Consider the following 72089-nt stretch of genomic DNA (forward strand, 5'->3'; position numbering starts at 1 on the left):
TATTGTATAATGAATCCATCGCTTCGTATTGCTCTTTGTACGAAGGGGATTCTAAATTATTTGAAATATAGGTAATGGACGACTATAACGAAATTAAGAGTTTATAGATAAAACTCCTAACCGTTGGACCCTTTAAAGGCATTGAGTTTCCATTGACACTTTGGAAATGTGACAAGCTTCTTATGCTTGCCTCCGATGGAAGAGCCACCTCTTATAATTGTAGTACCGAAAATCTCAAGTATCTTCATATTCTTGCTATTATCAATAGGAATGGGGTTATAGATTATGCGAAAAGTATTGTTACAGTCACGTGAGTTGAAGGCAAAGTTACATTTTCTCCTATTTAATTTATATGCATGATATAAGCGTTGAGTTTACATCTTCTAATTTTGCTTTGTGACCTTTGTACTATGTTTGCTTGTCATGGACTGCCTTTGGTTTTTGGATTTTCCACGTTTTGTTATGTTAAATCTAATTAATACTAACAATTCCCTTATATTTTCTTCGAAATTCCCTTCTTAAAAAACTAATAACTTTGTACTCATTCAACATTATCAAGTTAAACCTTCTAGCATAGAAGTGCAAACATTTATTAGTAAAATCCGGGGTGCTAAAAAAATTTAGACAACAAAGAATACTTATAGCCTTTTAAAGCATCTCCAAATGAGATGTCAAATATAATATGTCAAAATTTTATTTGATGGTTAATGTGGCAAATTGAATACAAGTGCTAAATCCCCTTCTTTTCCAATGGATGTGTAAAATATTTATTTTATTACTTTATTGGGCACATAGTCACATTAACTATTAAAAAATAATCAAAATTAGTTTTAGTTTTTATTCTATTGGTTATTAATGAGACCTATGCATTAAACAATTAAGTTAAATATATTCGACTCCTTCTTTGTTTGTTGTAAAAAAAGATAGCTAGAAAGTGAAGAGTCAAATGACTCTGCTGCCACATCATACATGACATATTCACTAGAGAACACCCTAATATTTTTTAATCTTAATTGGCATATTTGACATCTCATTTGGAGATACTCTTAGCGCCCAACTATTGTCACATCCCGGCCCGGGGCCCCCACCACATCCCAGGCTCGACTCCATCGTAGCACGATATTGTCCGTTTTGGGTCTCGACCACGCCCTCAAGGTTTTGTTTCTGGGAACTCACGCGAGAACTTCCCAGTGGGTCACCCATCAGGGGATTCCTCTTGCGCGCTACTCGCTTAACTTCGGATTCCCGATGGAGCCCGAAGCCAGTGAGCTCCCAAAAAGCCTTGTGCTAGGTAGAGATGAGAATATACATATAAGGCTTATAGGATCCACTCCCCTGAGCAATGTGGGATGTTACAATCCACCCCTCTTAGAGGCCCGACATCTTTGTCGCCACACTCGGCCAAGGATTGGCTCTGATACCAAATTGTCACATCCCAGCCCAGGCCTCCACCACAACCCGAGCTGGGATGTGACAACTATAGTTAGTAAAATATTATTTGACAATTTGCTAAAACTTTACTTTAAAAAATTCCGGCAATTTTTTTAATTTTAATATTTAATTAAATTAATTATTTATTTTAATTCTTAAAACATATGTGTTGAATATGTGAATTTTATTGTGTTATTAAGAATTGTGTGACAATAACGTGTATTAAATGGGTAAAGGACGTATCTACATTTGTAAAACGTGTATTGTACGTTGGACTTCTAGAAAATATGCTTTTTAGCAAATCATTAAAATGTGCATCGTAAGATCCCACATCATCCAGGGGAGTGGATTCTGTAAGCCTTATATGTATATTTCCATCTCTACCTAGCACAAGGCCTTTTGAGAGCTCACTAGTTTCGGGTTCCATCGAAACTCCGAAGTTAAGCGAGTTCGCGCGAGAGTAATCCCAGGATGGATGACCCACTGGGAAGTTCTCGTGTGAGTTCCCAGAAACAAAACTGTGAGGGCGTGGTCAGGGCCCAAAGCGGACAATATCGTGTTACGGTGGAGTTAAGCCCGGGATGTGGTGGTGGCTCGGGCCGAGATGTGACAATTTGATATCGGAGCCAATCCCTGACCGGAAGTGTGCCGACGAGGATGTTGGGCCCCTAAGAGGGGTGGATTGTAAGATCCCACATCGCCCAGGGAAGTGGATCATGTAAGCCTTATATGTATATTCTCATCTCTACCTAGCACGAGGCTTTTTGGGAGCTCACTGACTTCGGGTTCCATCGGAACTCCGAAGTTAAGCGAGTTCGCGCAAGAGCAATCCCAGGATGGGTGACCCACTGGGAGGTTCTTGTGTGAGTTCCCAGAAACAAAATCGTGAAGGCGTGGTCGGAGCCCAAAGCAGACAATATCGTGCTATGGTGGAGTCGAGCCCGAGATACGGTGGGAGCCCGGACCGAGATGTGACATGTACGGAAAACAAAAATATTTTAAAAAATAGATATGTACGTGTATAATACGCGAATTTACTTACCATGCCCGTAATCTCACAATGTTGGGTATTTATAAAAAAAAAATATAATATTTTTTTATATTTTTATTGTTTCTCAAATTTATAAAACATAGTTTATTAGTTTTTGAACATATGAGATGAAATTTTGTCTTTCCAAGTTTGAGTATGCAGTTTTTTGCACAAATTTAATTTGAACTCTCCTCCTTTTGACTAAAGCTGACTGAAAAAAACCATTGGGTAATGATAGGGAGGTCATTTTTCTAAACCGAATTTTGTAAACCAAATGATATGAATATTGATGATTGGATTATTACTTAAGTGTTAGTTAATTTTCTATTGATGACATATCATTTGGTTTGTCGATTTGGTTTAAAATTTTGATCTCCCTAACATTATCCAAAACGATATCTTTCCACATGGAGTTTTTGTTAGCTAAAGCTGAAAGAAACAAAATAAAAAAATCTTCACCCGCAAGCAGCGACTCAGGCAAGACTTGGCACTAAATTGGGTATAGTATGGCATATTTATTGACCTTCAATTTTTGGGTCCATGGAGCCAATTTTTTTTAGTTTTGGGCAATATTTGTGCCCTTGCCTTCCACCTCTAGATCTGCTTTACTGAACTTTGGAAATTGGGGGTGCATGGGAGGCTGCATTAGGGTGTTTGTGGATGTGGTGTTGGTGTTTGAAGGTATTTTTGGGAGAAATGTGGTGTACATAGAAAAGGTATAATATATTTTTAAAGGAGCATAGATAGAAATGGGGGTAAAATTAAATAAGAAGTGGTGTTTGAATGAAAAAACTCTTAATTGTAATAAGGATGCAGCTATATGATTATATTTCGAATAAAAAATTAGCTTCCTTAATTAAAACTCAAGTGAATATGTGAATTTTCCCTTCTTAGTTATTTAAAATCATGTAATGTTACATGTTGATTTATATACAGATATCATGCTCATTTTATCATCAATTATTATAGACTTAAAAGGTAAAATTTGAATAGTTATTTTGGTATAATTAAAAAATAGAAAAATTGGAACGTATGGTCCTCCATAAAATTAGAAATTGACTAGATCGCCCCTGTTTTCTTTGGAAAACTCATCAACTCCGGAATGCTCCTATTCGCTTTGTTAGCTAAGTATGTTGTCGTTGTGGAAATCCAAGTTTATTTAATACCGTTGAATTTTGGCATCTTATGTGGTAATATGTTTAATAATTGAAGATTTCCTGTGTACATATATGTTTGGTAATTGTAGACATGTAAATTTCGTTGCATACAAATGATGCATCACAAAACTCCACGTGGCATATGACTCATCACAAATGGACAAGTCATCAATGGCATGTGGCACAAATCAAGCAAAGGAAGTGTAAAACATTCCCAAAATTCAGCAAAAGAGAGAAAGTCCCCCTTAAATCTGCAAAGGCCAAAAGTGCTCTCAAAATCGGAAATAAAGTTAAAGCATCTTCACAAAACAAACAAGAATTGAAGATTGCTCACCAAATAGGCAACAAGGCCCATAAATTTCGGCCAATATGAGGAAGAGTGGCTGAAATTAAGACATAAAACATGCATAAATTCTCCCATGGACAAATCAAGACACAAATCAAGGCCAAATCCATGAAAAGGCATGACTTTGGAAGTCTATAACTACAAGGTCCTCAGACAAACATAAAGGTGGAAAATTGTACATTCAGAAGAACCACTGCACAAATCTTTGAATACTAATATGTTGCCAAAGCTCTCTTCGAAGAACGCACAACCAAAGCCAAAGCCTTCTTTTGACCAAAGCCGAAACATTCACTTCAAGAATCAACAAGCACTTGTGCCGATTGCTTCAAGACTTTGTTACAAGCTCAAAACTTGTAACAACGTTTCATTCAAGATCAACTCGCCAAGACCCTTGAATCAACGAAATCCCACATCAACACCACCTTTGCCGCAAGTCACACAAGCCTTTGAGGTGAAGACTACCCACTATCCACGCATCGTTTCTAGCTCAAAACTTGAAGCAATCATTCAATCGTTCATCCGAGATCAAGTCATCACAACCCTTGGATCAACAACCTAGGCATCTACATCAAATTTAAAGACTGAATCAGAGGAAAATTGTAAGCAGAGATTGTAACCCTACAAATTCATCAATACAAATCTACTTTGTACACGTGTTCTTGTTTCATTCATTCCAAAATTTTCATGTTTACAGTGATATGTTTAATAATTTGCTTTGATAGCTAAGTCTCTCAACTTGGTGGTGTTATTTCCTATGTCATACACGTGTGAAGATTTCATGTGGAAAAAAACTGTTGAAAGTGAAACTCCTGAAGATACGGTGGTTAATCCTATCCAGGTTGCCGCCCAAATCTCTGATGTGATTCAAATGCATACGCAAGTCTTGGTGCACCCTCATCAATAGTCCGAGTTTTGTTGCCAAACACCTCAGTAGTTCCGTGGACAACAAACTCTCATCCTCCAATGGTATCCGTCTCAACCGGACAACAAACTCTCATCCTCCAATGGTATCCGTCTCAATAGTTCTCAGGTTCACATTTTCCCGGACCAGAGTTGGAAACGAGAATTTTTCTAGTCCATGATTAATCTTTCCGTTGATAGTGATGAGCACAACCTTCATTATGATGTTGAGGACCTAAATATACCGTTTCCATTGGAAGATCATGATCATGTATCGATTCTCGGTTATTGCAATGGGATTGTCTGTCTAATAGTAGGGAAAAATGCTCTTTTATGCAATCCTACAACGAGGGAATTTAGGCAACTTCCAGATTCTTGCCTTCTTCTACCTTTCCCACCTGAGGGAAAGTTCGAATTGGAATCGACCTTTCAAGGAATGGGATTTGGCTATGATTGCCAAGCTAAAGAATACAAGGTTGTGAAAATAATAGAAAACTGTGAGTATTCAGATGATGAGCTAACATATTATCATTGTATTGATCTTCCTGACATGGCTGAGGTGTGCACCATGGATGCTAACTTTTGGAAAGAGATCAAGTTATACCTACCACTGCTCTTGTTCAGTGTACTTGAAGGGATTTTGTTATTGGTTTGCAAATGATGGCGAGGAATACATACTTTCATTTGAGTTTGGTGATGAGATATTTCATAAAATACAATTACCTTCTAGAAGTGAATCTAGTTTTACTTTTGATAATATGTTTCTGTATAATGAATCCATCGCTTCATTTTGCTCTCCTTACCATCCAAGCGGGGATTCTAGATTATTGGGAGTACTTGAAATATGGGTAATGGACAACTATGAAGGAGTTAAGAGTTCATGGACAAAGCTCCTAACCGTTGGACCCCTTAAAGGCAATGAGAATTTATTGACATTTTGGGAAAATGACGAGCTTCTTATGGTTACCTTCGTTGAAAGAGCCATCTTTTATAATGCTAGTAGCAGAAATGTCAAGTATCTTTATATTCCTCTATTATCAATGAGGTTATAGATTTACAGGCTCTTATTTATGTGGAAAGTATGGTTCCAATTAAGTGAGTTGAGGGCAAAGTTGCATTTTCTCTTATTTAAATTGTATGCATGATATAAGGTATGCATCTTCTAATTTTACTTTTTGGTCTTTGTACTATGTTTGCTTATTATGGCCTGTCTTTAGTTTTGGACTTTCCACATTTTGTAATGTTATTCTATTTCAAAGTGTATGATAACTATTTTCTTATAGTCAATCTATTTTATGTCTGTCTGTCTCTTTTTTTTTTTTTGGTGATGCAGGATTACCTCACTCATTCGAATAAAGCATAAACTTTGAAAACTACGCACAATTGTAAGTCTAAAAATTCAAAGTAACTTTGTCAAAGGAGTTTCATTTAACTCATCTTGTATAATACAGTTAGTAGCTTAGGAGACACGAACAATAATAAGTGCGGGATACGGGCTAATGGTGCCCGACCCTAGAAGTCCAATGCATCATCCGTCCTTCGAAAAGTTTGTACAACTAGTAAGGTTGTGGGTTATAACATTCAAACAAGCTCTATGACATTCAAGGGCGATCCAGAAATCATCCGAGGGTGGCTCTAAACTCCGACCCTAAGTACGACTACTTCTATCCTAGACCAACATACTAAGTATGTTTTGTGACATCATATCTTAGTGGGTTCAAATGGGCATCTAGACTAGGCAATCCCAAAGTGGAATTTTATTCCATATGAGCTCTGATACGCGGAAGAGCTTTGAACACACCATTCAAGGTAGTCCAATCGAAAATGCTTAGGTCTGACACATAAGGTCTAACAAAAGGATTCAAAAAGTGTTTCCAAGCCCGCAAAGAACTTTTTCCTAAGATTCACCGGCGATGGACATGCAATTTTGTTAGGCACCAGTTGCAAGCAATTGGAATCCTTGATCCAAGATTTAGGGCAAGGTCAAAAAACTTGCTTTGTTCTTCATGGAATTATTTCAGGTATAACTCAAAGTTTTCCTATCTTTATGTGTTTGACAAGTACAGAGTAAAAGATTCTTTAATTGTTTAATGTTTAACTCATGGTACTGGAGTAGGTGGTACTCTGGATATTGCAGTGAGAACCTTTATGGATACTAAGTTTGGGAGGTAATGTCCTTTCGAATCAACTATACCGAGGGGAGCTTTTGAGCTCTTTCCCATGCCCACAAGCTTACTCGTATTCCACTTTGGTACTTGTTTTCGCTAAAATTGTTTACTTCGAGATTTATCGGTTTAAGATTTTTTTTTAGCCCAATTACTTTAAGTTTTAATTCGACACATGTTTATTATCAAAGTCTCAAGAGAAAGGCACGACTAAGTACAACAACTTGGGGGAGACAAGCTCTCACCCCTGACGTAAAAAACTTATCTACAAAGACTCTGGAGAAAACTTGGTTGGGATCATCAACTCTGAAGAATATCAGTCATCACCTTCATCCACTCCCAAATGTGAGGAAGAAAGCAGTGATGAAGGACCCTGTGAAGAATCTCAATACTTTGCTAAGATTGAACCTGCATGCTAAGATTACGAGGAGGGTACTACATAAGAATGAATGTTATGAAACAAATCATGAAAAATAAGGGATGTTACTATAGGATTATGGCCCAACTTGTTTTGCCTAATCTTTTTTGGTATAGTTTGTTAGGAAAGACATGGTTTTTTGTTTTAATATCCTAAACCTCATATGATCGAAGAAGGAACTAGGCTTAGTAAGGAGATTAGGTAATTAAGGAGGGGGCTCCATGGTGTTGGCAGGAGAATGGAAGGTTTGATGAAACCCCATACTAGAGGGAGCTATTTAAAGGCAAAATGCCAGGCGATCCGACCGTTGAATACTATAAAAGACTTTGCCTAGAGATCGGTGGATATGGAGATTGAAGCTAATCAGAGAAATGAAATACCACTTCTTGCAAAATGTGCCCACACAATATGCATAATCATTACGATCTTGATGGCATGGTACTTGAGGCTGCATATCTAAATTCGAAACGACTCTTCTACTCCATAAGAAATTGGATCACTATACAAAGAAAGAAGACTAAACGGCACGTGGTCCAACTTACATTGAATGGTCTTTGATAACTATCAATTCCCAATGGGAATAGGTTGTTGTTGCCTTCATCCTATTCTGAGGCAATAGGTTAAGTCTGAGCGACTCCATTGGATGATCATGTTTGTTCTATAAGAACTCAATCTGATCCGAATATGGACTCAATCAAATCTTTATAAGTCTTGAGGTTCCTAAAATCTAGTGACACACCCCGACCCCAATAACACAACTTACAAGGCCATGAGTGCTAGCTGACACTAAATTGATCATATAAGCCCATCTGAAGATGATGTCACAAGCTTAACTTAATGACTAAGCCATAGCAAGATATTTATGATGTGTAAGAATTTGAATCAAAGACGTTTGTTAAAAATAAAAAATCCAAAGCTGCTACAAGAAATCACTTATCATCCTCCCCACTTAGGGACACAAATTAACTTGGGTTTAACCTTGTTATTATTACATCACATCAGACTAGTTAGAAGTACAATGATAATTGCTCAAAAGTGCATGTCTAATGCTATTTCATTATACCCGTTAAGTAATTTCTATAGTAATTTATTGAAATTGTGATGTAATATTGGTCAATGATGAGTGCATACCATATTTCACCCTCGAAGTTACATTTCTTGATAATATGTTGGATTTAAATGAATGGAATTATGACTTTGTGTTGTTATGGCCAGGCTAATGAATTGGACCAAAATCATGTTATAAATCCTTTGTTTTAATTTAATTAGTTGGTCTTGAAGGAAAATTTGTGAAAAACAAGTTCATTTGAGCAACATCTATGCATGCAATTAACAATTAAAGGTGGAATCATACTTGTATGCACTCAAAAATAAAACTTTACCCATGAAATTCAAGGCCTAGTAGTTGTGGTGAACCAAGACTCAACTCAAATCTTAAAGAAAAAAGTTGAGAAACTTTTATACCTTTGATCTCTCTTCGCTTAACAAGGGATATTCACCCATGTGAAGGGCCTTCTTTCCTTAGTCTCCTTGCTCCTTGGCTCCATGGATGTGGATGGAGGAACTTTTCTTCTTAGCTCCATGACTTCTTGGATATGGATGAAGGAATGGATTCTCCAAGTTCCCAAGAAAGGGAACCTCTAAGTTTCCACACCAAGGAGAGCATTGAGGAAGAGATGAGTGGCCTAGGAAGAAATGGATGCTAGTGCATTCTTCCTAGGGTGGCCGGCCTCTTAAGAGAAGAGAGAGCCTTTTTGTTTTTCTCTTTTCTCTCTTGAGAAACATTATAAGGGAATAGGCTATAATTTCTTTTGTATAGTCACGTACATTGAATGGCATAATTGAAATTAAAACCAATTCTCCCTCACACTCTTTATGGCCGGCCATGTGGGTTCATTGGGCTTTCATGCCTTTTGTGTTTTCAAGTTGTCATACAACTTGAGTTATTGGACTTGACATTCGAAGCCCATTGGGCCTCGAGGCCCAAAACTAACCCGAGGTCTAAAACAAACTTATTCATTTGATTAATTTACATATTAATTAATCATAGCCATAAATAATTAAACCATTTAATTATCCATACTCATCTCCGTTGTTTCTTCAATCTCTACCTTACATGGTGTACGATTCATTAGGTTCCTTTTAGCCAAGCAGTGGGAGATTAAAACTCTTCCAATCAATTGTGAACTGAAACTTACTTTTCAATTCTCCTTTTAGTGATTATACACCTTTAGTGCTTCCACAAACCATGAGTGACACCTAGCAGTATGTCATGAATACCAAAGCTAATCATAAGAGGTGGAGAACCTATTCAGTTGGGATTATAATGCAATACGGTCTTTCTCTAATAAAATACTCTTGACCACATTGTTTGATTTGATAGTTTTTTCATGTCTACTATCCAATGTGATTCTCTTACTTATATGATTACCTTGAATATGATTTGGAACGACTTCCTAAATCTCATTCATACTTTGGCCAGAGATTCTTAATCATATCATAGAGTATTCTCCCTTAAACAGTTTGAAGGTTAAAGATCCTTTTTTGTGCATTCACTTGCCTCCATGGCTAAGTAGCTTAACCTCAACTATACCGTGGACACCCTTTGATGGAGTGACTTTGACATAATCAAAGATCAAGGATCTAACCATAAAACAACTATGATGCCTCAGGTCAAATGACTACTTTGCATTATCCCAACCATGAGTTCTTATATGATATGAGTATGAGAACTTATTGTTCATCGCGTCCAGTGGACTCATTCTCTATTGAGCACCTACATGCTTGTCTTGGTGTCAGTCACACTAATGACTCGAGACCAGTCACTCTCTCTAAGAGAAGACATAACACGCACTGATCTTAATGGACTATCAATGCCCAATTGGCAATCTTATGATCAGGAATGTTTAGGATATGTATACGAAAGAGAATGGTCTCATGAATCTAACTTCTTTAGATCACATTCTCCCAATTACATATTCCTTGGACATATCGTTTAAGCATATAACATGTATATGAGACGGCTTTAAACAATAATCTTTGCCCTTTATATTAAACTAGATTAGTTTAGCATGTGAAATGTCCGTAAAGCATCATCGTATGATTGGCTTTAGTGCTCATTTCCAATAATCTCCCACTTGCACTAGAGCCAATCAGCTTGGTCATGAGTGATGATACCTCTTCTGAAATCATTTCAAAAATGGCTGAATAGTAGGCCTAGACAATGGATATTTATATGTTATCCATAGAAGCAACCTTGAGAATAAGGACGTCACCATTATACATGATTCTTAATCATGTGGTTCAGTCTCTCATTTGAGTTCGGATCTTGATGAGACCTTGATTACCTGGCTTGAGCTATCGCCGCATTAGTGTCGTAGTGTGGCTACATTAGAGACACTTTCTAGTTGGAACCAAATGGAGGGTTCATAAATGAAGTTTCCCATCCAAACAACATTGTTGTAAGCTTCTATATGGCGATATATTTTGCATGCATGATGGAACACACTAAAGTCATTACTTATAACGTTTCCGCCAAAATATCTCTTTAGTCATAATAAAGAGATATCCAATTATCTCTTCATTCATAATGATGAGATATCCAATGATGGATACAATATTAGATTCATAATCTAATACATTTACAGTTCCATTGCGTTACTTTAATTCTTCCTCATTCTTGAGGAATTTATCCTTTAGTATTTCTTAAATACTTAAGGACTAACTTGACAGTTGCCATGGTTCTGATCCTGGGCTTGCACTGATATCATTTTGTACTGATCTTGGTACAACTGATAACATCGTTTTTTTTTTTTATACAATATGAAATAGTAAATCACCTTTCTGGGTATGCATAAAGGATTCTATTTACGCATTATGCTTCTTTAGGAGTCAAAAGGTACATTCCCTTTTAGAAGAGCAATTTCTCAGTTTGATTAGAATTGTCCTTTCATTTGAAGTTTATCATTCGAGAAACTTCCTACATCTTTCATCTATCAATAGGGATTGAGATAATCCAATTATATCTTGAGATCTATCATTATAGATTTCCATCCCATGTATATAGACTATGTCTTCCATAAACATTTTATCATTATAGAATGTTTAAAGTCATAACTTTAAAGAGGAAGAATTCCTGTCATTTCCAAAATTAATATATCATATATATGTTCAAATTTAGGAATATGATTAACTCCCACTAATCTTTTGTAAACCTAGTAAACAAAAGATTCATTTACATCTTTATGAGAAACCAAACGATTTAATTTTTCTCTCATAAGACACTTATAGCTCCTACTAGCTTGCTAAGATTCATGATGGATGGATCTCTACAACGTACATGTTTTGTGATTCCTAGTCTTAGACATATATTATCAAGACTGTCTTGATAATGGTTTCAGAAACCCATATGATGTCCAAACATTGAATCACCGTTTAGTTGTAGCTAGCAATCTTCGAATTAATAGAAACCAAGACTACACATCAAAGATGGTTTCTTCCAAGTCAACCAATCTCGTTGATTGTAGTCACCTTAAGCTACCAATTAGCTATGAAGGTTTCACTATTTCGGGTCAATGGTATTATACCATTTCCTTGAGTATATGTTGTATATACACTCAATGTAGTCATAAGGATTTTAATTCTTATTTCTTTCAAATTAAGAGGTGTAACTCTATGACATAGTCATAAAGTTCAAACCATTCAACTGAGATGGTTTATAGATCCTTCTTGACTACCTTGGAGCTAGCGGTGTAGGAACTAGGTTGTTATATTTGTTGATTATCATCTTGTCTCTCAAAGAACCCATTTTTTGAGTTTTATCTCCTGTTCATTTGCTCTATTTTAGGCAAATCCTATTGTAGGATTACAATGAACTAGTTAGCTGGTTTATAAAAGTGATATCCAAAGGTTAATTTAAGGATATCACACAAGATTGTTCTCAAATAAATATTGCTTATTAGCACACAACCCCAAATCTTAACATGATTAAGACTTGTCTTTCTTTCCAACTACTCCTATGGAGTCATGAAACATTTTGGAAGATCTTTTAAATGACAATCATATTGTCTTAGAATTATATATCCTATATATGGGTAGTTGATAACATCCAACGAACTACATCTTATTCGAGTTCGTTCTTCTCCCATTGGAGAAATCCATTATTTTATGATGTTACTTTCCTTGATATCTTTCAAGGAAACTCTTCTGAAGTGTTCTTTTTCCTTGGATCAAATCTAAGAAGGTAAATACTTAAGATGTCTTACTCATCAACTTACATTCTTGAATTCTTTGAAACCTTTTGCAAAGTATTCGGACTTGGGTTTATTCAAAATAAACAATAGTCCAACTGAGAGTGATCTTTGGTGAATGCCATACAACATGAGTAGTATTATGTTGTGGACAAGTGCCACTAACATCTAAGTGAATTAACCTCAACAACTTTGTGATTATTTCTTCTTTTCAAAAAAAAAAAATAAAGATTCAAACATTTTGCCTCTATGCAATTTTGACAAGAAGGCATTGGATCTGGATCTAACAATCCAAAGCATCCATCTATGACCAACTTGTAATTTATGTTTTAGAGGTGTCACAACTCAGTGGAATTAGTCACTACCTTGCAACCTTTAGGGTTTTAAGCGTCGTTATATTCTAAACAGTTAACACTACCACATCATCTCTACTATTTAGACAATTAATCAGATTACAATAATCCAATCATTCATTAATAAAGAACAATGTTTTGTCAAACAAAACATTCATCCATCTCTTATAGTGACATAATTAAGTTCCTTATTCAAATTGGAATGTAAAGACAATCTCTGTTTTTCCAATTTCTTTGCTAGTTCATATGAGGAAGTAAGTACTATTTGCTTTTGCAAAGATCTATATTTTATTCACATTCCGAATGTAAAGTACCTTTTTTTTCTTTTCTCATTAATCTTCTACTTCTTATTAGCCACACTTTTTACAACGATTGTAAAACGTAGTTACTAATATGGAATCAAGCATTCATGTACAAGAACCAACTGTTTTGAACTATTCAAGAACAATTTACAACACCTTCGAAATGTGTGTTCTTGACACTTGCAAGACATTTCTTACAAATACCCCTTCCAATGTCCATCCTTTCATAAAGAAAGTTTGTTCCCTTAGAGTTATTTCGCCTTCTTCATTTGACTTCTCCATTGACTACAATAGTCCCACTATCTCTCTTGAAACTTATTTCAATTGTGTTATACACATCAAATGATTTGGAGTGCGTGCGGTTATTGTTCACTATATAGTTTACAATAAACTTAGTGAACCATTTGGATAGGGACTCAAAGGTGAAGTTCTTGCCTAGTTTCCATCTTTTGAAGTGGTTTAACACTTCAACACTCAATGATTCGAAATCATCATAAGTCCACTTTGATGGACTATTTTTGTCAATCAACCATTATGTTCTAAACATGATTAGAAACTTTCAAGAGTTGTTCAAGGCAACTCTCATTTCTTCATACAACAATTTGTAAGTGAAGAATCATGGCACATAAGTGTCCATGCCCTTGTGCTTACTTCTCAAGTTCCTTGTTCATTTAACAAAGAAACAAGCACTAGTCTTTGCGTTAACTAAGGGTTGTTCAAAGCAACTCTTATTTCTTCATACAACAATTAGTAAGTGAAGAATTATGACACTAAAAGTGTCCATGTCTTTTTGCTAATCTTCTCAAGTTCCTTTGTTCATACAACACAGGAATAAGCACTTGTTGTTTGTGTTGTCCTCTTTATGATAGACTTATCTAACATATTCTTCCAATGATACATTATCAATAGGAAGATTGTGAGGATGAGAATACTTAGGTACATATACAATCCATTCAAGACAATCTATGAGATTGTGGTACCAAGTCCGGAAACTAAAGCCTTTGGCTTTTCTTTTTCAAGTTTTGGATATCATTTGCAAATATATCAGTAAACAAATACATAGCGAATATAAATTGATTTATTTTAAGCTATTTGATTTGGGTCTTTAAATCAAATAGCACAACCCATTATTTTTGGCAAATTCCATATCCCTCATTGGAATTCGAGAGTTTTGGAGGAAACTCTTAGTAGGGTATGGGAGGCTCACTATTACCAAGCCCACCTAACAATGATATGATGTTGGCTAGTATCAATAATAATGAGAGAGTGCACTTGCTTATTTACATCTCATGTAAGTACCTATATTCTTTGGCCTCTAGAGAATAATGCGTCACAATGATATGATGTTGGCTCCATTGCTCTTAGTTAAGTCATTCCCACTATGCAAGATCGGGTAGGGGTTCAAAAACAACCTCACAATGACATGATGTTGATCATTCTCGTTGCCTAGCTTCACACCATCATGTATGCATATAGAACTCCTCATGAGTGTAAGCACATACTTTGTACTCCCATATGATAGGGTGAAGTTAGTGTATGAGTCACAAATGATCGAAGCCTACCATGGTGGAAGGCCACGAAAGAGTGCTCAAAGCACTTTCACGCTTGTCAACTTAATAACGGTTTGGTTGAGGGTTTTTAGGTCTCATCACATACAAGCATGCATTTTAATCTCATTAAAACAATTTGGTCCTATTACAACTATTGGTCCATGTGATTGATTTAGTAGTATATGATACTCCCACTATGCTTGTAAAACTATTTTTTAAAGCAAGAGTATATGGTACTACTAACATAAGCTTTGCATTCATTGATGAACTATATAGTTGCCTTAAGGCCTTAGGATGACTATGAACCTTTGATTCGATCCAACATGAGCCTAGTGTTGGATCTCGGTCTAGGGATGGTGATTGATTTTAGTTACATGTTTAATCACATTAAGGCGTGTTTTCTTATTGGGCATTGGACCCTACTACTCCAATTTCATGCATATAAAATGAAACAAGAAATGAGTACTTCAAAGTAAATAAGAGCTTATGCTCTTTTACAACATTTGATCATATCCAATTACAACCAAAATCTAATTTACACATTCTCATGGTTCAAACAAATTTGCGAGACGGCCTTTTACATAGCTCAATTATCGCAGGCCTAAGTTCATAATCACCCTTTCTTTAATTAATTAACGCTTTAACTAATTAAAATTAAATGCAACATTATAATTTGGTTTTTGTATCCATAGAATTGATTTAAATGGAGTTAAATGAAATGAAAATCCAATTCTCATTTAAAGAGACAAAACTATTTTGTTCTTAACTAATTTGGGCCAAAATGCAATACTCTCAACTTTTGGGCTATATTGCAAAATACAAACTTTTTGTGGTCACTTTGTAAAAACACAAAAGTCCACCACTTCATGTAATTACAACTAGAACCCAAAATTTTCAACAAATACAAAAACTTCATTAAAGGAGCAAAACAATTTGTCCTTTAGTGATTTTGGGCCTTTACGTAAAAAACGTAAACTTTTGGGTCAAAGTGCTAATACACAAAAGTATCAAAACTTTAAGTAATTCCATAAAAGCCCTAATAGTACCCCCCCCCCCCCCCCCCCAAACAAAAACATTATAGGGGTGGCCGGTCAAGGTGAGTAGTGATCGTGTGTGTGAGTTGATTTGTGTGTTTGAAAGGTGATCGAAAGTTGTAAGTGATTGGTACAGTGTGAATAGTAAAAAGTACGGGTGTTGTTTGAAAAATCATACCATCCATCAATAACAAAAACAAATAAACAACAAAACACCCTTTTTGAATCAAAACAACAAACCTTTTGGTTCTTGGTATGAAAAACAAGAACAAAGCAAGAACATTGAAGAGCATCCATGAAAACCCATAAAAGCTCCATGAACGTTTTCACTCAATAAAACTCAAATTTTCACTACTGAATAGAGGGTTAACATCCTAGGGTACTTAGGGATTCCAAAATTCACTTTAAAAGACTTTTAACAAGACAAACATGAAACCAAAAATCCACCCCTTGAATTAGGCCGAATTTCCCCATAAACATGGCACCAAATTTTAGCTCCAAAATTCATGCTCATATGAACTACGTCTTCAACATTTGAGATGGCAATTTTTCAAACAAAATTTACATTCAACGAAGCAAGAATAAAGCTTGTAACAATTACAACATTCAAATCAATTACTATGAACTACAAAACCCAAAAGGGTTCACCAACTACTTGACCTAGGCTCTGATACCACTTGAAGGAAAATTTATGAAAAACAAGTTCATTTGAGCAACATCTATGCATGCAATTAACAATTAAAGGCGGAATCATGCTTGTATGCACTCGAAAACAAAACTTTACCCATGAAATTCAAGGCCTAGTAGTTGTGGTGAACCAAGACTCAACTCAAATCTTAAAGAAATGAGTTGAGAAACTTTTATACCTTTAAAGCACCTCTTTGCTTAGCAAAGGATATTCACCTATGTGAAGGGCCTTCTTTCCATAATCACCTTGCTCCTTGGCTCCATGGATGTTGATGGAGGAACGTTTCTTCGTAGCTCCATGACTTCTTGGATATGGATGAAGGAATGGATTCTTCAAGTTCCCGAGAAAGGGAACCTCTAAGTGATAAGCTTATATTTATATATATTTTATATCAAATTCACTTGTCTTTTCTTAGTTAGTTCCTTATATTTTTGAGTTATTTACCTTGTTTTTGTGTTTTGTAGGATTTGTCAAGTAAAGAAAAGAAAAATAAACAAGTGGAATGTTAAGTAATAAATTAGTCAAAACTGCCTGTGCAGGTCAGCTGACTTTGGAAGCAAGTTGCGGACAGCTCAGAATGAATTAGAGAATGAGCCTTATATTCTTGGAAAGCTACGGATGTCTATTTTCTGGAGCATTTCGCGGATTGTTAATATCAGTTTTCTAGAAGAAGTTATGGCCGTTCAAACACTGAAAGGTTCCCAGGAGGCTGAGCAGTTTGTAACTGACAAAGAAGCATTGAAAGCAATAAATCCCATAAAACTAACAGCCAAAACTGATGCAGCCAAGAACAAGCCAGCTAACACCTATTCAAATATCAGAGGAACTGAAAAATTAAGTGAGAGTAATGGGCATAAAGGCTGCCCAAAGAGTTACAATTGTTTTAGCATTTCCTCCCACTTATTGTCATCACTAAATGGCTGTTAGTGGGGTGAGTTATGGAGAAAAAAACTGTGGCAGCAGAAAAGAAGAAAATACCTACAGGTTGCAGCAACAAGGAGGGGAGAAAAAGGGTGAAAAAAAGATAGAAAAAAAAAGAAGCAAAGCAAGGGAAAAAGGCAAGGCTGCTGCGTTGGGGAAGGAAGGAAAGGAAGGAGGAAATCTTGGCATTCTCTTCTCTCGGTTTTATCTTCTCAACTCATGTCGTTCTTTTGGTTTAATTTGAGAATTATGTGTAACTAATTTTTAGTAGTTAGGGGCTGTTTTGAAGCCCCTAATATGATTGCAAGTTTGTTATGACATTTCGTTTGAATTACTTTTACGAATGGATGAAAATTGGTTCACTACATGTCTCATTGATGAATTCTTTATGTGTTTTCTATGGATGCATACTTAGTAAGCATATCTAGGATTCTAATGCTATGAATATGTGTGTGCCTGCCCTTGTCGAATGAGGACCTACATATGTTCTAGAGTAGTACTTGTTAATTGCGATTAACATGTGAATCAATTTCTAGGATAAGCAAGACAACGCTAGTACTTACGATGCCTTGTGATGACTCAAACTCTTTTCGTTCTTAATGATTTCTACTTGTTAAATCTATGAACACACCATTCGAGATTGCATGTTAGGGACTAAGTTAAGTTGAAAACGCCATTCTCTTAACATACTACATAAGAAAGAGTAATAGGTTGAGTTCTAACATTGAGCCAACTTGAGCATCTTCATCCAAAAATGAAAGGAATTTGAATGAAACATAACATGTTTGCATGATTATTTGGTGGTGGATAGCAATTCCCCTAACTCGTTTTTCTTAATTTGTGAACTACTTAAAAATCTGTCTCTGTCTTGTTTTTGTTCGATTTAATTTAAATATCAAATCAACTCCAAAAATCCCAAAAAGTTGTGTCAGTGTAGCTCAGTGTGTCTAGGATCTGCATATAAAATTTCGTAGACTTTAGATAAGTGTAAGTCAGTCTAATAATTATTTTTCGGTGACTGGTCAGTAGGGACAGCAGCCTAGTTTTTGTGACATTTTAAGTAGTTAGATAAAACAATCTTCTGCGGGAAAGACCCTTATTTTCATATGCTACGATTGACAAATATTATTGTTAATAAGGAAAATTAATAGGACATTTGTGTGCTACTTTGTGGTGTGCTTTTAATCCTATCAAATTTTTGGCGCCGTGTCGCCGGGGATTGTTATTTCTAATTGCTTATTTTTTTTTTATTTATTGTTTTCTTTTCTTGTCTAATTAGTGTTTTTGTTCTCGTTTTTATTTCAGGTACTCTTCGTAGTATATGCATACTCGAAGGTCCAAAAGCATTGATCTAGAGTCCTACGATCCTGAGGTTGAACGAACATTTCGAAAGCTTCGAGGAACAATCAAGCAAAAGCGTGCATCGGTGTCTTTACCACCATCTTCTCCACCACATTTGAGTTCGGAAGAGGAGGAAGAACCACAAGAAGGCATGGCTGATAACCGGACTTTGAGGGAGTTGGCAACGCCTAATACGGATCAACAACCATTGTGCATCACATATCCAAATGCAGGAGGAGGATTTGAGCTTAAGTCCGGCATGATTCACTACTTGCCTAAGTTCCATGGCTTCTCAACAGAGGATGCCAACAAGCATCTCATGGAGTTTCATGTGGTATGCTCGGGAATGAGACCAGCCAATGTGGATGAGGAGCAAGTCAAGTTGAGGGCATTCCCATTTACGTTAGAAGCTAAGGCAAAGGAGTGGCTTTATAATTTACCTCCAGGATCAATGAACACATGGAACCAGGTGAAGCAAGCAGTCTTGGAGCAATATTTTCCGGCCACAAAAGCTGTAAGCATAAGGAAAGACATATGTGCAATCCGACAACAACATGGAGAGCCCTTTGGAGATTACTTTGAGCGATTCACACATTTGGTTGCATCTTGTCCTAATCATCAAATTTCAGAGCATCTTTTAATACAATATTTTTATGAAGGATTATATGGTACTGATCGTGTAATGCTTGATGCAGCAAGTGGAGGAGCATTCATGGACAAGACACCAATAAATGCTAAGGCATTATTAAAGAACATTGCTGGCAACACACGACAATTTGGAGGGAGAGATGAGCTACCTCTTAAGAAAGTTAACGAAGTAAGTGCTAACTCTAGTATTGAATTACAATTAGCTAACTTGACTAATCTTGTGCAACAGGTTATGGTGCCTCCAAAACAGGTGTGCGGTGTTTGTTCAATAATGGGACATGCCATGGATATGTGCCCTTCGTTAATGGATCAAGGTGGTCTTGAGCAAGCTAATGCGTTAGGAGGGTTTCAGGGGCAACAAATACAAAAGTATGATCCATACTCCAACAACTATAACGCAGGGTGGCGCAATCATCCACACTTAAAGTGGAACAATCAAGACAACGAACAACAATCTGTTCCCAACAACTATAACCGTCCACCTGGCTTCTTTCAAGCAAGAGCGCAGGCACCGTTTCAGCCTCAACAACAACAAGCTCCAAGTAAGTCTCTTGAGGATTTAATTGCTTCTTTAGCTAACTCTACTCAATCTCATTAACAGAAAACATACAAAGCAATTGAAAACCTTGAGCACCAAATGAGTCAGTTAGCAAGTTTGATGGGGCAACAACATCAACCAGGAAGGTTGCCTAGCCAAACCGTGGTGAATCCAAATGCGGAGCAGATGAATGTTGTGACTTTAAGGAGTGGAAAAGAAGTTTTTGAGCAGCCAAGGATGCAAAAGTGGACTAGAAAAGATACAAATGAGCAAGGGGAGCAACAAACCAAAAATCTTGAGCAAGATGAGGCTTCAACAGAAACTGAAAAGTCTCCTAAAGATACAGAATTGAACAAAAAAGATTATGATAAGGTAAGTAAAGAAGTTCAAAATTCATTTAACTCATGTGTCCCTATTCCTTTTCCTCGTAGGTTTATGAAGTCTAAGAAGGAGCAAACTGATAAGGAAATCTTGGATATTTTCCGACAAGTCCAAGTGAACTTACCTCTTTTAGATGCCATAAAACAAGTGCCCAAGTATGCAAAGTTCCTTAAAGAGCTTTGTACGAACAAGAGAAGATTCAATAATCAAGAAACTGTGGCATTAAGCGAGGAAGTATCAGCTGTTTTGCAGAGAAAGCTACCACCAAAGTTGAAGGATGCCGGTAGCTTTACCATTCCATGTGTAATTGGAGGGAAAGAGTTTGGAAGAGCATTGTGCGATCTGGGGGCATCCATCAATCTGATGCCATATTCAGTGTATGAATCACTAAACCTTGGAGACTTGAAGGAAACAAAGGTAGTAATCCAGTTGGCAGATCGTTCAAATAGATATCCCAAAGGCCTATTGGAGGATGTACTTGTGCAAGTGAATGAACTTATTTTTCCCGTTGATTTTTTTGTCCTTGAGATGGAACATGACCCTATGCCTACTGCACTTCCTCTTATATTGGGAAGACCATTCCTTAGAACGGCGCGTACAAAGATTGATGTCTACGATGGTACTTTAACCATGGAAATTGATGGAGAAAACGTCAAGTTCAAAATCTTCAATGCTATGAGGTACCGTAGTGATTTTGAATCTTGTTTGTCTATTGATGCGTTTGACTATTTTGTGCAGGATTGTTTTAATGAAGGTGTAGGACAAGACAATTTAGAGAAGGCGTTAGTGCATAGCATTACACATGGAAAACTTAATTATTCCGAGCACATTGAAGAAGAATTAATCCAGACAGTGGTAGCCCTTGAGTCTCTTTCACCAATTCATGGTAAGTTTTCTTCCCATTTTATTTCTCTTCCTACTTCTAACGAAAAAATTCTTCCTTCTGTGATTCAGGCACCCAAATTGGAGCTTAAACCGATTCCTGAACATTTGAAGTATGCTTTTTTGGGAGAGGATGAAACATTACTGGTCATCATATCATCACAACTCACAGTAGAAGGGGAGAAACTGATCCGGGTACTGAAGGATCACAAAACCGCCATAGCGTGGAGCATTGCAGAATCCAAAAATGAAAGGAATTTGAATGAAACATAACATGTTTGCATGATTATTTGGTGGTGGATTGCAATTCCCCTAACTCGTTTTTCTTAATTTGTGAACTACTTAAAAATCTGTCTCTGTCTTGTTTTTGTTCGATTTAATTTAAATATCAAATCAACTCCAAAAATCCCAAAAATTTGTGTGAGTGTAGCTCAGTGTGTCTAGGATCTGCATATAAAATTTCGTAGACTTTAGATAAGTGTAAGTCAGTCTAATAATTATTTTTCGGTGGCTGGTCAGTAGGGACAGCAGCCCAGTTTTTGTGACATTTTAAGTAGTTAGATAAAACAATCTTCTGCGGGAAAGACCCTTATTTTCATATGCTACGATTGACAAATATTATTGTTAATAAGGAAAATTAATAGGACATTTGTGTGCTACTTTGTGGTGTGCTTTTAATCCTATCACTAAGTTTCCACACCAAGGAGAGCATTGAGGAAGAGATGAGTGACCTAGGAAGAAATGGATGCTAGTGCATTCTTCCTAGGGTGGCCGGCCTCCAAAGAGAAGAGAGAGCCTTTTTGTTTGTCTCTTTTCTCTCTTGAAAATATTTATGAGGGAATAGGTTATAATTTCCTTTTTATAGCCAGTTACATTGAGCGGCATAATTGAAATTAAAACCAATTCTCCCTCACACTCTCCATGGCCGGCCATGTGGGTTCATTGAGCTTTCATGCCTTTTGTGTTTTCAAGTTGTCATACAACTTGAGTTATTGGACTTGACATTCGAAGCCCATTGGGCCTTGAGGCCTAAAGCTATCTCAAGGTCTAAAACGACGTTATTCGTTTGATTAATTAACATATTAATTAATCCTAAACATAAATAATTAAACCATTTAATTATCCATACTCATCTCTGTTGTTTCGTCACTCTCTACCTTACATGGTGTACGATCCATTAGGTTCATTTTAGCGAGCCAGTGGGTGATTAGAACTCTTCAAATTGATTGTGAATTAAAACTTAGTTTTCAATTCTCCCTTTAGTGATGATACACCTTTAGGGCTTCCACAAACCATGAGTGACACCTAACAATATGTCATGGCTACCTAAGCTAAGCAGAAGAGGTGGAGAACCTATTTAGTTTGGGATTACAATGCAATACGGTCTTTCTCTAATACAATATTCTTGACCACATTGTTTGATTTGATGGTTTATTCATGTATACTATCCAATGTGATTCTCTTACTTATATGATTACCTTGAATGTGATTTGGAATGACTTTCTAAATCTCATTCATAGTCTGGCTAGAGAATCTTAAGCATATCATAGAGTATTCTCCCTCAAACGGTTTGAAGGTTAGAGATTCCTTGTTGTGAATTCACTTGCTTCCATGGCTAAGTGGCTTAACCCCAACTATGCCATGGACACGGTTTGACAGAGTGACTTTGACATAGTCAAAGATCAAGGATCTAACCATAAGACAACTATGATGCCTCAGGTCAAAGGACTACTTTGCATTATCCCAACCATGAGTTCTTATGTGACATGAGTATGAGAACTCGTTGTTGATCGCGTTCAGTGGACTCATTCTCTATTGACCACCTACATGCTTGTCTTGGTGTCAATCACATCAATGACTCGAGACCAGTCAGTCTCTTTAAGAGAAGACATAACACATATTGATCTTAATGGACTGTCAATGCTGAATTGGCAATCCTATGATCAGGAACGTTTAGGATATGTATACGAAAGAGAATGATCTCATGAATCTAACTTCTTTAGATCACATTCTCCCAATTACGTATTTTTTGGACTTATTGTTTAAGCATATAACGCTTATATGAGATGGTTTTAAACAATAATCTTTGCCCTTTGTCCGTAAAGTATCCTCATATAATTGGCTTTAGGGCACATTTCCTATAGGTCTAATTTAATTTGAGCGCCTTATGACATTGGTTGAAGTATATAGTTCACTTTTTTCGGTTTGCAATATACGTGTGGTTTGATATTCATTTTATCTTTATCTCTTTGTCAGGTCACTTATTAGAAATTTTTAGAAGTTAAACAGTGAGATGAAGAAAGGAAGATGGGGCTGCAACAAGTTAACCCAAGAGGCAAGGATAATAAATTGGTGATTAAGCTTGTCAGTTATGGAAAGAAAATAAAACCGACATGGAAAGGCAAAGAACAAGGAACGACTGAGATATAATTGGCTCAATAATGGGTTGACATAAATGACCATTAGTCAAGAGGTTTACGGGGGTTGGCTGCGGCAGTCTTAATATAACCATTCCCATTTGTATGTTTTTGAGCAGTTTTGTCCTTTCATAACTTTTAGAGTTTCTTACTTTTCTATATTGTTAGAGTATTTCCACCCCAGCCATTCAGGCCAAAAAATGGACAGGCATCCCCTTTTTCTGCTCCACCTTAGCCTAATAGGCTGGCACCCAGCCCAAGCTAGGCCACAGGCTGGCCTAGAATCAACAAAGTAAAGGGATAGCCCATCTGACGTCATGCTGATGCCAGCGTGACGTTGACGACCTTTTTTTTTTTTTTTTTTTTTTATTTTATTTTATTTTATTTTTTGCACTAGAGAGGGAGTTGTTGTGGAGGGCTGAGGAGTGGAGCTGGTTGAGGCAGGAGAGGGTGTCGGGAAGGAAGGAGCCGCGGAGGGAGAAAGACGAGAGGACTAAACGTATGATGAAGAGGTGTGGAGATGCAGAAATTAAAAATATTTGATGGACAGGAGGTGCGGAGATGTAGCAGTCGAAGCGCTTGTTAAGGGTGTAGAGGAGCTTGTTGTTAAGGTCTGCTTTGGATTTGAAAGGCGGGAAGGTGACAGCGTCAGAGGAGGTTTGGAGGCGGCGGTGAGAATGGAAGGGAAGTGCAGGGGTGGACGGTGGTGGTGACGAGGAAGAGGTGTGGAGATGCAAAAATTAAAAATATTTTAATAATAATATTATTATTTTATTTTATTAAAAAGTCAGAAAATAAAAGTCAAATTATTATTTTATAATAAAAATTTATAATACTTTAATAAAATTGACTAGGCTATTTAGTTTTAGGGGTGGAGATACATTTGGCCAATTAATGTTCATTGGGGTCTATCACTGTTCACTGAGTGAATTAAATGGGCTGGGTGTTGGTGCATTTTTTTAGGGGTGAACTTTCTCTTATGCGCAACTAATCTCCCTAGCTAAGGCTAGGTGGAAAACCTTTAACTACTATGTAGTTTTATTAGTTTGATTCTTTATTAGTTTGATTCGAATTGCGGTATCAACAATAAACTCTTGTTATTGGTTTGTTCAAATTAATATCTAGTTTTTCTCTATTTGTCGATTGATGAGTGTTAGTTACTATTCATAGGTTCAATCATGTTTTTCCTATAGTTTGATTTTAGCATTCATGCTTTTATGAATTGAGATAAATTAGTATATATCTAGTAATTTCAACGGAAGTATTGCTTGATAGTTTGCGCCAGAGGTACAGGTTATGGTTGGATTTCTTCCTATAAGGAATTCAATTGAGTTTATTGGGAACAACCATAGTTAGAGTTTGTATATTTTTGTGTGTTTTTGTATACAATTATAATTGCCATATCATCCAATCGGGTGCACTGTATGTTGCTTCTTGATTGAGTTATAAAAGAATCAAATTAATGAAATTACATATGTACATTGAAGGTGGAACTCTAATGTCTTAGTGCTCTCATATTATTGGATTTTCTTTTTAAAAATTACATTTTATTTGAAATTATTCTTTGTTTAAGTTTCGAAAAATTCTACATTTTTTTAACGCTTTCTGAGGAATACGACACTTGAACTTCGATTTTATACAGCTACGCGACACTTGCAATTGGGTTTAGCAAGTACATAATAGTAAACACACAAAGTGCAGTGTCATGCATAATCAAAAGTGCGATATGCCATTATTACACCATAGGTAAAACTGCTGTAAATAAACCATCACCCAAAATCCAGAGGATGAAAGCTTCATTGCCAAGCCCACTCATCACCACTGGTGTTCTCCTTACTCTCATTACATTTTGAAGGGGTCCTCTTGTTGATTGCCTTGGATAGCCGTACTTGGTAGCATTCCAAGTGTTTTTGAGCTTCGAGCCTCCTTTCGTCGAGTGCTTCCAATTCTTGAAGTCGTAACTTTGCATTTTCCTCTTCAGTCAAGCCTTCTTGTATAGCCATCCTTAGTGAGGTGATTTGACTTTCGAGCGGCAGAACAACTTCCATGCTATATACGAGAGAATAAGGCATAGCATGGGTAGGATTCCTATATGTCGTCCTATATGTCCAAAGTGCTTCACTTATTCTTTCATGCCAGTCTCTCTTTGTTCGGCTGATTCCCTTTTTTAGGAGGTTGCATAGCGTTTGGTTGGATGCTTTCGTAAAATCGTTGGTCGGAGCATCATACATGGAAGACTTGTGTTGCTTAAATTTGTATTTCTCGCAGAGCTCGTCCATGAGTCTATTGGAGAACTATTTTCTGTTGTTGGTGATGATGTAGCGAGGCACACCATATCGGTGGATAATATGCTCCTTGATAAAATGGACGATGGTTTCCTTCTTGACTTCCTTTAGGGGTACGCTTTAGCCACTTGGAAAAGTAATCTGCTACGGCTAGGATGTAAGCTTCTTCTGTAGATGGCTTTGGTGTGATTGGTCCTACGATGTCTAATCCACATGCATCAAACGGCCATAAAGCAATTGTAAGGTGTAATGGTTTAGGTGGTTGATGTATGAAGTTGGTATAGAATTGGCAGGCTTGGCACCTTTTGGCATACTCTAGGCAATCTTTCACCATGCTTGGCCAATAGTAAACCATTCTTTTAAGCTGGAAATGTAGCTTTGGTCCAGACTGATGCGCTCCACATACACCTGAGTATGCTTCTTCCATGGTTTGATTGGCTTTTTCCTCACCTAGGCATCTTAGAAGTGCTCTTTCAAAAGAGCGTCGGTAGAGTGTAGCTTTGTAGTAGAGGAAGCAAGGTGTTCGTCGACGTATTTTAGAGAGGTTTCTAGGATCGTCTGAAAACTTTCCATGCTCCAAGTAGTCGATCAGCAGGTGTCTCTACTCTTTAGTGTCGACTGGAAGTATTGAGATGACGTTTGTATCATCTAGTAGCATTTCAGTGACAAGCGGGATCACCCATCTTTGCCAAACTGGTACGTCCGGAGCTTCATCTTCTCCTAGCGCCATACTTAAGTCTAAGTTAACGAAAGAGTCCGCCATTTGATTTTCTTTTCTTGGCACATGTTCTAACGTCACGGCCTCGAACTTTTGTAGCAATTGAGTTACTAGCCGGAAGTATGGGACGAGATCATCTTTCTTTACTTCATATTCAGTCAAAAGTTGATTGATTATGAGCTTGGAGTCACCATATATTTCTAGTGTTGTGATTTCCATGTCAATCGCCATTTAGAGTCTAATGATCAGCACTTGGTACTCAGTGACGTTGTTGGAGCATATCTCGTTGAGTTAGAAGGAATAGGGTAGTACTTGTTTTTGTGGCAACTTTGACGAGCACAGAGAAGGTCTTGATGGAGGGTAGAGTTAACGGTAAAGGCTTCATTGTCGGGCTTCTTCCCAGTCTCATCTACCTTTTGAGCAAACACATTGTCTTTCTTGAATTCAGTGATTTGCTCCTTCTTGCCATGGTTGGTAATACTCAGCTCCATGTCATGGGAACGAGTTGCCAGCTCCTCAAATGTCATCGGTTTTATGCCTTTGAGGATGTAATGTAATCTCCAATGCATGCCTTGAACACACATCTTAATGGCAGAGGTTTCAGAAAGCCAATACTTGCAATCCATACTTAATGAACGTCATTTGTTAATGTAGCTAACAACCGGTTCATCCTTCCATTGCTTCATACTCGTCAGCTACAGCATGCTTACGGTGTGACGAGTGCTGTAGAAGTGGTCGAGGAATTCCCTTTCAAGCTGGTCCTAGCTGTTGATGGATTTGGGCTCAAGGTCGGTGTACCAGTCAAAGTGGCATTACCTTTCAGTGAGTACACGAATTGCTTGGCAAGGTAGTCTCCCTCCATACCAACATTGTTGCAAGTTTCAATAAAATAGGCAACATGTTGTTTATGATTGCCTTTTCCATCGAATTGCATGAACTTTGGCAGCTGATAACCCTTTGGCATCATCAAGGTGTCAATCTTCTTGGAGTAGGGCTTTAAGTACAGCACGGAGTCAAGCGAACTTCCTTTGTACTACTTCTTGATGGTGATAGTGATCATCTGCTGCAACTACTGGAAGGAGAGAGATCCCATGAACGTTGTTGCTTGGTCCAGATTTTCCTCGGCTTGCTCCAACAGAGGCTCATCTTTTTCATCGGTTTCCTCTTTTGGCATATCAACCTTTAGGTTAGCTTTGTCGTCGTGTTGCACCTTTAGGTGATTGAAAAGTGTGGCAAGTTCCAAGTCCTTCTCCTCTACGGTCCTTGTCAGCCTTACAATTGATTCGCTCATTTGAGCTAACTGCTCCACAATGGAAGTCGCGCCAGTAGGCATGACTTGTATAGCTATAAGACACGACCTGCTTGAGTCGGCATCAGAAGTCAAAGACTTGGGGTACCTCATCGGGCTTTTTTCCCTTGATGCCCTTAGCAAGGCCAAGGTAATCACAGGCTCATGTCTCGGGTGCTCTTGCTCATTCAGCAAAGTTGATGCAGGGGTGGAAAGCACGGCAGGGAGAGTTCTTGCCTTACTTCGGGTTGCGACACCCAAAGTTCCACCACTTGCAGCCAGGATGCCCTTATTCTTCATGTTGGTAGCGGGAACAACTTGATCATTTCTTGATGTCATGTGTGTTTCTCGTGGATTTGAAGACAAAGATGAGAGGCAAAGATGTCCTACCGAGCATGCCAAATTTGTAAACACAAAGTAGATTTGTAGTGATTTGAATTTGTAGGTTACAATCTCTGTTTACAATTTTCCTCTGATTCAGTCTTTAAATTTGATGTTGATGCATAGGTTGTTGATCCAAGGGTCACGGTGACTTGATCTTGGACGAAAGATTGAACGATTGCTTCAAGTTTTGAGCTTGAAACAATGCGTGGATGGTCTTCACCTCTAGGCTGCAGCAAAAGATAATGTTGATGAAGGATTTCGTTGATTCAAGGGTCTTGGCGACTTGATCTTGAAAAGAACGTTATTACAAGTTTCGAGTTTGAAACAAAGTCTTGAAGGAATCGGCATGAATGCTTCTTGATTCTTCAAAGGAGTGCTTCGGCTTTAATTGAACATTCTTCGAAGAGAGCTTTGGCGGCATATTAGTCTTCAAAGATTTGTGCAGAGGTTCTTCTCAATGTGCAATTTCTGACCCTTAGCTTGTGGGAGGACCTTGTATTTATATGCTTCTCAAAGCTTGCCTTTGGATGGATTTAGCTTTGATTTGTGTCTTGATTCGTCCATGGGATAGTTTAGGCATGCTTTGTGTCTTAATTTTAGCCACCTTCCTCATATTGGCCAAAATTTATAGGCCTTGTTGCGTATTTGTGAGCAATCTTCAATTCTTGCTTATTTTGTGAAGATGCTTTGGTTTTCTTTCAGATTTTAAGAGATTTTGGGCATATTTGCCGATTTTAAGGGATACTTTCTCCCTTGTGCCGAATTTTGGGAAGGTTGTGTACTTCCTGTGCTTGATTTGTGCCACATGTCATTGATGACTTGTTCATTTGTGATAAGTTATATGCTACGTGGAGCTTTGTGATGCATCATTTGCGTGCAACGAAATTTACAAGCCTACACTTATTTGACAAAATTCTTTCTGCTTCATTAATTTTCTCAAATTTTATACTCTATTCCAGATGAGCCCTAAAGAAGATTCAATCTGCAATGGTATAAATCTGTGATTGAACTTATAATTAAGATGTTACTATTGATATTATGGGGAAGAAAAAAGGTATTCAATCATTGTGTTTGAATATCATGTTGGAATATGAGCATAACTACAAGTGTATTTTTGGCTAGATAGTTGAGTTTAAATTGGTTTAGAAAAGTCTTTTTGGAAGAGGCTTGGATGTCTTAGTTTATACAATTGAAACTGAGATTCAATCCTAATCTACTCACTTATATTAAAAATGAGGGACAATGTTGGTTTCCTACAAAGATTCTAATAGAAGAATCAAAGAGATTGTTTGACTATATAAATAGTGGTAACTACTTTCACAAGAAAACCGGCTCATTATTGGACTAGGATTTTTAACTTTACCAACAAAATTAGTTTGTTGGCAAAAGTCAAAACTGTCGACAAAAGTCTAAATTTGTCGGCCATTTCCTCGCTCGAAGCACGTCGCGCAACAGTTTTCTAGACGAATTTTGGTACTTCGTAGGCTTAGGTTCAACATTTTCGATAGACTCTATTTTGTTGGGATTTCTATTTTTCCCAACAAATATTTTCATCTGTACAAGGCTTTCTAGCCAACAAATAATGCTTTTTAGCCATATGTGGTTTTTTCTTTATCCTTCAACCAATGTGTTTGTCGCAATGAATATTACGTTGGCATTATTTCTCTCTCCCAACAAGTTGGTTTTGTCCGGAAGATATTTAACTTATAAAAAAATAACAATAAATGCTTTAATGCTCAACTACTGCATATGTATATAGAAATATAATACACAAAATTGTTAAGAAATAATATTTTATTGATTGATAAAATTTGTATGTACATCCAGAGTGGTTATACAAAAGCATCGTTAGTGACATCTGGATTATGATGTCTACTCACAATGATCTCTCAAATTCAAAGAGTAAGATAGGCTTCTTCATTATGTATTAATAATAGTAAGTATCGTGAAACATATTATAAATAATAGGGTAAATTAAATTTATCACCTTAATTTTGGATCCTATAATAAATTCTAATATATGGTTCAATTGCAATTCTAATGGCTATAGGACATCATTTGTTCTGCTCATGTTTTCTAATTTCTTTTGACAATTGAACATTAAAAAATAAAATAAAATAAAAAATTAAAGACCCATAAATAGGCAAAACCCCATTGTCTAACTGCATAGCCATTTATTTCAATACTAATTTTTCAAATCTATAGACTACTAAAGAAGTTTATTCGTTGAAAATCGAAGCAGAAAATGACAATCATTTCCTTTCCTATATGTATAAATTTATAAATTAATCAAAACCCAGTAATTAATTATTCAAATTTAACACAAAAACAGTTCAAAATCAATACAAGTATGGGAATGTACATCAGATGTAATCAACCAAAGTAATTTATTGTCTTCGGTTGAGACCTCCAAATTGCTTTCTTCTCTTCCTTTTGCTTCCGCTACCCATTCTGATTTGGGCTTAGGGGTTTTGGATTGGGGTTTGCGATCAGAACAGCAGAAGCAGCAATGGATTAAATTTCATGGAATGACGGGGGCTGGGAAGCGCCAACCGAAGTGAATAAGCTTTTCTCCTCCAAGTCCAAGGGACGGACATAAATAAACGGGCCATTGACGCTAGGGGTAAAATCGGAATCTCGATAAATTACTTTGCTTGGGTGTATTTTATTGGACTAGTTTGATATTGGGTTTTATCTTAACCATCAAATAAAGTTATTACATAGATTTTAGTTAAAATTCAAAGTTTTAAAGCTCTTTTCATTATTTTTCTAATTTTTAATTGTATCAAAAGACAAAAGAAGAGTGTTATTTAGAACCAACATTTTGGCGTATATTGAATAATATAGAAGAGACAGCAAGCCACCTGTTTTACGAGGACAAGGGCAAGACAAATGCATGTAAGTTGCCCTTACTATTCACTTTGGATAGTACTTGCCTTGTGCAACTCCACACTTTGGGAAAGATAAGAGCAAGGGCAAGTGCAATGACAAGTAGTGGAGTAAATAGTACTTGCCATATCGTCTTAGATTTCCAGTGATATTTATAACTCTCGCTGTACCTCGATTCTACTTTATTTAAAGGATAAACGTCATAAAAACTTTGTTAATTCCATGTTGGGATTAATAGTCTTCTTTAAGCGAGGGGTCAATTTATTTTAATTGTTACCCAAACTTCTCAGTGTCGTTATCCGAATCCGGAGCCTTAAAGACCCTTACCTTAAGTGTGGACACCCAAGGGTATGATATGGACCATGGATCAAAGAACCTTGCTGTAATTTATCTAATTTCATACAAGGTTATGAATACCATTGTACCCCGAGCGAAAGTTATGGATAGTAAGGAACAAACTATTTTGTTCCAAGCTAATTTAGGAAAAGCACATATGGTGGTACCCAAAATGATTAGGTGGAATAAAGTTACTCTACCTGAAAGATGGAGATTGCAGGACGCAATTCCTCCTCAGCCTATCCAAAATCGAGAACCTAGCAATATTAATCAATACGATGATGCAGATGTAGAAATACATTTTAACAATGACAGGTTAACCAGGCTAAGTTTAGGCCCTCAAAAAAAGTGTTGATTCCAATAGGCAAACCCTTTGCAAAACTAATTCCTTTAGGAAGTCAACACCCGAAACAAACTCGTATGAGCAAGACCATGAAAGGATCATCCTAGAAGGCCTTAGAAAGACCCAAGAACAACCCTTTCTATAAGGTCGAACATACTGGAGCCACAACTCCTTCTAGGAACTCTAGGAATCTACCTTCTCGAGTGAATAGTATTTGCCTTTGTGCAACTCCACCCTTTTGGAAAGGATAAAAACAAGGACAAGGGTAAGGACAAGTACTATTCACAAATATATTCATATCCACACACACACACACACATAGATATATATATATATTTATACTTGTTGCCTTATCCTCCAAGTGTAATTATCGTCTTAGATTTCTAGTGATATTTATAACAACTCTCGCTGTACCTCAATTCTACTCTGTTTAAGGGATAAACGTCACAAAAAGTTAATTCCATGTTGGGATTAGTAGAGTCTTCTTTAAGTGAGGGGTCAATTTATTTTAATTGTTACCCAAACTTCTTAGTGTTGTTATCCGAACCCGGAGTCTTAAAGACCCTTACCTTAACTGTGGATACCCAAGGGTATGATATGGACCCTGGATCACAGAACCTTGCAGTAATTTATCTAATTTCATACAAGGTTATGAATACCATTGTACCCCGAGCGAAAGTTATGGATAGTAAGGAACAAACTATTTTGTTCCAAGCTAATTTAGGAAAAGCATATATGGTGGTACCCAAAATGATTAGGTGGAATAAAGTTACTGTACCTGAAAAATGGAGATTGCAGGACACAATTCCTTCTCAGCCTATCCAAAATCGAGAACCTAGGGGTATTAATCAATATGATGATGGAGATGTAGAAATACATTTTACAATGACAGGTTAACCAGGCTAAGTTTAGGCTCTCAAAAAAGTGTTGATTCCAATAGGCAAACCCTTTGCAAAACTAATTCCTTTAGGAAGTCAACACCCGAAACAAACTCGTATGAGCAAGACCATGAAAGGATCATCCTAGAAGGCCTTAGAAAGACCCAAGAAAAACTGCATTACCCTTTCTATAAGGTTGAAAATACTGGAGCCACAACTCCTTCTAGGAACTCTAGGAATCTACCTTCTCGAGTGAATAGTATTTGCCTTTGTGCAACTCCACCCTTTTGGAAAGGATAAAAACAAGGACAAGGGTAAGGACAAGTACTATTCACAAATATATTCATATCTACACACACACACACACATATATATATATATATTTATACTTTGTTGCCTTATCCTCCACGTGTAATTATCGTCTTAGATTTCTAGTGATATTTATAACAACTCTCGCTGTACCTCAATTCTACTATGTTTAAGGGATAAACGTCACAAAAAGTTAATTCCATGTTGGGATTAGGAGAGTCTTCTTTAAGTGAGGGGTCAATTTATTTTAATTGTTACCCAAACTTCTTAGTGTTGTTATCCGAACCCGGAGTATTAAAGACCCTTACCTTAACTATGGATACCCAAGGGTATGATATGGACCCTGGATCATAGAACTTTGTTGTAATTTATCTAATTTCATACAAGGTTATGAATACTATTGTACCCCGAGCCAAAGTCATGGATAGTAAGGAACAAACTATTTTGTTCCAAGCTAATTTAGGAAAAGCATATATGGTGGTACCCAAAATGATTAGGTGGAATAAAGTTACTGTACCTGAAAAATGGAGATTGCAGGACGCAATTCCTCCTCAGCCTATCCAAAATCGAGAACCTAGCGGTATTAATCAATATGATGATGGAGATGTAGAAATACATTTTACAATGACAGGTTAACCAGGCTAAGTTTAGGCCCTCAAAAAAGTGTTGATTCCAATAGGCAAACCCTTTGCAAAACTAATTCCTTTAGGAAGTCAACACCCGAAACAAACTCGTATGAGCAAGACCATGAAAGGATCATCCTAGGAGGCCTTAGAAAGACCCAAGAAAAACTGCATTACCCTTTCTATAAGGTCGAAAATACTGGAGCCATAACTCCTTCTAGGAACTCTAGGAATCTACCTTCTCGAGTGAATAGTATTTGCCTTTGTGCAACTCCACCCTTTTGGAAAGGATAAAAACAAGGACAAGGGTAAGGACAAGTACTATTCACAAATATATTCATATCAACACACACACACACACACACATACACACACACACACACATATATATATATATATATTTATACTTTGTTGCCTTATCCTCCACGTGTAATTATCGTCTTAGATTTCTAGTGATATTTATAACAACTCTTGCTGTACCTCAATTCTACTCTGTTTAAGGGATAAACGTCACAAAAAGTTAATTCCATGTTGGGATTAGGAGGGTCTTCTTTAAGTGAGGGGTCAATTTATTTTAATTGTTACCCAAACTTCTTAGTGTTGTTATCCGAACCCGGAGTCTTAAAGACCCTTACCTTAACTGTGGATACCCAAGGGTATGATATGGACCCTGGAGCATAGAACTTTGTTGTAATTTATCTAATTTCATACTAGGTTATGAATACTATTGTACCCCGAGCCAAAGTCATGGATAGTAAGGAACAAACTATTTTGTTCCAAGCTAATTTAGGAAAAGCATATATGGTGGTACCCAAAATGATTAGGTGGAATAAAGTTACTGTACCTGAAAAATGGAGATTGCAGGACGCAATTCCTTCTCAGCCTATCCAAAATCGAGAACCTAGCGGTATTAATCAATATGATGATGGAGATGTAGAAATACATTTTACAATGACAGGTTAACCAGGCTAAGTTTAGGCCCTCAAAAAAGTGTTGATTCCAATAGGCAAACCCTTTGCAAAACTAATTCCTTTAGGAAGTCAACACCCGAAACAAGCTCGTATGAGCAAGACCATGAAAGGATCATCCTAGAAGGCCTTAGAAAGACCCAAGAAAAACTGCATTACCCTTTCTATAAGGTCGAAAATACTGGAGCCACAACTCCTTCTAGGAACTCTAGGAATCTACCTTCTCGAGTGAATAGTATTTGCCTTTGTGCAACTCCATCCTTTTGGAAAGGATAAAAACAAGGACAAGGGTAAGGACAAGTACTATTCACAAATATATTCATATCTACACACACACACACACACACACACACACACACATATATATTTATACTTTGTTGCCTTATCCTCCATGTGTAATTATTGTCTTAGATTTCTAGTGATATTTATAACAACTCTCGCTGTACCTCAATTCTACTCTGTTTAAGGGAGAAACGTCACAAAAAGTTAATTCCTTGTTGGGATTAGTAGAGTCTTCTTTAAGTGAGGGGTCAATTTATTTTAATTTTACCCAAACTTCTTAGCGTTGTTATCCGAACCCGGAGTCTTAAAGACCCTTACCTTAACTGTGGATACCCAAGGGTATGATATGGACCCTGGATCATAGAACTTTGTTGTAATTTATCTAATTTCATACAAGGTTATGAATACTATTGTACCCCGAGCCAAAGTCAAGGATAGTAAGGAACAAACTATTTTGCTCCAAGCTAATTTAGGAAAAGCATATATGGTGGTACCCAAAATGATTAGGTGGAATAAAGTTACTGTACCTGAAAAATGGAGATTGCAAGACGCAATTCCTCCTCAGCCTATCCAAAATCGAGAACCTAGCGGTATTAATCAATATGATGATGGAGATGTAGAAATACATTTTACAATGACAGGTTAACCAGGCTAAGTTTAGGCCCTCAAAAAAGTGTTGATTCCAATACGCAAACCCTTTGTAAAACTAATTCCTTTAGGAAGTCAACACCCGAAACAAACTCGTATGAGCAAGACCATGAAAGGATCATTCTAGAAGGCCTTAGAAAGACCCAAGAAAAACTGCATTACCCTTTCTATAAGGTCGAAAATACTGGAGCCACAACTCCTTCTAGGAACTCTAGGAATCTACCCCTACAACCATAATTTACATGGAACGATGTTGAATCTAATATCTATGTAATACCAAAATTTGAACCAGATAGCGATTTCATTGAGAAATATTATCTCAATGAAGAGAATACTTTAAAAATAAAATGGCTAGAAAAAGCCTACAACCCGAAAAGTAGAGCTTTCTTGAAGAAACTTAACTATACTTTCATGATAGAAAAGGAGATTAATACAAGTTTTTTCTCGTGGTATGAATGGTGTGCTAAGAAATACAACTTTCTTGAATATACTCAATGTATAAGCACTCTAGAAAATTCATTTAAGACTTATACAACAAAGGAAGGTAAAGAAGAAAAGCAATACATCCACCAGAAAAATCCATCCAAATCAATTCTAAAGGAACAATTGCCTCTCCTTATAGGGAAGTTCCAGATGGAGGACAAGAAGCCTCTATAAAAATTGGAGTTGTTGTTGTGATATAGCAGAACAACTATACTAACCTGTTTCTTCAATCCTTAGGTTGACAAGCCTCTAGAATTGAGAATACGTTGAAGAATGATTCTCTTAAATCTAAAATTTGGAACCCTAGAGAGCTAGGGATATCGTCAAATTCTTCTGAAGGAAAAAAGAAAAAAGACCAACTGATGCGATAATTATACGCGCACAAATTAAACCCTCTTTTCGTCAATTGTAGTAAGTATGTAAGTAGGGATCGTTCTGGACCGGGGATTAGGAGGGATTGCTAAAACCTTGGAAACTGACTCAAAAACGTAAAAACAAGATAAAACACTAAACTAGACTCAAAGAATGTGAAACTAAACGTTAAAACACTAAGACAAACCAAAAGACTCAAAATGCTTTAAAAACACAAACTAAATTGATTTCTAACTAAATTGAACAATAAAGTAAAGGGGGATTGGATTTGGACGACTTTAAACTATAAATGGAAACTTAGAAATAAAACAAATTGTAAATATGGATTTGACGGAAATGAATGGATGGGAAGCTAGCTAAGGGGTTCATCTCCACATATGTTATACTTGCATACAAAACGATGTCTAATTGCTTTTCAATAAACCATGAATTCTCAACGCCCCGGGTTAATTAGGTCCGCTTAAATTAACCGTCAAGTTTTCCTTAAATTAATGAATTGGATGATTGCATACAACAATCCAAAGCATTCCTCACAAGTTCCCTACATGAATTGCATAATAGAGATACAAGCAAGAATCATTAAGCATCATGAAAACTATAAGTGTTGACGAGGCATTCGTTACTATGATTGCATGAAACTTATGCCAAGAATATGTTTAACACGATTGTTTATAAGCAACCTCCACTACTTGTGAATATAAGTTCATAACTATTACGTGAAACTCACTTATATTCTAGCGTCAAATTCATGCATGAAAATTAAGCGTTCATTCTTAATAAACATACATAAATAGGTTATCAATTAAACAGTTAAACAAATTGAATTCACAACTTATGAAACGTAATTAAAAGTAATCAAATCATATTACAAACATAAACATAGTTTCGAATCACCCCCTAGCTAAAGGGGGTTTAGTTCCTCATAACTTTGAAATCAAAGAAACACCTAAACATTCCAACAACTCAAAACTTGAATTGTATGAATGTTTAAGCACTCTTCTCTTCCATTCCTTATACGTACAAAACAAAGAGAATTAAAATGAAACTTTGAAATCAAAGAAACACCTAAACATTCCAACAACTCAAACTTGAATTGTATGAACGTTTAGGCACTCTTCTCTTCCTTGTTGTTGTAGCACAAGGTTTAAGGATAGGTTGGTTGATGGGATGGAAGTGTGGAATGGAGTGGAAATGGAGAAGATGGAGAAGGGGAAGTGTTTGTGTATTACAATGGAAAATGAGATGATTTGGTGAATGGAATGAATGGGTATTTATAGGAAGAGAATGGGTGTTAATGGATGTTTGTTTAAGGTATTTGGTGGATGGGAAAAGGTGTGGATGGTGGGAATTATGGTGGATGGATGGTTTAGTGGATGTAATTTAGGGTTTATTTAGGTGAATGTGGATGCATGGTTTAGTGGATGTAAAGGATAATGGGATGGTGTGGAATTAAAAGCTAAAAAAAATGGGATAATGGGCATTTAAGTGTGAATGGAATGGTGGGATGCACTAATGGAAATTATGGAATGGAATGGTGGGATGCACTAATTAGGAGGAAGAATTAGGGTGAAGGGCTTAATGCATGGATTTGGGCCAATTAGGGTGAAGGGCTTAATGCATGGATTTGGGCCAATTAGGGTGAAGGGCTTAATGCATGGATTTGGGCCTAAAATGCCCCCCCTTGCATGGCAAGGGAAAGGACTTGGGCTAAAGCCCACGGCAATGGCTCTAAAATGGGTTAAGGTTAGGGTTTAGGTCATCTAAAAGCCCAAAGCCAAGAACAGAAACTCACGACAATGGAAACCTCCAAGAATAGAAACTTCCAACTTTAGAAACTTTGGTTACCAATTCCGACTTCCTTGCTCTTCACTTTCATTTCTTCATTTCTTAAGCTCCTTGGACCTTCAACCTCGTTCATTCCTCGTGCTCCATTTGCATTCACCACATTCCAGCTCAGTTTTGCTCCAAAAGCTCCCAATTGCATCATTTCATGTAATATGTCCTTTAAACCTGAAAACACATGAAAGTAGCTTAAAAGACTACTTTAAGGAAGAAAACATAACAAAAATGCATAAGAACTAGCTAACTAAGGCGCATAAATATGCTCCTATCAAATTCCCCCACACTTAACTTTTGCTAGTCCTCGAGCAAAACAAAACAACTAAAGTAAACAAAACGAAACAAAACAAAGAAAACATAACCTAAACCTTCCAACGTTTGCCTCAGGGATTTCCAATGAAACATGACATGTCAAAAATCATTACTCACATAGCTTTTAGTCTTACTTCCCCTTAAGCACATACTTAATCATAGTCACCATTCACTAGTTCGCATTTAATCAATTAAAACATATTTTGAATGTAGTAACATGCCTTAGAGAATTCCCTCAATTCCTCACTCGTTATGCACTCAATTTTTACTCAAATTTTCTGACTACACACCCTACACTAGTTATATGTGAGAAGATTGATGTAAACATGAAAGACTAGTACTCACATACGTTATACAAAGAAAGCAATTTCGGGAGTAATTAAACGTGTATGGATATGATCTCATGAATGGGATGCTACTACTTAGATGCGAGAACCAGTGACACCATATGCTCATACCAAATTCAAACTCCACAATTGAAATGCACAACACTCAAGATAGAAGTCAAGGGTTGTAACGGGGCTTGGGGTGTTGGCTAACAAGGAAAGGTAGGGATAAACAAAAGTTCTTTAAGCAATAGCAAGTAAAGCAATGAAATTATGACCTAGAATTCCCTTAGGATGCAGAAATCAACTTTTAGACAAACAGGGGAGATTCAAACAACTCTTAGGGCCTAATTCATTGTTTTGGGCCCTTACTTCAACAACCAATACTTTGGAACTCTTTTTCATTTTTTTTTTTTTTTTTTTTCTAACCGTGCCTATGGCACAAAAACTCACATGAATACAAATTCCCCCACACTTATTTTCTGCACACATTAATCAAAGGGAATTCATTCATGCTTACTATGCTTCAAGAACAAAGGTACAGATGGTCCTAATCTAGGCTAGGTGAAGATAATGTGGGTTAACAAAGAAAGTAGGTTACACAAGGCTCAAAGGGGGTTAAACTTAAACACAAAATGAGTGAAGGGCACATGGCTGTTTGGCTTTGATGGTGGTCACTACACAACTTCATCTTGAATATGTGGTATGCAAATCAATGACATGCTTTGAATGAAATGGGCATGAGTTCTAGCATTTGGAACTAAGTGATGAAACGCCTTCTAAGTAGTAACCAAGCAAAGAATAATGAGATCATGCAACGACTTTAGAAAACAATGACGCACAGATTATTACTCTCCAAATAACGTTTAGGCTCAAGTCTCACAGGGATGTATCGTTTGTTTAAGTTCATTCCTTCAAGCATGTTACAAAAACTAATTTTTATCATTTGTGATTACATGTGAATTCGTACACTATAACGACAACCAAGCATAAACCAAAGAGTATATCAAATGTCCTTCCATGTTTGTAAATTTCTTTAACCATCATGCAATTAAAAACCAAATCCTCATCATTGCGTTGGAAGGTACCCTACGACACAAACACACAAAAACAACTCTTTTTGGGTTTTTCAAAACAATTTTTCAAATTTTTATGGTATTTTCGGATTTTTAAGTCAACACACACTAAAACAGTTTAAAAACATTTTAAAACAACAAGGAACAACACTTAAAGTTATGGGTGATAAAATCCAACAAATTTGCATCAACATACTTAGTTACCCCCCCACACTTAAATCAAACATTGTCCTCAATGTTTTAAGCTTAAAACACACCAAACAAAAGAAAACATATAAAACAGCAACTAAACATACTAAACATGGTAGAATGTAACTAACAAAGAGAAGAGTTTAGGGACGCAAATCTGGAATTGGAGTGCTTTCTCGGTCTTCCTTTGTTGAATGGGTGGGTTGATCTTGGTGATTCCACAGGCTTACTCTTGAACTGGGCTGGAGGCTTCCTTTGGTCTCCCCCGAAGGTCTTGAGCTTCCTTTGTGCTACTCTTGAACTGGGCTGGAGGATTCTTTGTGGTCTCCTCCACTCGTTGATTTTCCTTTGTGCTACTCTTGAACTGAGCAGCATAATTCTTTTGGTCTCCCCCGAAGGTCTTGAGCTTCCTCCTTTTATCTGTTTCTTTGTTCAATCTCTCCAATTCGTATTGAAGAGGGTTAGAGGATAGCTCCGCATATGCAGTTGCAGCTTGTCTCCACATGCTTCAATGTATCATTTTCACTTGCCTTACTTGCTCCCCTTTGCAGAAGTGGTCCCTTCTCTGGAAATGTATCAACCGTTGAAGATGACTACTCGAGAGCAACGCTAGGTAAGCAATCAGGGAAGGGATTCCAGGCAGTTGGTTCCAGATCGGAAGACTGACTCCAAGTGCCGGCTGATTGCTTCTTTTACTTTGCCATGCGAGTAAGAACAAGGACAAAGAAAAGGACAGGGAAAGAGCATGATATGAGATACTTTTGCTTTTGACCTTGATGATATGAGATACCTTTGCTTTTGAAGAAGCGGTGAATGAATCAGCACATGCCTCCATCTACCGTTTCCTCCTGGGTCATCTGTACTCCAGGCATCTGGTATCATCTTTGGGGAAGAAGAAAAAATTGAGTATTTTGAAAGGCCTTGCTGGGAGTGCGCCCTCAGAGGTGAGAAAGAGTTGGGCATTTTCTTCAGTTCTGCTTTGCCAAAAAATGAAGGTCGACATATATAGGGAATTCAATAGCAAGTGGTGGTACTGTTCTTTTACCGTTGTCGACAAACGTTTTGATCCCGCAAATCCGGCTTTTTGAAATAGTGACGACTCTTCGATCTTTGAATTTGCCTCTTCGATTTCTGAGCAGTCGCCCCTTCGATTTCTGAACGATGCCCTTCGCTTTCTGAACGACACGTAGTAGCGCGGATGCGGCTCTGTCTGAGATCTTTTGACAAGTGGCACGCGTTTTCTGCAAAACCGGGAGTTTTCGACAAATATGCACACGCTTTCTGGAAAGCCGGGAGCTTTCGGCTTTGTCTCCCACATTTGTCGGCTAAAGTGTGTAGCTGATTTCTCGCCTTCCACGCGTCTTCTGAAAAGCTGGGATTGCGTCTGACGAGCTGGCGATCTTTACGCCGGAAATTCCGATTTTGAAGAGTGGTGTCTCTTCATTCTGAATTGGTGAACGCCTCTCCTTTAATAGAGGTGATTGATCACCTCTAGCATGCACACTTGAAAATTGCCCAGAAATCGTCTCCGGCCCGTTTGAAAATCTACTCCGTCCACCCATTCTCTTTTAACTTCGTGAACAATGGCTAGCTCATCCAACCCATCGAACCTTTGCTTAGATTTGAGTCTAAGCAGTGATCCGGTCGCGTCTCGTCAGGGTAAGGTATGGTGCCCGTCTTTCTTATCTTCCCATGGCCTTCTTACAGATGAGGACTCTGTGATGACGGATCCCACAACGGCTACGATAGTGGCTCGGAACCTCCTCACTCCCAAAGACAGTCAGTTGCTTTCTGGACGGTCCGATGAGTTGGCCGTTCAAGAGTCCTTGGCTCTTAGCGTTCAGTGCGCTGGCTCTGTGTCCAACATGGGCCAACGCCTTCTTGCTCGCTCCCGTCAGGTTGAATCCTTGATGGCGGAGGTGGAGAGTCTTAAGCAGGAGATCAAACAGCTTAAGTACGAGAACCGAAGTTTGCACGTGCTTGCCAACAATTATTCGTCAGGCATGAAGAGGAAGCTTGATGAGCTTGATGACCGTCAAAAGCTTGCGGCTTTCTTCCAGAGGCACCTCTTTCCTGGGTCATCCAGCGTTCCACCAAGGTTTGGGGCCTTGAATGATCTATCTTTGGTACCTCCCGCTCCGATGCCTTCCGCTCCGATGCCTCTTGCTCCGATACCTTCTGCTCCGATGCCTCTTGCTCCGATACCTTCTGCTCCGAGAGTATTGCCATGTAGTGGGGCCTCACGTACACAACCCTTGTGAAGGCTCCATCTTTCTGCCATGTTTAGATACAATTGTAATTTCTCAAAAATAAATGAACAAGTTTTTTCTTTTTTTTTTTTTTTTTAATTACAATCACTCGGAAATCAATGAACAAGGTTTATTCACTGTATTGGGTTGCCTCCCAAATAGCGCTTTCTTTTACGTCTTGCAGCCGGACGAAACCTTCTTAAGCTCATTTAGGACTCATGACATGGAATTTATCTCTGAATGGGGGGGTGATACTTGAGATGATCCGGTAATGGTTCAAATTCTAAAGTGGGTGCCTGGATCATTAACAACATATTAGTATAAAAGAAAATTGAAATTCGGGGAGGCGGCTTACCTGTGTGCTCCGACAAGAACTCAAGGATAAACACATCTTCTTTGAACGTTTCAGGGACTTTGCACTCGCCCAGATGTGGTGTGAGGATTGGTCCTTGTCCTGTGTCATAAAATTCAATTTCTTTGGGGTTGTTTGCCTCAAGTATATCCTCTTCTAGACATTCCCCAGTCACATCTTGCTTTTGATTCTTTGGAAAGGATTCGAAGATGCCTTTCTCACCCTCTTCTTCCTTGGATTGCATGATCCTGCAAGGAATAGGGACATTCAGTGGAATGGGGTTAGAATTAATTAAATTTGGAACAACCTTACTTGAATTAGATGGCGTGAGAGCAATAGGTGTCTGCGGCAAAGGTGTTTCCACCCTTGCCATAGGTTGCGTGTGTTCCTCTTCCTCAAATTGCAACCTTTCATCTTCCTTGTAATTTGATTTAAGGTCCGTTCCAACCTCCATAGCATTTCCCAAAGTTATAGCATTATGGATTTCAAAATCTTCCTTCGAGATTTCAATAGTTGAGTTGGAGAGTTCACTTTGCTCTTGAATTTGTTTCATGAACCCCATAATCTGCTCAATTTGCTCCTCCAATTTACCCAACTTCTTGTCTTGATTTTGTTCGTCCTTGTTTTGAGTTTGGACTTCATTGCTTTGGGCAGGTTGTGGTGGCTGCATAGGTGCTGTATAGAACTCCTCATATGGTTGCCAATATGCTTCTTGTAGAGCCTCCGTGGCTTGATTTTGTGACCCCTGCACCAAAGAATTTAATTCATTAAGAATTTGATTATAATCTATTGACGAACTTGAATTTAATTGAACATATTGCATATCAAGTTGTGGTGGCTGCATAGGTCTTGAATAGAACTCCTCATATGGCTGCCAATATGCTTCACGTTGAACTTGTTGAGCTTCCCACCACATAGAGTTTGAATGATCCTTCCAATCTCTTTGTGGACATTGATTGGCTTGAAATCCTTGCCTATATGAAGCACCAAATGTAGGGATACTCTGCATTGTGGTCCCTTCGGCATACGGCGACAATTGAGAAGTAAGATTTGCCAATTGAGCTTGAATGCTAGCAAAATCCATTTCTTACTTCTCTAGTACCTAACATCAAAGAAAGAGAACTAAATCAACTATCAAAAGTAGCAACAAACAAAGAAAACAACACTAAGTTAGAAACTAAAACGAAAACAACTAAACCAAAAAGAAAAGAACCAAGGGATTAGCAAAGTTGCTAATCCCCGGCAACGGCGCCAAAATTTGATGCGATAATTATACGCGCACAAATTAAACCCTCTTTTCGTCAATTGTAGTAAGTATGTAAGTAGGGATCGTTCTGGACCGGGGATTAGGAGGGATTGCTAAAACCTTGAAAACTGACTCAAAAACGTAAAAACAAGATAAAACACTAAACTAGACTCAAAGAATGTGAAACTAAACGTTAAAACACTAAGACAAACCAAAAGACTCAAAATGCTTTAAAAACACAAACTAAATTGATTTCTAACTAAATTGAACAATAAAGTAAAGGGGGATTGGATTTGGACGACTTTAAACTAAAAATGGAAACTTGGAAATAAAACAAATTGTAAATATGGATTTGACGGAAATGAATGGATGGGAAGCTAGCTAAGGGGTTCATCTCCACATATGTTATACTTGCATACAAAACGATGTCTAATTGCTTTTCAATAAACCATGAATTCTCAACGCCCCGGGTTAATTAGGTCCGCTTAAATTAACCGTCAAGTTTTCCTTAAATTAATGAATTGGATGATTGCATACGACAATCCAAAGCATTCCTCACAAGTTCCCTACATGAATTGCATAATAGAGATACAAGCAAGAATCATTAAGCATCATGAAAACTATAAGTGTTGACGAGGCATTCGTTACTATGATTGCATGAAACTTATGCCAAGAATATGTTTAACACGATTGTTTATAAGCAACCTCCACTACTTGTGAATATAAGTTCATAACTATTACGTGAAACTCACTTATATTCTAGCGTCAAATTCATGCATGAAAATTAAGCGTTCATTCTTAATAAACATACATAAATAGGTTATCAATTAAACAGTTAAACAAATTGAATTCACAACTTATGAAACGTAATTAAAAGTAATCAAATCATATTACAAACATAAACATAGTTTCGAATCACCCCCTAGCTAAAGGGGGTTTAGTTCCTCATAACTTTGAAATCAAAGAAACACCTAAACATTCCAACAACTCAAAACTTGAATTGTATGAACGTTTAAGCACTCTTCTCTTCCATTCCTTATACGTACAAAACAAAGAGAATTAAAATGAAACTTTGAAATCAAAGAAACACCTAAACATTCCAACAACTCAAACTTGAATTGTATGAACGTTTAGGCACTCTTCTCTTCCTCGTTGTTGTAGCACAAGGTTTAAGGATAGGTTGGTTGATGGGATGGAAGTGTGGAATGGAGTGGAAATGGAGAAGATGGAGAAGGGGAAGTGTTTGTGTATTACAATGGAAAATGAGATGATTTGGTGAATGGAATGAATGGGTATTTATAGGAAGAGAATGGGTGTTAATGGATGTTTGTTTAAGGTATTTGGTGGATGGGAAAAGGTGTGGATGGTGGGAATTATGGTGGATGGATGGTTTAGTGGATGTAATTTAGGGTTTATTTAGGTGAATGTGGATGCATGGTTTAGTGGATGTAAAGGATAATGGGATGGTGTGGAATTAAAAGCTAAAAAAAATGGGATAATGGGCATTTAAGTGTGAATGGAATGGTGGGATGCACTAATGGAAATTATGGAATGGAATGGTGGGATGCACTAATTAGGAGGAAGAATTAGGGTGAAGGGCTTAATGCATGGATTTGGGCCAATTAGGGTGAAGGGCTTAATGCATGGATTTGGGCCTAAAATGCCCCCCCTTGCATGGCAAGGGAAAGGACTTGGGCTAAAGCCCACGGCAATGGCTCTAAAATGGGCTAAGGTTAGGGTTTAGGTCATCTAAAAGCCCAAAGCCAAGAATAGAAATTCACGACAATGGAAACCTCCAAGAATAGAAACTTCCAACTTTAGAAACTTTGGTTACCAATTCCGACTTCCTTGCTCTTCACTTTCATTTCTTCATTTCTTAAGCTCCTTTGACCTTCAACCTCGTTCATTCCTCGTGCTCCATTTGCATTCACCACATTCCAGCTCAGTTTTGCTCCAAAAGCTCCCAATTGCATCATTTCATGTAATATGTCCTTTAAACCTGAAAACACATGAAAGTAGCTTAAAAGACTACTTTAAGGAAGAAAACATAACAAAAATGCATAAGAACTAGCTAACTAAGGCGCATAAATATGCTCCTATCACCAACCAATATTTAAACAAACTCCAAACTTAAAGATTACAAACTAGGAAATGATGATAATTTTATCGATGCTTTGGCAAAAAGGTTAAGCTCAATCAAATTATCAGAACCAAATGTCTTGGTTATTACTTAAGCTCAAATTGCTGATTTAGAAGAGCAATATGACGAATCAACCTTAGATCCACAAGTAAATAGGATAAGACAAGGACACAAGGTTACAAGAACACATATCTTGAAGAATTATTATCCTAAGCCAACCTTTGTAGACCTTCAATTTGAAGATAACGATATGGGTGAAAAAGTTCAATATGATGGAAGATCAATTGTTGAATGGAATATTGATGGACAAACAGATTACCAAGTTATCAATACTATAAGACACATGATGATGTTCTCATCTGCTAGTAAATTACAAGGAAATTCTGATAGTGCCATGGCACAGGCAATAGTAGCAGGATTTATAGGTTACTTGCGTGGATGGTGGGATTTCCACCTAGGAGAAGAAGCCAGGAGACAAATCCTTGCTGCTACAAAGGTAGGAGAACTCAATGGTCAGATATTAGCTCAAGAAGATGGGGTGAATACCCTAATTTACACCATTACCCTACATTTTGTTGGCTCTACTGAGTTACAACAAGATAAGTTTAGCGAACTTTTAATTAACTTAAAATGACCGACTTTGTCTCATTTTAGGTGGTATAAAGATGTTTTCTATGCCAAAGTTTTCCTTAGATTAGACTGTAATGTTGATTTTTGGAAAGAAAAGTTTCTTTTTGGATTACCTCCTCTATTCGCTAAAAAGGTGCGAAATAGGATATGAGAAAATTTTGGAGGAGTTATATCTTATGATAGGTATAACTATGGAGACTTACGTCTGAAATATGTACTGAAGGACTAGCACTCTGTAATGATATCAAGTTGAAAAGGCAATTGGATTTGTAAAGGACCTTAGGATCAAGAGAAATGGGAGATTTCTGCGAACAATTTGGCTTTGAACTTAAAGGTCAATCTTCCTCAAAGAAACCCTTTAGAAAAACTGAAAGATTTCCTGGAAAATACTCAGACGAAAATCCCCATAAATTGTCAAAATTTATAGGTCATTTCACAAACGTAAATTCCAATCTCGCAAACAAAAGGGGGGGGGGGGTGCTAGAGAGAATGATCTGATAAAAAAAGCTCTTATTTACTATAAGTGTGGAAAATTGAACATATGAGACCTCAATGCCGAATGAAAGAGAAAATTAATAATCTCAATCTAGATGAGGGTCTAAAGAAGCAATTATGCCAATTAATGCCGAATTCGTCTGATTCTGAAGAAAGCGAGAATGAAGTCGCAGTTCTTAAAGATGAAGAGTTGTTTACATCATCGATAGATGAAAGCATCACAAAGTTAGAAGATGAATGTGCTTACAAATTAAATCTTTGTGTGATCACTAGAGAAGAAGGTTCGATTCTAGACTTAATAGATAGGCTAGAAGATCCCTTAGAGAAAAGAGAAGTTTTAGAAAAATATTTAGACATGGCAAAAGAAAAGAAACAACCTGAGCCAAGCGTGAGATAACCAGTTGAAGCTCACAGCTTCAAAACGATTGTTGATTGAATAGCTGAAAAATAGCTAAAAGAGAACCCACATTAGCTAAAATACAACATGAAATTAACACTACAAAAGATAAAACAAAGGGATTAAAACATAGAGTTCAAGTCCTCGAACTCTATCAGTTCTCGCCTGAAGAAGAGGTTCGGAGTAGAGGCAACATGACTGAAACTGAAATCGAGTTTCAACATCTGATGGAAGATTTCACAAAAAAAAAAAGAGAAAGACAAGCCATAAGAGGCAGATCTAAAAAGTGGTATTCTATAATTAACTTTGTTATTAACAAAACTTTCAAGTTTTCGATCGAAACACTCATTGATTCAGGAGTAGATCTAAACTGTATCAATGAAGGAGTGGTACCCACAAAGTATTTCTCAAAAACTTCTCAAGGTCTATGAAGTGCAACTGATCAACCTATGAAAATTCAATATAAGGTATCAGATGTCGCGGTCATTCAAGATAAGGTTTGTTTCGAAACACCTTTTGTTATGGTAAAAGGGCTAAGTCATGCTATGATTTTAGGTACTCCCTTCATCAATATGCTTTACCCGTTCAAAGTTTCAGAAGAAGGAATTGAAACTGAAGTCCAAGGAACGAAGGTAAAATTCACATTTTCTAGGGAACCTCAAATGCAATATGTAAATGCCATACAAAAGAATATTCAAAACAAAGAAAATTTTCTTTGTTCTTTGAAAGAAGAAATGCATTTTAAGAGGACTAAAGAACAACTCACTAAGAAGATGGTGAAAGAAAAGATTGAGTCCCTCCAAAAGGAATTTGAAAAACAGGTATGTGCTGAAATTCCAAATGCTTTTTGGGACCGTAAAACGCATATTGGCAAACTACCATATGCGCCTGATTTTGATGAAAAGAAAATCCCAACCCAGGCATGACCCATTCAGATGAACAACCGACTGATAGGGAAGAAATTAATGAACTTTTTGAAAAGAAGTTAATTTGAAATAGCTATTCTCCTTGGAGTTGTTCAGCAATTCATGTTGAAAATGCCATTGAACTTGAGCGAGAAGCACCCAAGTTAGTTATTAATTACAAACCTTTGAATAAAGCTCTTAGATGGATTAGATATCATATTCCAAATAAGAAGAATTTGTTAGATAGGCTGAATCAAGCAATGATTTTTTCAAAATTTGATGTGAAATCTGGATATTGGCAAATTCAAATTTCTAAAAAAGACAGGTATAACTGCATTCAGTGTCCTATTCAGACACTACGAATGGAACGTGATGTCATTTGGGTTAAAGAATGCTCTTTCAGAATTTCAAAATATAATGAATGACATCTTTAATCCTTACTTCACTTTTACTATTGATTATATTGATGATGTTTTGGTTTATTCTAATTCATTAGAACAACACTTTAAACATCTAAATATCTTTTTGAAAGTGGTGAAGAATGTCTAGTTGTCTCAGCTCGAAAGATGAAACTCTTTCAAACCAAGGTTCGGATTTTAGGGCATAATATTTATAAAGGAATAATTTTGCCTATTGATAGGGCTATCGATTTTGCTGATAAATTTCCAGATGAAATTCAAGATAAAACGTTTCTTGGGTAGTTTGAATTATGTAGGTGATTTTTACAAGGACCTTGCTAAAGATAGTAAGCCGCTTTATCAAAGGCTGAAGAAGAATCATGTTCCTTGGACAAAGGAACAAACTTGAGCAGTCCGACTTTTGAAGAAAAAGGTCAAAGAACTCCCATCCTTAGCCTTGGCAAATCCGAAAGTATTCAAAATAATGAAACCGACGCTTCTGATGAAGGTTATGGAGGAGTCTTAAAACAAAGAACTAAAGATGGTAAGGAAGCCTTAGTCCACTTCACTTTCGGTGTCTGGAAACCAGCCCTAAAAAAACTATTCAATTGTTCAGAAGATGCTTTTATCCATAGTCCATGCAATTACTAAATTTGAAAGTGATCTTCTTAACAGGTGATTCCTGATAAGGGTAGGTTGTAAGGCTGCTAAAGATATATTGTTAAAAGATGTTAAAAATTTAGCTTTAAAACAAATATCTGCCAGATGGCAAAGGACTCTGTCAGCATTTGATTTTGATATTGAACATGTTAAGGGTGAATTTAATTCATTGCTTGATTTCTTAACTCGCGAATTTTTACAGGGCACCTCAACGGAAGGAGCAGGATCTAACCTTCGCTAGAAGGGGCTCTACCTCGATCCAAAGAGGTTCTCATTCGTCATCCCAAAATCTAAATCCAATCTATTATGCTCTCCATTATAACAAAGGCAGGGAGAAGGCTGTAGCTGACAATCCTTTCAGATGCACCATGGCGATTCCTTTGATGAACATAGAGGATTCCAATCTAAGGTTGGTGAAAAGTACCACCGAGATCACATCAGTCCATTCCTCAAGCCAATATATTGGTACGAAAGACTTCTGATAGAAATAGAATCAGTCGATGTTGTTCACAGATACAGGAGCAAAACGAACAACATGATTGTGTTTTCAAAAATTATGATACTGAAAGTTATCTCTCTAGAAGAATGGGGAAATAACCCCTATCATGTGCGTCTACACTCCAGCCTTAATATTAGTCCAAGATGGTATAATTTTTGGTATTACTAGAAAGCTTGGGATGTAGTGTTATGTTTCCAAAATGTCTGATATTCCCACACTTGGTTCATCCAGTTTCGTCTTAGATCTCTGATAGAGGTTCCTAACTGGTTTAGAACATGGTTCATTGTTTGGGGGCCACAGTTGGACTATTTGGCCCAAGTAATTGTTGATTCTTTTCTAGATAATTTTAGTAAAGAAAATGTTGATTATCTTGATAGAAGGAAGCTGTTTCTCTGGTTTATGATGATTTATGAACACCCTTGGATCCTTAAATGGAACAATGGTTTTGTTGACGACGATGATGGTGCGTGGGATTTTGTTCCTTAGCTTGAAAGATGGCTCTTTATCCGTTAGTGAGATAAGTTTCACCTGGACCATTTTAAGCTAGCTGTTTTCAAAGCCAGGAGAATCTTGCCTGATAGGCAATGCACTATTGAACCCTTTCGTTCAACCCCTGAATCATCATCTTCATCAAAGACTAAAAAACTTAAGTCTTTAATTGAGTCAAGCCCATCTTGTTCAAAGAAAGATTTAAGAGAAAAGGTTCTCAAAATCCTGGAGCTGGACAGCCTAGATGATGAAAAGATGAGATCTGAAGACATGTCATCTCAGCATAACATGGATGAAGACTATGGTGATGATGCGTTAGGGGTCTTCCTCATCCATAATCCAAGGCCACTGTTTGAAGGAAGTTTTTTATATTGTGGAAGGTCCCTCTACCTCATGAAATGGTCTGTCATCCAAGCTTCCCCTGTTGCACAAGAATATCGGGCTAGTTCCAGGGGAGGACGACTGTTATGGAGTATGCCCTCCTATTTGACAAAAGAAATAAAGCTTGAAATGCTTTTCTCTGAATAAAGAAAAGATAAGATGCTTGTTGTCTAAAATCAAGACGTTAGGCTTTATTCTTTTTCTGAATAATTGTCCTTTAGCGCCTGTAGCTTCTTGTTGGTTTGTGCTTTTTTTAAATATTCCTTTTGATGCTCCATGTGAAGCCAAGTCAGTGTCATTGCAAAAAGTGAAGATGCTGCTCATTATTGTAGGCTGCTTTTTTATGCTCCGCTGGATGTGCTACACCTGACATTTGAGTTTGCTTTTAGTTTTCTATTTATAGAGCCTTCAAGCTCAATTGTACGTATGCAACAACTTTCACTTTGTAAGATACATTATCGAGTGTCTGAGTGTTTGAGTGTTGTCGTTATTTCCAACTTGGTGATATCCTATAACATTGAAGTTGGAGATTAATAAATTAATGTGAGTTTGCTTCCTTATTTTATGCATATTTTATCATTTTTTATTGCCATATTGACTTATCCTTTACTTTATCTCTGTTTTTTTTAATTTATACATGTATTCGCTGCCTGTTTATAGACTTAATCATAAATTAAAACAAGATTAAACATTTTTAATTTCCTTGACGTCTCTAGGCTATATATATAAGAAGCTATTAATGGAAGGGATCTTTTTTTTTATTTTTTATTTTTTTATTTTTTTTTTTATTTTTTATAATAAAAAAGGGGATTATTTCTAGGGTCCATACCACATCAAACTTTAATAATCGGAACCGTCTATTTTTCAAGTTGCATCACATAGATGATCCTTGCAAAAGATTAACCAAATAAAAAATGTTCAAGGAAATTAACGAATGCTTTGTTACATAAAAAAAAATAATGAAATTTTATCTTGATAATTAAAAAGTGCTACTAGACCCACTCTATTGTCTTATTTTGCCATCTACATTATTATTTCACTGACCATAAAAATTTTAAAAATTAAAATGCTATTTTCTTGCCACCCACTATTATTCTTAAAATAACCTTTAGTATATTTCAAAAAAAAACCCTCGATCTCCATCCTTAATCACAACGCCGCATCTTCGTTATACTCTAGCCGCACCAACACAAAACTTTCAATGAAATTTGGATTTGGGTGGTGTGTCAAGGTTCGACTATTATGGTCTAGTTGGTGGTTCGTATTTTCTCTGCAGATCGTTGGTTATCTGAAACTCTGGATTCAAAACAATCCAACAATGACTTTCAATGAGGTTGTGAGCTTCTTGGTGTTGGAATGATGGAAGCATTTTAGGGAAAATCTTAGGTTGGTGCTTTGGTGCTGCCTTTCTTAAGCTTGAGTGCATCTTGTAGAATCCCAACCCCAGTTGACACCCAAACCCCTCACCCACCTGCCTCAAATTTAGGCCTTACCAATATCCACTTTTGCAGATCAGTATCGCCAACGACGATGGAAGGTGATTACTTGTCAATGGTAGGTCACCTGGTTTTCTCTTTTTCCCTTCTCTTATTTTGCCAGTCGTACGACCAAATCCACTCAATCGTGGCCATTACAAAAATAGAAGCGTTGATTGTTACGTAGTACCACATAGGGGCTTAAAAATCTTTTGAAAAAGGATAAATATGTTATTAAATTTTTTATTAACAAGTGGGTAAGGAAATAGGACAACAAGGTGGGTTTAACAGCACTCTAATTAAATAGGCAAATGGTTTTTGATTGTGTTGAATTTTTGTAAGAATGACCTATGGATTGAGACTTACAAAATAGACGGTTTGGATCGTTAAAGTTCGATATAGAGTGAGCTCCACATCAAACCCCCATTTTTTTCAAAAAATAAAGATCGCTTTGCATAAAGGATACACACACACTATATTTTCTTGTCTCGAATTTTCAAAACGTATTTTAATATTATTTTCAACATACGTTTCCATAAAGGTTTTGTGAAGCGTTGTTTTTCTGAGTTTAACCGTGCAGCTGTTTGCCCAAGTTTAACTTGAAGTTTTGAACTCACCTCCTTTTAGCCCGACTTTTGTCAGCTAAAGCTGACAGAAAAAAAAAATTAGAAAATCTAAGCAGCAACTCGGGCAAGACTTGCTTTGGCACTAAGTTGGGTATAGTAGGGCCTACTGATTACCTTTGAATTTTTTTGCCAGTAGAGCAATGTTTTTTAAGTTTTCGGCAATATTTGTGCCTTTGCCTTCCACTGCTTGAACTGCTCTACTAAAGTCGGAAGTTGGGGTTGTGGGGGGCTGCGTTAGGGTGTTTGTGGATGTGGTGTTGGTGTTGGTGCTTGATGGTATTTTTAGAAGAAATGTGGTGAGCTTAGTAAAGGTTTAAATATTTTATTTTTAATGGGTGCATTGATAGAAATTGGGGTGAACATAAATGAAAAGTGGAGTCTAAATAGAAAAACCCTTGGTGTAATAAGGATGCAATTATTATTGAAAGAAGATCGGGAAGAAGATCTACTTTCTGTCAGTTACCCTAGCTAGTAGGTAGCATGAGGTGTTGTCATTCACCCTAGCCGGTAGGTAGCATGGGTGTGTGCATGGGGTGGTGTCTAACAACTTGAAGTATGGCTGTCATTCTCACTAATTCAAGGGATTGCTGATCTTGCTTTAGTTGTTAGGTGATTAGGCGTAAATCAAGAAAGGAAGATTGTTTCTTGTTCCTTGTTTTTCTCTTCTTCCCACGCTCATATATATGAGCTATCTTTGTACTTTGTTTCTTCATAATAGAACATACACCTTCAAAACTCAATATGGTATCAAAGCAGTGATCCTAATCGATCTGCTTCTGAGTTGTTTCTTGAGAGATCTATGAGCTTTTCCTGATTCTCTATCATGGCTGAAGAGAGTTCAGTGCATGGCGAAGAAGTTAGCTCACATGTTGCGCCATCTTCATTTCATTTAGATGTTGATGTCAACCCAAATCAACGTCTCAGTTCTGTCTTACTAAATGAGTTCAATTATTTTCCCTGGGAGAGAGCAGTCATTCTTGCCTTGGGAGGACGATTGAAACTTGGTTATGTTAATGGTGTTATTCCAGTGCCTGATGTGTCCTCATCAGATTATAATGACTGGTTGTGCAAGGACCAGTTGGTCATGTCATGGCTACTAAATTCTATGGATCGAAAGATTGCAGAAATTTTCAGCTATGCTGAATCCTCCTGCATCCTTTGGAAAAATCTCAAAGAAATGTATGGGAATCAGAATAATGCAGCTCGAGTGTTCCAGTTAAAAAAGGATATTGCTAGTCTTCAACAGGAAGGAAACTCATTTGTGCAGCATCTTGGAAAGCTAACCACCATGTGGAACGAGTTGAATGTCTATTGGCCACACACCATTGACGCTGCCATGCTGACCAAGATTGCTGAAGAAGACAAAATATTTCAACTTCTTGCGAGTTTAAATCCTAAATACGAAGATCTCAAGAGTCATGTCCTCATGAATCCTGATCTTCCCTTCTTCTCAAGTGTGTGTGCCACGATTCAAAGGGAAGAAACTCACAGAAAAATCTTGACTGTGGAATTAAAGGCAAATATACCAGAAGCTAGGGTATATCTCTCTAACCACAGAACTAGTGAAGAGAGGGGCTACAAAGGAAAGAAACCTATTGTGAAATGTAGCTACTGTGATACTGGTGGATATACATGAGATCATTGTTGGATTCTCCACCCTGAGCTAAGGCCCAAGTCTTCAAGGGACAACAACAAGGGTTTACCTAAGAGTTCACACAACTCATCCTACAAGGCAAATCATACTGTCACCACTCATTCCGAGGGAGCACAGAAGTTCACCTCCAATCCAGCCAACCTGAACAATGAATTTGCTGTCTTCCTCCACAAGAAACAAGGCCATGGAGACAATGAAGGATCAACTAATCAAGGTGATAACAAAAAAGCTGCTTTACTCGGGCAGTTTGCTGGTTTTTTGGTTGAAAATGAAGGTGTGACACAACAAGATATTCCAGGTATCTTACAATCTTTCTCAACTGCTCTCAAAATAGGTAATGTGGATGATTATTGGATATAGATTCATGAGCTACTGATCATATGACTAACAAGTCTACAAACCTACATAATTTTTAAAAACTCTCATGTCCATCTCAAGTGTCAGTTGACAATAGCAAGGGTGCTATGGTTATAGGGAGAGGGAAAACACATTTGATTTCTAGTGATGTCGAGTCTGAGGCTCTTTATGTCCCCTCTTTTCCTTTTCAACTCTTAGCTATTGGAAAAATCACAAACTCACTAAAATGCCTTGCTATTTTCTCCCCAAAAACTGTGGTTTTTCAAGATATCACCACCAGGAAGATGATTGGTAAAGGTTTTTTCTTAAATGGTCTCTACTACCTTTCCAAGCATGTCCAAACTCCCAAGGTTTTCCAAGTCACTTCAAGTCTGGTTCAAGAACAACGACTTTGGCACCAACGACTTGCACATCGTTCTGATAAACTTCTGTCCTTTTTGTTTCCAAACCTGTGCAAAGTTACAAGTTCATGTGATGTTTGTCACTTCTCTAAGTTCACTAGATTACCTTTCACTTCCTCCTTGTCTAGGGCTAGTAATCCTTTTGAAATTGTGCATTCCGATGTTTGGGGACCAGTCCTAGAGTCCTTTGACGGATACAAATCTTTTTTAACTTTTTTGGATGAGTTCATAAGGATCACTTGGTTGTATCTTTTAAAATTTAAAAGTGAAGTACTGGAAGTTTTTCAAGATTTTCATAGACTTGTAAACACACAATTTTCTTCAAACATTCATGTCTTACGATTAGATAATGGCTCTGAATATATGTCCCATAACATGTCTCACTATCTAAGCACACATTGTATATTACATCAAACTAGTTGTGTTGGAACACCTCAACAAAACGGGGTAGCAAAAAGGAAGAATAGAGATCTACTTGAAAAAACTAAAGCTCTTATCTTTCACTCAAATGTGCTTAAAAAGTTTTGGTCACAAGGTGTTCTTACTGCTGCATATCTCATCAATAGATTACTTAGCAAGATATTGAACTTTAAATCACCTTATGAGGTATTGAAAGATAGACAGATCAATTTATCCCATTTGAGAGTGTTTGGATGTACATGCTTTATTCACATTCAAGCACCAAATCGTGACAAACTAGATCCAAGGGCTGCCAAATGTGTTTTCCTAGGCTATTCATCCACTCAAAAGGGTTACAAATGTTACAATCCAACAACTAGGAAAATAGTTGTTTCAAGAGATCTGAAATTTGATAAACCATGCCTTACTTCACTCAACCTCTGGACTATTCTAAAGAGGGGGAGAATTTGCTTGATTTGTTCCCAATACTATATCCCAGTGAAGAGGATACAACAGATATTTCAAGAGACCAGGTATTGAATGAGGATGATTTTAGCAACCTGCAAAATTCTCCACATATGTTCCCTGAATAACCTATCTCATTAGAACCCTCAAGTAGTCCTTCCTACCAAGAAACTGCTCATGTGTCAGCAACTCAATCTCCCACAGTTCATCGAAACCTTCCCCGTGAGAGGAAACTTCCATCCAAGTTACATGATTATGTAACTTACAATGCCAAGTATCCCTTGACTTCTGCTATTGATTATAGCAAAGTTTCATCCTCCTTTGCTGCATTCCTCAATGCAATTACTGAGACTAATGAACCACAAAGCTTTCAAGAAGCTAACCTACATAGTGGAGGGCTGCTATGGCAGAAGAGCTTCAAGCTCTTTATGAAAACAACACCTGGACTATAGTGAAACTTCCCAAAGGGAAGAAGGCTGTGGGAAATCGTTGGGTATACAAGACCAAGTTCCATTCAGATGGCACGATTAAAAGGAGCAAGGCTCGTTTGGTTGCTCGAGGATTTACACAAACCTATGGAGTGGATTACAAGGAGACATTTGCTCCCGTGGCAAAGATGAACACTGTGAAAGTGCTGTTATCTGTTGCTATTAACAATGCGCCTCTCTTTCAAATGGATGTTAAAAATGTTTTTCTGCATGGTGAACTTGAAGAAGAAGTTTTCATGAAACTGCCTCTAAGTCATCCTCAATCAAACAATCTAGAAATGGTGTGCAAACTTCATAAATCCATTTATGGTCTCAAGCAAGGTCCACGTGCATGGTATGCCAAGCTCAGTCATGTTCTAGAAAGAGTTGGTTTCTGTCGGAGCAATGTTGATTCTTCCCTATTCGTGTGTTCAAGCACATCAGGTAAACTTGTGGTGCTTATTTATGTTGATGATCTCATTGTGACAGGTGATAATATGTTAGAGATTAGTGCTCTTAAACAATATCTTAATCACAAGTTTGCTATCAAAGATCTCGGCATTCTTAAATATTTTCTAAGGATCGAGATGGCACACTCTCACAAGGGTTGTTTTTTAAACCAGCACAAGTATGTTATTGATCTTCTTCGTGAAGCCAACATGACAGATTGTAAACCTGCTCGCACACCTTTGAATAGTAACTTGAAGCTACAATCTCACGGTGATCTCATTCCTAATATAGAGTATTATCAGAGATTGGTCGGCAAGCTCATTTATCTAACTATCACTCGCCCTGATATAGCATATGCCGTGTGTCTTGTTAGTTAGTTTATGCATGCTCCAAGCATGGATCACATGAAGATTGTTCGTCGTGTGCTTCAAAATCTTAAGGGCTTCATTGGTTGAGGGATTCTCGTGCACAACAATAATCACACTCATTGGGCGGGGAATGCTCTCGATCGCAAGTCTATCACTGGTTTCTGCACCTTCGTAGGAGGTAACCTAGTCACTTGGAAGAGCCAGAAACAAAGCGTGGTTGCACGCTCTAGTGCAGAAGTAGAATACCATGCTATGGCTTTGACTGCTTGTGAACTTATTTGGCTCAAAAATCTGTTATTGGACTTAGGGTTATCCCATCAGCAACCTATGTCTCTCTACTATGATAATCAAGCTGCGATGCACATAGCATCAAATCCCGTCTTCCATGAGCGAACCAAACACATTGAAGTTGACTGCCACTATGTTCGAAATCAAGTGCAATCCAAGGTGATTGATACACACTTCATTCGTAGTCATGATTGATGCGAGATTTACTTTACACTCAAATTAAACCCTCGTTTGACAATTGTAGTAGAATGGATAAGTGAGGGATCGTTCTAGACCGGGGATTAGGAGGGCTTGCTAAAACCTTCTAAATTGACTTAAAAACGTAAAAACAATATAAAACACTAAACTAGACTCAAAGAATGCAAAACTAAAATTTAAAACATTAAGACAAACCAAAAGACTCAAAACTAATTTTGGACGAATTTAAGATTATGGCTTGATTCAAAATACTTTAAAACATAAACTAAACAGATTCTAAGCACTAAAGAACAAGAAAGTAAAGGGGGGGGGGGGGAAAGTTTTGATTTGACGAAAATTGAAATAACAAAATAAGTTAATAAACTAAGCGGAATGTAAATATGAATTTGTGATGGAATGAATGGAATGAAGGCTAGCTAAGGGGTTCTTCTTCACACATGTTATACTTGCATACAAGATTGATTCTCAGTTGGTCTTTCGATAAATTATGAAACTCAACACTCCGGATTAATTAGGTCCGCTCAAATTAACCGTCAAGTTTTCCTTAAGTTAATGAATTGGATGGGTTTGCGCAACGTAATTCACAACATTCTCCAAAAGTCCTTTACGTGAACAGCACAATAAAGATACAATCAAAGATCATTAAGCATTATGAAAACTATAAGTGTTGACGAGGCATTCGTTACTATGATGAGCATGAAACTCGTGCCAAGAATTCATTTAACGCGATTGTTTATAAGCAACCTCCACTACTTGTGAATATAAGTTCATAACGATTAGGTGAAATTCACTTATATTCTAGCGTCATATTTATGCATGAAAATTAAGCGCGCATTCTTAATAAACATTCATAAATAAGTTATCAATCAAACGGTTAAACAAATTGAATCCAAAACTTATGAAATTCCAACGAAAGTTAATCAATTCATATTGCAAATATAAACATAGTTTCGAATCACCCCCTAGCTAAAGGGGGTTTAGTTCCTCATAACTTTGAAATCAAAGAAACACCTAAACATTCCAACAACTCAAAACTTGAATTGTACGAACGTTTAAGCACTCTTTTCTTCCATTTCTCATACGTACAAAACAAAGAGAATTAAAATGAAACTTTGAAATCAAAGAAACACCTAAACATTCCAACAACTCAAAACTTGAATTGTATGAACGTTTAGGCACTCTTCTCTTCCTCGTTGTTGTAGCACAAGGTTTAAGGATAGGTTGGTTGGGGGGATGGAAGTGTGGAATGGAGTGGAAATGGAGGAAATGGAGAAGGGGGACTCACGGCAACAACAAGGTTGCTGTTTTTGTGTTTGTGTTGTGTATGAAAAATATGAGATGCCTTGGTGAATGGAATGAATGGGTATTTATAGGAGGAGTAGAGATGTGAATGGATGTTTGTTTAAGGTATTTGTGGTGGAAGGGAAAAGGTGTGGCTGGTGGGAATTAGGGTGCATCAAATGCACGGTTTATGGGAAGGAATAATGGGATAATGGGCTGCGGCTTTTAGAGAATTAGGTTGTAAATGTGGCTGAAATCAATTATGATATATGGTGGCTGCGGCTTTGTTAGGGTGAAAGTGTAATGCACGGCTGATAGGAAATATGGAATATGGTGCTCGGTTTTGGGGGGAATTGAGGGAATAATAAAAAAAATGGCTGAATAATAATGGAATGGGAAAAAGGGTGAATGCGGATGGATTAGAATATTAGGGTTATGGAATTATGGTGGCTGAATGATTTTTGAATGGGAGAATTAGGGTGAATAATTAGAGTGGTGGGTGATGGTGGCGGCTAGGGAAAAAAAATGGGATAATGGGCTGCATAAAAAAATATGAATGAATGGGATCCTACGGATGGAATAGAATATGGAATGGTCACGGCTTGAAAGAATAATGGGATATAATGGCTGATTAAATATTAGGGTTCATGGAAAATGCACGGCAATAATGGGATTTATCAAGAGAATGGAATGTTATGCTTAGAATGAATAAAAAAATGATATGGTGGCTGATATGGTAAATAGGGTTATTAGGGTGATTAGGGTTTAGGGTTTAATGCATGAAATGAGACAAAGCTACCCCCCCTTGCACGGCATAGGAAGGGAAATAGGGCTAGGGCCTTGGTTTTGTGTCCTAAAGTGCCTATAAGGCCGTCAAAGTGGCTAGAAAATACGGACGTTTAAGTTTAGGAAAGGTTACCAAAACGGGAAACTTAGGGTTAACTTTCCTAAAATAGGAAGCCTTGTTTGAGTAGGATTCTTCGTTTTGGTAAGAATTCATCGTTGGCGTAGGAATTCGTTGTTTCTTCAAGTCTTCAACTCATTCATTCCTCTTTCGCTCCAAAAGACTCCAATTCGCATCTTCTTGCACACTTTGGCCTTTTAATCTGAAAATACACAAAAGTGGCCTTAAACACTAAAATAGATAAGTAAACACAACATAAATGCACGAGAACAAGCTAATTAAGTCGCATGAATATGCTCCTATCAAATTCCCCCACACTTAACTTTTGCTAGTCCTCGAGCAAAACAAAACAACTAAAGTAAACTAGACGAAACAAAACAAACAAAACATAACCTAAACCTTCCAACGTTTGCCTCAGGGATTTCCAAAGAAACATGACATGTCAAAGATCATTACTCACATAGCTTTTAGTCCTCCTTCCCCTCGAGCACATACTTAATTATAGTCACCATTCACTAGTTCGCATTTAATCAATTAAAACACATTTTGAATGTAGTAACATGCCTTAGAGAATTCCCTCAATTCCTCACTAGTTATGCACTCAATTTTCACTCAGATTTTCTGACTACACACCCTACACTAGTTATATGTGAGCAGATTGATGTAACATGAAAGACTAGTACTCACATATGTTATAACAAAGAAAGCAATTTCTAGAGTAATTAAACGTGTTTGGATATGATCTCATGAATGGAATGCTACTACTTAGATGCGAGAACCAGTGACACCATATGCTCATACCAAATTCAAACTCCACAATTGAAATGCACAACACTCAAGATAGAAGTCAAGGGTTGTAACGGGGCTTGGGGTATTGGCTCACAAGGGAAGGTAAGGATAAACAAACGTTCTTTAAGCAATAATAAGTAAAGTAATGAAATTAAGACCTAGAATTCCCTTAGAATGCAGAAATCAACTTTTAAACAAATAGGGGAGATTCAAACAACTCTTAGGGCCTAATTCATTGTTTTGGGCCCTTACTTCAACAGCCAATACTTTGGAACTCTTTTTCACTTCTTTTCAACTCTTTTTCATTTTTTCCTTTTTTTTTTTTATTTTATTTTATTTTTATTTTTTCTAATCGTGCCTATGGCACAAAAACTCACATCCATAATCCTTCCCCCACACTTATTTTCTGCAACACATTAATCAAAAGGAATTCATTGCTTACTATGCTTCAAGAACAAGGGTAAGGATGGTCCTAATCTAGGCTAGGTGAGGATAATGTGGGTTAACAAAGGAACAAGGCTCAACGGGGTTAAATCCTACAAAACAAATGAAAAGGGAAATATGGCAATTTGGCTATGGTGTTCACTACACAACTTCATCTTGAATATGTGTTATGCAAATCAATAACATGCTTTGAATGAAATGGGCAAGAGTTCTAGCATTTGGAACTAAGTGATAAAACGCCTTCTAAGTAGTAACCAAGCAAAGAATAATGAGATCATGCAACGACTTAGAAAACATTAATGCACAGATTTTAACTCTCCAAATAACGTTTAGGCTCAAGTCTCACAGGGATGTAGCGTTTGTTTAAGTTCCTTCCTTCAAGCATGTTACAAAAACTAATTTTTTTCTTTTGTGATTACATGTGAATTCGTAAACTGTAACTACAACCAAGCATAAACCAAAGAGTATATCAAACGTCCAACCATGTTGGTAACTTTCTTTAACCATCATGCAATTAAAAACCAAATCCTCATCATTGCGTTGGAAGGTGACCTACGACACAAACACACAAAAACAACTTTAAAACAACTCTTTTTGGGTTTTTCAAAACAATTTTTCAAATTTTTATGGGATTTTGGAATTTTTAAGTCAAAACACACTAAAACAGTTTAAAAACATTTTAAAACAGCAAGGAACAACACTTGAAGTAAAACAACTCTTTTTGGGTTTTTCAAAACAATTTTTCAAATTTTTATGGGATTTTCGAATTTTTAAGTCAAAACACACTAAAACAGTTTAAAAACATTTTAAAACAGCAAGGAACAACACTTGAAGTTATGGGTGATAAAATCCAACAAATTTGCATCAACATACTTAGTTACCCCCCCCCACACTTAAATCAAACATTGTCCTCAATGTTTTAAGCTTAAAACACACCAAACAAAAGAAAACATATAAAACAGCAACTAAACATACTAAACATGGCAGAATGTATCTAACAAAGAGAAGAGTTTTAGAGATGCAAATCTGGTTATGGAGTGTAAATTCCATCTTCTCCTTGGTGATTGCAGTGAGGCTTCATCTTGAGTGATTCCACAGGCTTACTCTTGAACTGCGCTACTCCCATCGTTGATTTTCCTTTGTGCTACTCTTGAACTGGGTAGCAGGCTTCCTTTGGTCTCCCCCGAAGGTCTGAGCTTCCTCCTTTTATCTGTTTCTTTGTTCAATCTCTCCAATTCGTATTGAAGAGGGTTAGAGGATAGCTCAGCAAAGCTAGGTAAGCAACCAGGGAATAGAGTCCAGATAGACTCCAAGTGCCGGCTGATTGCTTCTTTCACTTTGCCATGCAAGTAATATCAAGGACAAAGGAAAAAACAGGGAAAGAGCATGATATGAGATACCTTTGCTTTTGCCCTTGATGATATGAGATACCTTTGCTTTTGAAGAAGCGGTGAATGAATCAGCACATGTATTTGTGGTGCTGTTTCCTCCTGGGTCATCTGTACTCCAGGCATCTGGTATCATCTTTGGGGAAGAAGAAAGAATGGAGTATTTCGAAAGGCTTTGCTGGGAGTGCGCCCTCAGAGGTGAGAAAGAGTTGGGCATTTTCTTCAGTTCTGTCTTGCCAAAAAAAATGAAGGTCGACATATATAGGGAATTCAATAGCAAGTGGTGATACTGTTCTTTTACCGTTGTCGACAAACATTTTGATCCCGCAAATCCGGCTTTTTGGAATAATGACGACTCTTCGATCTTTGAAGACGCCTCTTCGATAAAGCTGCACGCGTTTTCTGAAAAGCAGATAAAGCGTCGCCGAACTTTGCGCTTGTCGGCTAAAGACGTGTAGTTGCGATGATGGCCTCCACGTGTTGAACGCGATTTCTGAAAAGCCGAGGCTTTTTGAATTGGTGGACGCGTTGCCTTGGCTTTTTATAGAGCTATCGATCACCGCCAACTTACACACTCTGAAGATTTTCCATTCTTGAAACTCGTCTCCGGCCCTTTTGAAAATCTACTTCGTCCACCCCTTCTCTTTTAACTTCGTGAACAATGGCTAGCTCATCCAACCCATCGAACCTTTGCTTAGATTTGAGTCTAAGCAGTGATCCAGTCGCGTCTCGTCAGGGTAAGGTATGGTGCCCGTCTTTCTTATTTTCCCATGGCCCTCTTACAGATGAGGACTCTGTGATGACGGATCCCACAACGGCTACGATAGTGGCTCGGAACCTCCTCACTCCCAAAGACAGTCAGCTGCTTTCAGGACGGTCCGATGAGTTGGACGTTCAAGAATCCCTGGTTCTGAGTGTTCAGTGCACTGGCTCTGTGTCCAACATGGGCCAACGCCTTCTTGCTCGCTCCCGACAGGTTGAATCCTTGATGGCGGAGGTGGAGAGTCTTAAGCAGGAGATCAAACAGCTTAAGTACGAGAACCGAAGTTTGCACGTGCTTGCCAACAATTATTCAACAGGCATGAAGAGGAAGCTTGATGAGCTTGATGACCGTCAACGGTTTGCAGCTTTCTTCCAGAGGCACCTCTTTCCTGGGTCATCCAGCGTTCCACCAAGGTTTGGGGCCTTGAATGATCTATCTTCGGTGCCTCCCGCTCCGATGCCTTCCGCTCCGATGCCTCTTGCTCCGATACCTCCTGTTCCGAGAGTGTTGCCACGTAGTGGGGCCTGAAGTACACAACCTTTGTGAAGACTCCATCTTTCTGCCATGTTTTTTTTTTTTTTTTTTTTTTTTTTTTTTTGTAATCACTCGGAAATCAATAAACAAGCTTTATTCACTGTATTGGGTTGCCTCCCAAGTAGCGCTTTCTTTTACGTCTTGCAGCCAGACGAAGAATCCATTTACTCCAAATTGGAGCCCACGGTACCCAAGGGGGTGTCATCCACAGTGTGCTCCACAAAGTTCTCATAATAGGCCTTCAAACGATGCCCGTTCACCTTAAATTCATGTCCCGTTTTCAAGCTCTGGATTTGGACTGCACCATGAACAAAAACATTAGTAATAACAAACGGTCCAATCCACTTAGAACGTAACTTACCGGGAAACAAACGTAAACGGGAATTGAACAATAGCACTTTCTGCCCAATGGAGAAGGATTTCCCACGGATCATGTTGTCATGGAAAGCTTTGGTCTTTTGCTTGTAAATGCTTGCATTCTCGTACGCCTCGTGCCGTATTTCATCAAGCTCATTCAATTGGAATTTCCTATGGCTTCCCGCTTCATCTAAGTGCATGTTGAATTTCTTGACGGCCCAAAGAGCTTTATGCTCCAACTCCACGGGAAGATGGCACGCCTTGCCATAGACAAGTCGAAAAGGGGACATCCCAATGGGGGTTTTGTATGCCGTACGATACGCCCAAAGTGCATCATCTAACCGTAAACTTCAATCCTTTCTTGTTGGCCCAACGGTCTTTTCTAGGATTTGCTTGATCTCTCGGTTGGAAACCTCGGCTTGGCCATTTGTTTGAGGATGGTAAGGTGTAGAAACCCTATGGTTGACACTGTATTTCCTCAATAATGCCTCAATGGTCCGGTTGCAAAAATGAGACCCTCCATCACTTATGATTACTCTCGGCATTCCAAACCTAGCAAAAATGTTAGTTTTCACGAAATCTGCAACCACCTTAGAATCGTTAGTACGGGTGGCTTTTGCTTCCACCCATTTAGAAACATAATCAACGGCTAGCAAGATATAAGTGAAACCATAAGATGATGGAAAGGGACCCATAAAGTCAATACCCCAAACATCAAAAATTTCAACATTTAGGATAGAAACCTGCGGCATTTGGTCTCTTGCACTAATACCACCCATTCTTTGGCATTTATCACATGTTAGGCAAAACGTTCTAGCATCCTTAAAAATACTAGGCCAATAAAATCCACATTGTAACACTTTGAGGGCCGTGCGTTGTGTGCCAAAGTGCCCTCCACATGCATATGTATGACAAAAACTCAAAATTGAATGACATTCAGAATCATGCACACAACGACGTATAATCTGATCGGGACAAAATTTCCATAAGTACGGATCATCCCATACATAAAACCGTGCATCATGCCTAAGTTTGTCACGTTGGTGCCTATTGAGCTCATTTGGAAATTGTTTAGCCACCAAGTAATTCACTAAATCTGCATACCATGGTTCACTTACCTCAATGGATAGCAGCTGCTCATCGGGAAAAGTTTCAGGGATAGGTACGGCATGTTCATGCTCCTCGTGGATCATTCGGCTTAAATGGTCAGCCACTACATTCTCGCTTCCTTTCTTATCCCTGATTTCAATATCAAATTCTTGAAGAAGAAGAATCCAACGGATAAGCCTCGGCTTTGCTTCCTTTTTCGTGAGCAAGTACCTCAAAGCTGCATGATCAGAATAAACGATTACTTTAGTACCAATTAAATATGAACGGAATTTATCTAAAGCAAAAACCACAGCTAGAAGTTCTTTTTCAGTCGTGGAGTAGTTCAATTGGGCATCATTGAGAGTCCGAGAGGCATAGTATATGACATGCGGCCGCTTGTCTCTTCTTTGTCCTAGAACAGCTCCTAATGCATAGTCGGATGCTTCGCACATGAGCTCGAACGGAAGGCTCCAATCTGGAGGTACAATAATGGGGGCCGAGACTAGCTTCTCCTTAAGTTGGTTAAATGCCGAATTACACTCTTCATCAAACTTGAATGGCACATCTTTTTGAAGCAATCGGCAAAGAAGGTTGGACATCTTGGAGAAGTCCTTGATAAAACGCCTATAGAACCCTGCATGGCCAAGAAACGAACGTACCTCTCTAACCGAAGTTGGAGAGGGTAAGTGGCGAACAAGGTCTACCTTAGATTTATCTACTTCAATGCCTTTTTCGGAAATGATATGGCCTAGAACAATACCTTGCTTAACCATGAAGTGGCATTTTTCCCAATTAAGTACAAGATTCGTTTCAACACAACGTTTCAAGATTAAAGTCAGATTATTCAAGCAATGATCAAATGAATTGCCAAACACGCTAAAATCATCCATGAATATCTCAATAATCTTCTCCACATAATCAGAGAATATACTCACCATGCATCGTTGAAACGTCGCCGGAGCATTACACAAGCCAAATGGCATGCGTCTATATGCAAAAGTGCCAAAGGGGCACGTAAATGTTGTCTTCTCTTGGTCATCCGGAGCGATCACAATCTGGTTATATCCGGAATATCCATCAAGAAAGCAATAAAATTCATAACCGGCTAACCTTTCCAACATTTGGTCGAGGAATGGTAATGGAAAGTGATCCTTCCTTGTCATGGCATTTAACTTCCTGTAATCAATGCAAACACGCCAACCAGTCACAACACGAGTGGGGACAAGCTCTTGTTCTTCATTCTTCACCACTGTGACGCCAGACTTCTTTGGAACAACCTGCACAAGTGACACCCAACGACTATCAGAAATAGGATATATAACACCACAATCAAGTAATTTTATAACCTCCTTTTTCACTACTTCCAACATAGGTGGATTAAGGCGACGTTGAGCTTCACGAGATGGCTTGGCTTCCTCCTCCAAAAGGATGCGATGCATGCACGTGGTGGGACTAATGCCTTTGATATCCGCCAAAGTCCATCCAATGGCAGATTTGTGCTCTTTTAACACCCTTATCAACTTGTCTTCTTCTTGAGCCGTGAGTAAGCTTGAAATGATGACGGGTAGCGTTTGATCTTGGCCCAAGAACACATACTTCAAGTGACTAGGTAATGGCTTTAACTCAAGTGTAGGTGGCTGCACAGTTGATGGAAGTAACTTGTTAGTCAAAACCGAATCTAAAAGTGAGATTGGAGACTTACCAGAGTGGGAGGGCAATGACTCGAGGGCAGCGACCATTTCAAGTACTTCATCACAAGGGGGCACGGCAATATGGTCAGATTGCATGCCGTGGGTTGCCAAGACTCCCTCACACTTATTTCTTGTTCCTATGCCGTGGACTAAGGCTACCTCAAGTGCATCTTCGTTCATTTGATCCAAATGCACCTGTGCCAAAGAATCAACAATATCAATAGCAAAACAAGAATGGTCCTCAATTGGATGTTTAATGGTTTCAGAAAGATTAAAATGAATAATGTCCCCATCAAACTCCATGGTCAATGTTCCCGTATACACATCAATCTTTGTTCTTGCTGTTTTCATGAAGGGACGGCCTAGCAAGATTGGCAATGATGGAGCATGGCTTGAATCCTCCATGTCTAAAACATAGAAATCTGCGGGGAAAATAAGGTGATTGACCTGCACTAAAACATCCTCAAGGACTCCCTTGGGATAAGCGTTAGAACGATCGGCCAATTGAATTATAACGCCATCTTGTTTTAACTCACCAAGGTTCATTGATGCATAAATGGAATAAGGCATGACATTTATGGATGCACCTAAATCAAGCATGGCATGTTCAAAACGATTATGTCCAATCACACAAGGAATCGTGAAACTACCGGGTTCTTTGCATTTGGTAGGTAGTTTACGTTGCAAAACAGCGGACACATTCTCGCTTACCTTCACTACCTCTTTGTTTGCCCTTCTTCTCTTTGTATTGCATAGGTCCTTGAGGAATTTAGCATACTTTGGAACCTGTTTGATTGCATCGAGAAGCGGTATGTTCACTTGCACCTTCCGGAACGTTTCAAGAATGTCCTTCTCGCTTTCTTCCTTTTTTTTCTTGCATGAACCTGCGAGGAAAAGGTACATTGGGCAGATTAGGACGTGAAGTACATGAATTTGAACTTAAATTACCTGATTTGGCCGAGTTAAGGTGATTGGGGGCCTGCGGCATTGGGTTTTTCACTCTTTCCGTGGGTGAGCTAGACACTTCCTCAGGTTGTGTCGTCTCTTCATCTGCTTTCTGGGCAGATTTGGGATTGTTTGGCTTGGTCCCAACTTCTTTTCCACCCCTTAGGGTGATGGCCTTGGCGGATTCGAATCCTCCCTTTGGATTGACTGTGGTTGAGCTAGGAAGCTTTCCTTGCTCTCTAATCTGTCCAAGGAACTCAGAAATCTGCCCTATTTGTTTCCTCATATCCATCATCTCCTTCTCGTTATTTTCTATTCGGTTGTTTTGATTTTGCAACCCCTGCGAAATAGAGGTTAGTAATTTCATAGCTTGATCACTTTCCAAGGATGTACCTGAATGAGATGATGCTGAAGGTTGTTAGGGTGCATACGGCTTGGAATAAAAACCAGGGGGGTTTGGCCTAAATCCTCCTTGTTGGGCAGTTTGTTGTGGCTCCCTCCATTTGAAGTTTGGATGGTCCCTCCATCCGGCATTGTAAGTGTTCGAGTATGGGTTGTTTTGATTTTGTCCTTGGAAACCAATTGCATTGGCAGATTCCCACCCACCATTCTCGATTAGTTGAGGGCACTTATCGGATGGATGCCCTTGAATTGAGCACACGCCACAAACTTGGTGTTCTTGTGCTTTTGGACCAATCACAACCTGAGAAACAAGAGAAGTAAGATTAGCAAGTTGTGATTGAATTTCAGAAATAGCACTCACCTCATTTACACTTTGTTGCCGTGGGGCTTCCCTTTGGCCCACTCCTTCATATTGTTGAGCGTTGAGCGCTCGGTTGGCTATGAGAATCTTGGCATCCCTTGGTGTTTTGTCCACCAATGCTCCTCCCGCTGAGGCATCAAGCATTTGACGTTCGATAGGAAGGAGGCCCTCATAGAAATATTGAAGGAGAAGTTCCTCCTTCATTTGATGTTGAGGACATGAAGCTACAAGGCCCTTGAAGCCCTCCTAATCCCCGGCAACGGCGCCAAAATTTGATGCGAGATTTACTTTACACTCAAATTAAACCCTCGTTTGACAATTGTAGTAGAATGGATAAGTGAGGGATCGTTCTAGACCGGGGATTAGGAGGGCTTGCTAAAACCTTCTAAATTGACTTAAAAACGTAAAAACAATATAAAACACTAAACTAGACTCAAAGAATGCAAAACTAAAATTTAAAACATTAAGACAAACCAAAAGACTCAAAACTAATTTTGGACGAATTTAAGATTATGGCTTGATTCAAAATACTTTAAAACATAAACTAAACAGATTCTAAGCACTAAAGAACAAGAAAGTAAAGGGGGGGGGGGAAAAGTTTTGATTTGACGAAAATTGAAATAACAAAATAAGTTAATAAACTAAGCGGAATGTAAATATGAATTTGTGATGGAATGAATGGAATGAAGGCTAGCTAAGGGGTTCTTCTTCACACATGTTATACTTGCATACAAGATTGATTCTCAGTTGGTCTTTCGATAAATTATGAAACTCAACACTCCGGATTAATTAGGTCCGCTTAAATTAACCGTCAAGTTTTCCTTAAGTTAATGAATTGGATGGGTTTGCGCAACGCAATTCACAACATTCTCCAAAAGTCCTTTACGTGAACAGCACAATAAAGATACAATCAAAGATCATTAAGCATTATGAAAACTATAAGTGTTGACGAGGCATTCGTTACTATGATGAGCATGAAACTCGTGCCAAGAATTCATTTAACGCGATTGTTTATAAGCAACCTCCACTACTTGTGAATATAAGTTCATAACGATTAGGTGAAATTCACTTATATTCTAGCGTCATATTTATGCATGAAAATTAAGCGCGCATTCTTAATAAACATTCATAAATAAGTTATCAATCAAACGGTTAAACAAATTGAATCCAAAACTTATGAAATTCCAACGAAAGTTAATCAATTCATATTGCAAATATAAACATAGTTTCGAATCACCCCCTAGCTAAAGGGGGTTTAGTTCCTCATAACTTTGAAATCAAAGAAACACCTAAACATTCCAACAACTCAAAACTTGAATTGTATGAACGTTTAAGCACTCTTTTCTTCCATTTCTCATACGTACAAAACAAAGAGAATTAAAATGAAACTTTGAAATCAAAGAAACACCTAAACATTCCAACAACTCAAAACTTGAATTGTATGAACGTTTAGGCACTCTTCTCTTCCTCGTTGTTGTAGCACAAGGTTTAAGGATAGGTTGGTTGGGGGGATGGAAGTGTGGAATGGAGTGGAAATGGAGGAAATGGAGAAGGGGGACTCACGGCAACAACAAGGTTGCTGTTTTTGTGTTTGTGTTGTGTATGAAAAATATGAGATGCCTTGGTGAATGGAATGAATGGGTATTTATAGGAGGAGTAGAGATGTGAATGGATGTTTGTTTAAGGTATTTGTGGTGGAAGGGAAAAGGTGTGGCTGGTGGGAATTAGGGTGCATCAAATGCACGGTTTATGGGAAGGAATAATGGGATAATGGGCTGCGGCTTTTAGAGAATTAGGTTGTAAATGTGGCTGAAATCAATTATGATATATGGTGGCTGCGGCTTTGTTAGGGTGAAAGTGTAATGCACGGCTGATAGGAAATATGGAATATGGTGCTCGGTTTTGGGGGGAATTGAGGGAATAATAAAAAAAATGGCTGAATAATAATGGAATGGGAAAAAGGGTGAATGCGGATGGATTAGAATATTAGGGTTATGGAATTATGGTGGCTGAATGATTTTTGAATGGGAGAATTAGGGTGAATAATTAGAGTGGTGGGTGATGGTGGCGGCTAGGGAAAAAAAATGGGATAATGGGCTGCATAAAAAAATATGAATGAATGGGATCCTACGGATGGAATAGAATATGGAATGGTCACGGCTTGAAAGAATAATGGGATATAATGGCTGATTAAATATTAGGGTTCATGGAAAATGCACGGCAATAATGGGATTTATCAAGAGAATGGAATGTTATGCTTAGAATGAATAAAAAAATGATATGGTGGCTGATATGGTAAATAGGGTTATTAGGGTGATTAGGGTTTAGGGTTTAATGCATGAAATGAGACAAAGCTACCCCCCCTTGCACGGCATAGGAAGGGAAATAGGGCTAGGGCCTTGGTTTTGTGTCCTAAAGTGCCTATAAGGCCGTCAAAGTGGCTAGAAAATACGGACGTTTAAGTTTAGGAAAGGTTACCAAAACGGGAAACTTAGGGTTAACTTTCCTAAAATAGGAAGCCTTGTTTGAGTAGGATTCTTCGTTTTGGTAAGAATTCATCGTTGGCGTAGGAATTCGTTGTTTCTTCAAGTCTTCAACTCATTCATTCCTCTTTCGCTCCAAAAGACTCCAATTCGCATCTTCTTGCACACTTTGGCCTTTTAATCTGAAAATACACAAAAGTGGCCTTAAACACTAAAATAGATAAGTAAACACAACATAAATGCACGAGAACAAGCTAATTAAGTCGCATGAATATGCTCCTATCAATGATCAACTTGCAGATATCTTCACAAAAGGATTACCGTTTGCTACTTTCCATCACCTCCTGTCCAAGTTTGGATCAATCGACTC

General features: G+C 37.8%; 2 protein-coding genes and 1 pseudogene across 2 annotated transcripts; all 3 read left to right on the forward strand.

Annotated features, from left to right (window-relative positions):
• Positions 1–4598: 4598 nt before the first annotated feature.
• On the forward strand, positions 4599–5963 carry LOC125478802 (annotated as a pseudogene).
• Positions 5964–19231: 13268 nt separating this feature from the next.
• Positions 19232–20131, forward strand: LOC125478793. The gene has a single exon (XM_048587412.1). The coding sequence runs from the start codon at positions 19232–19234 to the stop codon at positions 20129–20131; it is 900 nt and encodes a 299-aa protein (XP_048443369.1).
• Positions 20132–20170: 39 nt separating this feature from the next.
• LOC125478794 lies at positions 20171–27605 on the forward strand. Its single transcript, XM_048587413.1, has 2 exons — positions 20171–21338; positions 27409–27605. Exons 1-2 carry the CDS (start codon positions 20171–20173, stop codon positions 27603–27605), a joined length of 1365 nt encoding a protein of 454 aa, XP_048443370.1.
• The last annotated feature ends 44484 nt before the right edge of the window (positions 27606–72089 follow it).

The sequence above is a fragment of a genome, unplaced genomic scaffold (assembly GCF_019419815.1).
Source record: "Pyrus x bretschneideri cultivar Hongxiangsu unplaced genomic scaffold, Pyrus_bretschneideri_v1 Contig266, whole genome shotgun sequence".
Taxonomy (NCBI): domain Eukaryota; kingdom Viridiplantae; phylum Streptophyta; class Magnoliopsida; order Rosales; family Rosaceae; genus Pyrus; species Pyrus x bretschneideri.

Bases quoted from the DNA above. Each gene is read 5' to 3' on its own strand.
- LOC125478793 (XM_048587412.1), top strand. From the start codon at position 19,232: ATGAGACCAGCCAATGTGGATGAGGAGCAAGTCAAGTTGAGGGCATTC.
- LOC125478794 (XM_048587413.1), top strand. From the start codon at position 20,171: ATGAGTCAGTTAGCAAGTTTGATGGGGCAACAACATCAACCAGGAAGG. The intron at 21,339-27,408 runs GTAAGTTTTCTT...TTGTTAATGTAG, and splicing joins GTCTCTTTCACCAATTCATG to CTAACAACCGGTTCATCCTT.